At 37.2% G+C, this 50,817-nt stretch overlaps 1 protein-coding gene across 2 annotated transcripts; it reads left to right on the top strand.

Annotated features, from left to right (window-relative positions):
• Positions 1–320: 320 nt before the first annotated feature.
• LOC131969518 (large neutral amino acids transporter small subunit 4-like) lies at positions 321–43,659 on the top strand. Of its 2 annotated transcripts, XM_059330565.1 has the most exons (15): positions 321–442; positions 4,571–4,795; positions 14,669–14,885; positions 14,983–15,038; positions 15,803–15,879; positions 28,881–28,973; positions 29,711–29,844; positions 30,931–31,142; positions 35,466–35,609; positions 37,390–37,407; positions 38,241–38,367; positions 38,460–38,592; positions 40,484–40,557; positions 41,906–42,029; positions 43,477–43,659. In XM_059330565.1, the coding sequence occupies exons 2-15, from the start codon at positions 4,636–4,638 to the stop codon at positions 43,636–43,638; spliced, it is 1,731 nt and encodes a 576-aa protein (XP_059186548.1). In that variant the 5' UTR covers positions 321–442; positions 4,571–4,635; the 3' UTR covers positions 43,639–43,659. The 2 variants fall into 2 exon arrangements, with proteins under 2 accessions (XP_059186548.1, XP_059186549.1); XM_059330566.1 differs by lacking the exon at positions 37,390–37,407.
• Positions 43,660–50,817: the final 7,158 nt, after the last annotated feature.

Genomic DNA, 50,817 nt, shown 5'->3' on the forward strand with positions numbered 1-50,817 from the left:
GATTTTATTGTCTTGTGATTAAACAATGTAGTTCTGTATTGTCATTGGGTTTTTCTTTTTTGTTTTTCAAAATAAAAGCCATCCTGAGTGTCCTACAGATCAGCTGTTCAGGCTGTGTCCAACACACCTCAGATGACTGTTGTTCCAACATTTAGTGACTATTGAGAAACAACACACATGTAATATTGGCGCGCTGTGATTGGCTGCGGCCGGTCTCTAGCTCATCCGCGGGCCAATAGGAAGCCGCTGTTGTTTGTGCACCGCTGCTGCGCTGCTATAAAGCTTCAGAAATGAGAGATGAGGAGAGAAACAGAGATTCAAAGAAACCAAAGACACGTTCAGTCACTCTGCTGCTCTGTGTGCTGCTCGACGAGGGACATTTGGTGCTGGAGGGACACATCTGACTGGTGCGGCTCTATTGTCCCTGAATCCATAGAACCAGGTAAGGTCCGCACCAAGGATGCTCCACACACACACACACACACACACACACACACACACTGGAGGAGAGGCTGACTCATATTTGGCGTGTTTCATACAGAGGATTTTATTCTGACAGTGTGTTTATCACTGCAGAAAAGTGTCTCGTTGACTTTTTCCTGTCTCTGCTGTCTTTTGTCTCACTGCTGCAGAAAAGGAAGCTGCAACAGCCTGTTATTAACTTTAAATATCAAGTGTTTTTCATGAAAAATCATAATTCCCCCTCCTCTGATTGTAGTCTTTTATTATGTTATTGCAATATATGAATAAACATATATAAATTATTTATTTATGAGATTGAAATAAGTTTGCTCCTACACCGATCACTTCTTCCGCTTGGTTTTTTATTTTGCTCGGTGACGACAATCAGCTGCTGCATGAAAGTTAGAATTTGATTTTATCAAAATAAAAGCATGAGCAGCTGTGAGCAGCAGAGCAGCAGCCGGCCTCGTGTTTTGTTGTCAAGTTGTCTGCTAGTTAACTGTCTTTGTTTCAGCAGCAGGATGGTGATTCCCCCGTACTGTTGTTGATACTGAACAGCTGAGCGCCTCTTGTGTAGATCAGCGTCGAGTTACCGACAAACGAGCCCGGTGAGTTCCGGGAAAGCGCGGCTATTGTCTTCAAAATAAAAGCATGAAAACATTCAGAAAATCAGAATCGTGATCCGTTTTAGTGCCCAAGTAGGTTTTTACATACACGGAATTTTCTGTGGTGTATTGGTGTAAAATTACAGACAAAGTCCTAAAATATAGATAAAGATTAAGGCAAGTGCTTTTAGTCAAAAACAGCAGCAGAAATAGAAAAAAATCAACATACAATAAATATTTACAAATATAAAAATATGTACAAATATTGAGTTAAGAGCTGTGCAGAAATGTATATTCTAAATCACAGTATTAAAGAATACACAACATTGACTTTATTAAAGTATTCAGGACATTTTTCATATTTAAAATGCAAAAAACAACAACATCAAAATCACACAAAACAAAAGGGGAAAAAGAAAAACCAAACAATTAAGTGTTAGTTATTATTTTTGTTTTGTGTGGGGGGAAAAAATCAATCAAATACTATTTTATTTCCTCCATAAATACACACATTTGTGTGTATGTTTTTTGCTTGTAAATTTACATTTCTGAAGGTGGAATTGGGGAAATAAATCTTGTCTTTTTCACCCTAATTAGAGCAACCAAATGCAATATATCTGTCGCAAACAAAATCCAATCTGAAAACTAAAATGTCAGCTATAAAGTTATTTGTATCTTTCCACAGCTCATATGAAAATTCAGAATCTTTGTCTTTGCCCTCACTCAGGTTTAAACAAATTCAAATGATGGTCTCAAAGACCTTGATCTTCTTTATGAGCCTCATAATGAAAGGCTATAACATTTATATTCAAATTATTTTAAGATAATTTACAGCCTATTGTAGTTTGAGTTTCACAATGCTTTACACATAGTTTTTTTGTTTGTCTTACATAAGATTGTTTCTTGATTATAATCATAATTTTTGAAAAAAAAAAAAAAAAGTCGAAGTAAGAAGAATTTAAGCTTACGTTTTGACTATCTACATTCACTTTTTTTTAACTCACAAAACATTGCAAAAATGCAACATTCATTCGGCTTTTATTTTGATGCTACAAACCGGAACACGTATGTTTTGTTGTTGCAGACTTTACTGTGAGGGTCGGATTGGAGATGCAGATTGGGGCTGGTGGGGGTGTGTGTGTGTGTATTGTGCGGATGATTTCAGTCCAGTTCAGACCAGTTCCAGTGCTGCTCTTCATTCACTGCGATATACTTTGTCTTATTGTTCTCAGTGTGTGATTCATCTGATAAAACATTAATAATCAGACATAAGTCTGCTCTGTGTGTCAGCTCATGTTTTACATGTCACGGTGCTCAGAGCTCAGATCAATGACATCAAGTTTCTCTTCAGACAAAAACACTTTGCCATCACCTACAACATAAGAGGACAGTATTAATTGTTTTTATTATTAACACTTATTACCTGTTTATAACACACATGAACACGTGATAAACGCCTCTGATTTATTTCTATTACGGATTAAAATCAGGTCTTATTTGCATGTGTCCCCTGCAGAATATGGTTCTAACATTACACAATTAGATCATTTTTAAAAATATCTACGTAAATATTTTTGATAATCGTGAATTATTTATATTTTTGATGTGCATTTTGTTTTTAGTTGCATTTTTTTGCATGTATATTTTCTATTAATTTATGATACATGACATAAACGCAGATTTTCTCAAAAACAATAGTTGAGGTAACCTACTACCAAGAATATCTCATTTATATGTCGGCTGGTTTTAGTCCTACTACATCTTTAAATATTGTATATTGCTCTGTTTATGACATTGATGAAAATCAGGTTGTATTTTTTTTTGCATGCATATTTTGTATTCATGTATGCTCCAGCTGTTTACATCCCATAATATACAGCAGACAGACAGTGAGCTCGAGCGCTGACAGCTAAATGACGTGAATCTCGCGCCGTGCTGGTTCGAACCGGCTGGAGCTCGCGCTGCATTCACGTGCAGTTGGATTTTCTGTAAACATACACTTTGTGTTGTTTTTTTAACCAGAAGTAGCTTTTGGTCCCACTCGACGGACATGCACTCTAACAGTGAAACATTTCCGTTTATGTTTCTGTGCAAATATATAAAAAATAAAACCTCCTGTCGATATATTATGAAAACACCAATTATTATTATGACTATTAATTTATTTGGATTTTTTCTAGAAAGCATGAGTTCATGAAATTAAAACATTGGCTCTGACATCAAATTCAGAATCTCTACGTTTAATTTAAATGCAAAACCTCAAGAGAGACATGATGTTTTTCACAATAAAAGCCCCTGTACAGTCTACCCCCACAGGGGCTGAATGCAACATCAACCTCACGTGTAGCTGCTGCACGAGCTATGTCACTGGCACCCAATAACAGCAGAGAGGATAAACTCTGCAGCCAATCAGATTTGTCAGGGGGCGGGACCTTTTAATATTTATAGGAGGGGTTTAGCGCCTCACAGGTCTCAGCTGTTTTGCGTTTATAAGAGTCTTCATCTAGACCTCCACCACCACCATCATCATCATCATCATCAGGCAGGAACAAAGGAATGTATATGATCCTCCAAAACACTTTAGTATAAAGACTCCTGATCAGGATCATAAGCTTTATTAGCCAATTATATGTGCACATACAGTATAAAGAATCTGACTCTGGTTTTAAGTTGGTCTCTACCAGTGGTGGAATGTAACAAAGTATTAAAGTATTTACATTTTATGTAACTATATACTTCTACTCCACTACATTTTAGAGGGAGATATTGAACTTTTCACTGCACTACATTTAGCCAACAGCTTAAGTTGCTTTTCAGGTCGAGATTTAACATGAAAGACATGATACATGTATAAATGAAATCACAAAACAGTATATAAAGTAGTTGACATTAACCCTAATCCATTAATATATTTAGAATATATAAAACATTCTGCATAACGAGTGCTTTTACTTTTGATACTTTAAGTACATTTTGATGCTCATACTTTTGTATTTCGGTAAGTTTTGGATGCAGGACTTGTACTTGTAGTGGAGTAATTACACAGTGTGGTATTAATACTTTTACTGAAGTAAAGTGAATACTTCTTCCAACGCTGGTATTTAAACACAGTTCAGAAATATAGATATAAGTATACATAAAGCTTTAAACAATAAAGTTGAACAATAACTGTTATTTGCAACATGGTCTCACAGAAATCCGTGAAATAGCCACGGATTTCACTTAACTCAAAATCTGTGGAATAGCCACAGAATCGCTCAACTTGCATTGTAGCGAAATCCGTGTCAGTTTCACGGAAATTTGAGCGATTCCGTGGCTATTCCACGGATTTTGAGTTAAGCGAAATCTGTGGCTATTTCACGGATTTCTGTGAGACCAGGTTGGTTATTTGCAAACAATTAAGTGTATTTATGAATATATATACATTCAGTTATGAACAACAAAAATGCCTTTTTGAATACTGAACCCCTGAATAATCCTTCTCGTCCTGTCTTGTCCTCCAGGCTCCAGCAGCCACCCTCCCTCCCTCCCTTCAGGCCAGTGAAGTGCGACCTCCGACCCCGCTGAGATGGCTCCCACCCTGGCCACGGCGTTCTCCCGCCGCTGGTGGATGGCGGTGACGGCGGTCATCGAGAACCTGCTCTTCTCTGCTGTGCTGCTGGGCTGGGGATCCCTGCTCATCATGCTCAAGTCTGAGGGCTTCTACTCCTACCTGTGCAGTGGACCAGGTGAGTCAGTTTTAAATGATCATATCAGAAAGAGCGGGAGGTTATAGGGGTCAGTTTCAGAAGCTTTAGTGGCAGAAAGGAACTCGGTAGTTTCTTTCAACAGTGAGATACAACACAAGAGGTTAAAGGCACAATGAGTAGGATTTTCCCACTAATATGGCTGTTTCAACTACCAGTAATAGCCGGACGATACCCGGAATGAGGCGGTCTCACTCGCCGAAACGTCCCTAATTTGAATATGAGCAGTCCGGAGCTGGGACTTTTTTCCGTCCCTGTAGAAGAGCAGGGTCTTTTCTCCCCTGAAAACAGCCTGGTTACTGATTGGATAGATCACTAAGCAGGATGTGACGTAGTACTCTACACGACAACAACACGACATTTGTAAAAGCCGGCAAAGCAGTGTTCCCAACTTAGCGACTTTGTTGCTAAATTTAGCGACTTTTCAGACCCCCTTAGCGACTATTTTTCAAGAAAGTGACTGGAGACAAATCAAGCGACTCCTTCTTACTCTTCTTAACGAGCAGCTAACGAGCCGGAGGCCGGCTTGTTAAGATGAGCCGCCGTTAGCGGCAGTTAGTATGTGCAGTGTGTATGTGCTGCTACAGGAGGTGTTCACTTAGCGATCTCTGTTTGTTTACTACAAGCACCAGACACTCTGTGCACAGTTAGCGATGTCGTTAATTCACAATCACTATGTTTATGATCAGCGGAGACTCTGTGCATAATTAGCCATGCTGCTTTCAGCTGCTGACGTTGTGCACAGTTAGCGATGGTGAAAACCATATGTCACCTCCAGAGTCTCTAAATCCCTCTGGGGGCTAACTTGTTGTCGAAACACGCAGAGTAAACAGACTTTTGAGAGGGTGTGGCCTGAGACTTTAGACTCAAGCCTAGTCTAAGTCTAGTATTCCAGACGTCTCCCTCCCCTTGACGTGTTCCCATGCCAGAGAAAATATGCAATCCCTGAGTCTATAGATTAAAATATACAAAAAGCATCCCTTTCAGTCTTCACTTACGACCAAGTCAAAGTGTGTGGTGCACACAAAAAACGCTCAATTGTGATTGGTCAACACACTCTACTGCGTCTCAGAAGGATACATTTTCTATTTTTGTTTATTTGGAAGGGGAAAAAGAACTCCAATCAATTTGTAGATGACTTATTTATTAATTAAACACAATTGTTTCCATATATTTTTGCAGTAACTGTTGGGATAGAAAACGTGTGTTCCTCTGATGACATGGGAACAACCAATCTGTGAAGATCTTTCCAACCTTTACAGAACACAAAAAGTTCACTTCATTCTTGAACTCCTCTCATATTTCTTTTAATCTTCTACATGATCTTCTACCAATCCTCTTCCTCTTTCTTTTCAATTTCAATTCAAAGGTAATCTGAGCGACACATGATTTTGTGTTGAGATTGTTACACATTTTTAATACAACTTATATTGAATACTGCTGCTGCTGCTTCCCTGAACACATGTGTCATGCAAAACAGCCTCATAAAGGGAACCCCAGGCGCTAACAGTCCCAGTTTTTACCAAAACAGCCTCATACTGGCCTTTTTGGGTGAAATCAGAGTCTGAATGTGATGTAAATGTGACGACTTTGCATGGCGACGCCCTGAGTGTCTGTGGGAACCAAAAGCTTTCAACACACTGATTGCCACACTTTGCTGAGTGGGTGTGGTGGAATTATGGAGATTTAAGGACACACAAACAACAGGCTTTTTTTCAGCCGGTGCTCAGGTTTCACCTTAAAAACCGTCTCATTCATATTTACAGTTCTTATTCGTCTCGACCTTTGAGAGAAGCAGCATATCAGCAAACACACAGATCTTTATTGATCCAGCGGCTGGGATTTCCTCATGGAAAACAAGTCAATCTACCAGCAGCAGCAGCAGCTTCTGAACAAGCATCAAAAGCAGATATGAAGTGCTGCTTCAGACGGAGACATTTGATGATTTTATTATTATTTTATCCCGTCCTCAGTTCTCTCTGATCAAAGGTGAAAGCAGGAGCTGCTGCACTCAGACTGTCATTATTAGTTTGTGCTTTTTGACACGAAATTGCTTTTGCTTGGGAAATCAAATCAGATTTTGGGAACCAATGTAGGTCAGATGAAACATAACAACAACATATTATGAAACAGCAGCTCAACATCATATTCATTGTCTCCATTGCCTGGCAGCAGATGGATGTGTGAATGAGACCATTCACTCCTTCATTCTCCACAGTTATTACCACACAGGCTGTTTTCTGTCTCTTTGATCATCTGATTGTGTGTCTATCTGTTTTCCCTCTTTGTGTCCTACAAAGGAGCCCTGATGAAAGACGAGCAGGGTTCTTTTGTGCAAATTAAGCCTTTTAATGGTTTTATCACAGCCCCATGATAGAGAGCCCAGAAGGTTTCCACAAGATGCTATATAACTCTTATTTCTCTGTCTATCAGTGGAAACAGCACGTGTGACTTTAATGAAAGCTGATTATACGTCAGTGTTTTATGATGGCCTGTTTATGTGATTGGATTAGGTTTAGCTCTTTCCACAGCGGCCTGACCTCCAGGTGTCTCACCCTCTCACCTCAGCTCCTAGTGAGCTACAGAAGCCCTGAAAGGCCGGTGAGAAATAAAGATTCTGGAGACCCATTTTCCAAGTCTGATCTAGATTATTTTCTTTCCTGTGTTGCTGATTTAAGAACAAGTGAAAGAAACATTTTGCAAGGATCATTTTCGGTGTTCGTTCTTGTCATACTTACACTTCAAGAAAAAAAAGTAATGTTTTGCAAGGATACTTTTTGGTTTTTATTCTTGTTTTACTCATTTCTGCAACATGACCCCGTGTTAAAAGTGCATGGAGATATTAAATCTCCTTTCATCTATCCATTATCTGCAGCTGGCTTCCATCAATGACATTTTCTGATTTGCGTGAAAAAAACTTAATGGAAACACCAAAATTGGATGAAACTTTTGAAAATGCGCAGAAAAGTTTTTACGCTCACTTGAACGTCTTTGTCTTTTCCCAAAAAATAGTAAATGCACTAAATGGGAGATGGAAACCCTTTTTCTGCTCTCTCGGAAAACCCAAAAGAAGAAGAAGGTGTTTCTAATGTCGACATCTTCTCTTCTCATTTTCTCTTTTTTGTTGTCGTTTCTTCTCTCTACTTCTTCTTCTACTGTTTACTACGGACTTTGAAAAATGATCCTGGCAAAACCTTTTTCATTCCCCTGGAAGAATTTTTGGTTAATCACCTGTTACCCGCCCCCATATGAATCGTTTCAGAGGAAACTATTTAGATCAGACTTCTTTCTCACTTGCCTCTGAGGGCGTCGATACTGACCTGTAGTGGTGTTAGATCAGCAGTTTTTTCAGTGTGAACTTGTACAGCAGAAAATTCTGAAATGAGGTCAAGAAGACACAACACATGCAGTTTATGTAAAAGTCTTTACTCACAGAGTCGTCAATGTGTTGATCTATTCTCAGTGCAGAAACTGTGCAAACATGAAGCACTGGACTAGTTTATTATTAAGTAGTAGATAGTTTTGACATTGTGGAGAACTTGGCAAAAAGTTCCAAAGCACCATGAAATCTTTGTACACTGCAAAAAAGGTGTGTCTAAAAACAAGGTAAAAACACTAAATCTGAGGGAAATTATCTTGCTGCATGGACAGATAATTTCACTTGACAAGATTTCTTAAATTAAGATTATTAAATCTAGAAAGAAGCATGTTGAATGCTTAAAATAGGAAATTAACTCTTAAAACAAGATAAATTAAAGTTGCAAGCAGCAATGAACTGGCCCAAGCAGAGTGACCTGACAATTATTTGTTTCTCACCAAGATAAAAAAAACTTTTTATGTCTTTTTTGTGATTTTACATCTTTTGTTTCTTTTTGGGTCATTTTATGTGTCTTTTTACATCTTCTTTTGGTCACAAAATGACCAAAAAAGACAAAAAATGTACAAAACAGATCAAATTAAAGCTGCAAGCAGCGATGAACTGGCCCGAGCAGAGTGCACTGTGAATTATTTGTTTCTTACCAAGATAAAAAAACAACAACTTTAGATTTAGAAGTGTTACATATATGCTTATCATGTCTATATTTAACAATCTCTTTTTTTTTTGAACCAAGTATTTATTGGTGTTCATATGTATTTACACATGTTTTAAATTACATACGTTGTTTTTTTTTTCTGTTACATACATATAAACATATTTAACAATCTCAATTAAAGAAATCTTGTCAAGTGAAATTATCTGTCCATGCAGCAAGATCATTTCCCTCAGATTTAGTGTTTTTATCTTGTTTTTAGTCACATCTTTTTTGCAGTATAGTTTGAGTTTATGAAGGCCAGTCGATTAAAGCAAAAGTTCACATTTTTAAATGTTATTTTGAAACAATAACCACATGAGAAACCTCCTCTCTGTACTGGCTCAGAAGGATCTCATTCTAAAGCAATGCTCCCACAGTGCTGTTCTGTGTAAAATGCATTCTTAAGTTGAGCTGAAGCTAATACAGTCAGTTTCAAACCTTTTCAAGACAAACTCCCTCTGTTTCCTTGCTGGAGGGATGTAAATCAGAGACAAAGATCCACTTCATTTATCTGACTGAGACATCTGTTGCCTTGTGTTATCAGCAGATTGTAAATGCAGTTTTGCACAAAGACTGTACATGTTGTCCATCGCCTCATACATTTGACTAGAATGAGGAAGAGATTTCCTCTCAGCCAACAAATACAGCAACTGTTCTGATGTACATGTGAGTGGACAGGAGTGTTGTTTTGGGACAGACTTGAAAACATGTGAACCCATCCTATAATCATTAAAGGAGCTGTGCACCACATTCAAGACATTAATATAGTCAGAAACAACAAAGAACAAGAAGTCATGCTGCCTTCATGTCTGTTTTAATCTTCATTAATTGTTGTGGTCGTTGGTCTGGCTGCATGTGCATGTCAAGGTGATAATAGTTTTATATATCAAAATATATTTTGTGTTTTTGCACATAATTAAAACTCCATCTACACTGTAAAAAGTGTCTGTAGAAATTACAGTAAAACACTGTCAAATTGCATCAGAAATAGGTCATAAAATTAAACATTGTATATCACCCTAGTAGATACTTTTAATAACCGTAAATCAAATAATAGCGTAAAACTTCTGTCACACAGTTTTGCTGTAAAAAATTTACGATTTTCATGTGAAATTAATGGAGAAATACCATGATCACACAATTATCCAAAAAGTAATGGGATTATTCAGTATAAATTTCAGTTTTTGCTGATAATTACATTTACATACGCTCACTGTCATTTTTACGGTGAAGTTCTGGTAACCACAGCTGCCGGTATTTTACCATAAATTAAACAAATTTTTTTTAATAGTGCATTAGGCATTGCACTCGAGTCACAAAACGCTGCATACAACTTTTTTCACACATGCTCCACGTCATGTTCCTGGACACAGACTTTACTGTGTCAAATTGGTGGAATTCCTCCTTAACAGCTGTCACGTCAGAGGGTGAATGAGACTCTGAGGCCAGATTACTATTGTTCCACACTTTGTAAAGGCGGTCCAGTGTTTGGCTGAGAAAAAACAACACGGGCCCAGAGTGTGTTGGAGAATTTCACCTAATGCAGCAGCACGAATGAGAGCCACCACACAGCAGATAGGAACCAGACAGAGTTAATAAAGGACACATTATATATATCAAGACACAAAAGCATTTTGCACACCCATGTATGCTGCACATTTGTGGTGCAACTACAAGGTGAACAGCATGCACAAGCTAAAGGTGGCTTATATTTAAAGCTTTGCGATTACTGTTAAATAAGTCAAGATGGCACAGTGCAAGCCAGCTATTTGTTAGCCTGGGTGTGCCCACCTGTGAAGCGCTTTTACGTAATCCGATGTATAAATTTATGAGTCGCCTTGTACTGTCCGAAAATAATGTGATGGTTGCTCTAACTAATCCTCAGGTTAGCTCCAGCCGCCTCTCCTCAGTATATTGGAGACACTGACGTAACAGTTTATTTTGGTCGGTCTGAAGATCATCTTTTTGTATTTTTGGTTTCTGTCATGTTTTTGTCTGCTGTGTAATTTATTTCCAGTATTGTTTCCTGTTTTTAATATCTGTCTCCTATGGACCCTGAGTCTTGAATCAAATTTGATGGAAATACTCATTATTTATCCTGTTTGAAATAGCACTTTTAAAAAATTTGAATGAAAAATTAAACCTCCCGTAAAAGGTCACAGTTTCTGTTCTTGCACTGTGTACATCTGCACTCCCACGGTTCGGCTGTGGTCGCTCTGTGTGTTTTTGTCACACAGTGGAAAAAAAACATTCTGACGTCTCACTCATCGACTGTCACCTCTCTTTGTCTCACTTTGTGTCTCATGGCTGGCTCTGTCATCACTGACATTCTTGGTTGTCTCTGAAAGATAAAAAAGTGTTTTATCAGTCCCATAAAGAAACAGTGGACGATTTGAATAGTTTGTTTCACTTCTCATCTCTCATGAAATGCTCTGCTTGTATCCACTTATGTGTCTCGTGTTTCCACTCGGCTGTTAAATACTTCTTGTGACCATCACTTAACCCCATCACCTCCACATAACAATGCCTGTGTCCCTCTATAAGCAGCCTTTGTCTGCTAATTGTTTGTTGTCACTGCCATTGTTACATGCATGAGGCTTGTGTACGGAAGGATTTGTCAGCATTATTAACCAAACATCCTCCGTAATTACCCTTCTGTTGGTGTGTTGTTTTAGTTATTAGATTATCCTGGTGCTATCTACAGGTGGATAACTTTGAAGCCAAGGAACCAAAGCTTTTAGTGCATCCTAGTAATTATTAAACCAAGTGTTTAACATCAGCTGTATGTATAGGGGAAGCTAAGAATGGAGTGGCCCAATAAAGCAAAGAGAAGCACCCAACACAGTGACCACACGTGATTCTTCATCAGGAAGAACTTTTCACACAAGACCCAGCCAGCCTTTATACTTGAGCGTATATGTGTGTGTGTGTGCACTGCAAAAAAGCCAACTTGTATTTTTTGGCCTAAAACAGTGATTTAATTTGGTAAAACTTGGAAATATAAATTACTGACATTTAGGGTAATAATGTAAGTTAGCACAACAAAGGAAGCCAGTTGTCTGCTCAAAAACAAGTTTGTGAGTTGTTGTTACTTATATCTTTAAGTTGGGGTTCACAACAAGGGACAATAGTTCTGCTAACTCTTATTTCTTTGTTGTGAAATTCGGTCATTAGCGAAAGCTAGCGGCTAACTGATGCTAGCGGCTACTAACTGATGCTAGCAGCGCTGCTTGTTACATCTAGCCATTAGCGTATCAATGCTAACTCAAAATTGTGGTTACAACATTAGCTGACATTTCATAGCGACGTTACAATCATGCCAGAGAAATTCAGAGTTGAGCAAACTCAAAAACAAAACTTAAAATATTTAGTTGAATTGTCCAACTTAAAATTTTATCGAAGTTTGTTGCCTTGAAATTTTGAGTTCACCCAACTTTACTTTTTTTGCAGTGTGTGTGTGTGTGTGTGTGTGTGGTCAGGGCTCTTCCCTTATTGACTCGGCCATTTGATTAGTCAGCAGTGGAGACTGCTGCTGGGGGACAGATGCTGTGATCTCTGTTAGTCCAACAGTCAGCACTTAATGCTCCGATACACCTTCAAACACCAGCCGGAGCGGCTAGAGCACACAATCTCCATATTGACAGAGAAGTTTGATCACAAAGTGCTTTTGGGGTGATTTAAAGCTCATATTTGTGAGGTTTGAGACTTGCCAGAATGTCAAAGTTGTACTTAGTGGGGGAAACAACAGCACAAATGTATGTAATTTGCTAGTGTTTGCTGTTTTAATCCTTACACTGCAAATCATTTTTTTCTTACCAAGATAAAATTGATTTAGAAGTGTCAGATAATGTATCTTGTTTTAAGAGTTAATTTCTTATTTGAAGCGTTCAACATGCTTATTTCTAGATTTAACAATCTTAATTTAAGAAATCTTGTCAAGTGAAATTATCTCTCCATGCAGCAAGATCATTTCCCTCAGATTTAGTGTTTTTATCTTGTTTTTAGACTAAACACCTTTTTTGCAGTGTACCGCTGCAGCTTCCTCCACATCTTCCTCTTCCTCTACATTTTCAAAAGTTGGAAATAGTCTGGAGGTCCCGCCCCTTACAATGCACAGCAAAGACGGCGGCTATTGAGTGTTAGAAGTGTTCAGCGTTCCACACATGAGTGCAACATCCTGGTTAGTGCATTGCATTTTTCCATACTGTAAGTGCGAACACACTTCATGCACTCAAAATAGCGTCAGTGACATTACAGAAGTATGCAAACTGAGACATAGCATCAGTTTAGCTGATAGCAATGTGCAGAAATGCACAGCAGACACCTTACGTCAAAATTAGAACAGATGCTTAATGCACGTGTGGTCGAGCGTCAAGACGGGAAAAAACTCAAAGTTCAATCAGCACTGTGTTAGCGACACGGTAGACCCGCCCAAAGCACTCCCTGCTTTAATCGGCTATTTTACTCCTAATGGGCCCATAATTTACAAAAATGAACATCATATTTTTTAAAGATAACTTGAAACTAGCGATTGAGACCATAAACTCATTAGGAAAATGTTCACTGAGGTAATAAATCAAGTACGAAGTGGGATCATTTTCTAATAGACTTCTATGCAACTACAGCCAGCGGACTCGCCCCCTGCTGGTTTAATGCACTAATGCATCTGGACTTCACTTTGTCCACTTCTTTCATGCAGTCTATGGATCACTATAGCTCCTCATGGTAGATCAAACAAATCCTTAATAGCTGCGTATTTACAGTCACCAAATGTTTTTAAAGCCACCCTTACCCTTCACCAGTTATATTCTCAATGAGCAAGGGCCAATTTTCTGCACCAGGATGCATTTAATATGACATAATAGCTTCCTGTTGTTGCTCTAAATCCTCCTTTTCGCCTTGAGGCCATCAGCATCAGCACCTCCTCCATCCCTCCTTTTACCTTAAGCTAGGTCAACAGGAAACAAATTAAGGATATAGTGGGAAAGCAGATTTTCAGCTGTGTTGTTTATTAGACGCAGCAGAGACTCGCTGCTGTTGACAACTTGTCCCCAGGACTGAAATCAGAAAAACACTGATGACTAAGTCTTTTATAGCTCCCTCCTCCAGACTTGTAACATGTGCTAGCTGCAGGCTATGACTCTATTGTTCTTTCCGACAAAAACAAGTCAAGGTGGGTGAGAAGTTGTTTGCCTGCGTCAGCCGTCCTCTCTGTCCCCTTTCTGTCCGTCCGTCTGTTGATAGCAGCAGAGTTTAGCCGGAGGCAACAGTCTAATAGAGCAGATAGACAAAAATAGACTCCACATGAACTCAGTGGACTGTTTACCAGTGATTCCACAGGAGGCCGACCCAGCCGCTGCCTGTCTGAGAGTTCCCCTCCACCACGCAGGGGTTCAGCTGGGACTATTCCTGGCGCTTGTTGACCCTGCATTGTGTTGTTTTCCCTCCAGTTTGTTTACCTGACCTTTAATGAGTCTTCTGGCTTCTCGATCAGCGGCTCAGCTCCCCCAGAGGGAGGGAGGGAGGGAGGGGTGAACGAAGCTCAGAGCTCAAAGAGCAACTTTTTTTAAATGAGCTCCTTTGAAATACTAACAAGGCATTTATTTTAGATTTCCGTCTTTGTCAACTTTTTTCATACGTAAACCTTTTTGGTTGATATGAAATCTATTAATCTATCTGGTTTTATGACTTAATAACCTTATTGGGGCTGAATAAAATGTGTTTCCTAAGTTCAAATCTAAAGTCTTTACCTCTCCTGTCTCTCCTTTTTCTCACCATCTAGAAAACATCTCCAGCCTCAACCTCTCCACCGTGTCCTCCAACTCATCCTCTGACTCAGAGGAGTACCTGGAGATGAACGGCTGGCCCATCTGCAAGGACCAGGACGAGATGCTGAACCTGGCCTTCACTGTGGGCTCCTTCCTGCTGTCTGCCATCACCCTGCCCATGGGCATCGTCATGGACAAATATGGTCCACGGAAGTTACGACTTCTGGGCAGGTGAGGCTTCAGAAATGCATGATATATAATATTAGATGGTTTTGGTCTGTTTGGTTGATTTATTGACTTATATATACCCATTGTTTCGTGTTTCCAGTGCCTGCTTTGCCTTCTCCTGCCTCCTCATCGCCTATGGTGCAAACGATCCCAACAGTATGTATCTCTCATGTCATCTCACATACATCACTTTAACAGCATCATATGTTCAGCCTGGGGCTGTACTGTCTAGCAGCTAAACTCTCAATCATTTTGCTTTCGTAGGCGATCTTCTACAACACATTTACGCACATACACATGCAGCAAACCTGGTCTCACAGAAATCCGTGGAATAGCCACGGAATTGCTCAAATTTCCGTGAAACTGACACGGATTTCGCTACAATACAAGTTAAAGACAGTCATATCCCGTGGCCATCCCATTGATATTTTTCCTATTGGTTTGTTCCAAGTCACGTGACTGTCAAGGTTCAGGCGGTCAGAACAAAAAACATGGCGGACAGTTCTCTCATTTTTAGTGAAAAAATTAATATTTTGACTTTGTTTCTGCATAAAAATGGATTTTGAACACATTTCTAGCGAGAAATATATACTTTATTTTCTAAATATTCACTCAGTGAATGTACATAATCACTTTGTGGTGAAGATCTCGCCAAAAAAATATGACTGTCTTTAACTTGCATTGTAGCGAAATCCATGTCAGTTTCACAGAAATTTGAGTGATTCCGTGGCTATTCCACGGATTTTGAGTTAAGCGAAATCCGTGGCTATTTCACAGATTTCTGTTAGACCATGTTGCATGCAGCGCATTGATGCATAGGTGACACCTTAATCATTCAGACAGAATGTGTGGGTGTTAGCTTTGTGTCAGCACAGTAACCAAATCTGCATGTGTCAATAATTTGCTCTTTTCTCCCGCAGATCTGTCAATCCTGATCTTCTTTGCCTTGGCGATGAACGGGTTTGGAGGCATGTGCATGACCTTCACTTCTCTGACAGTGAGTATTAAAGTTTTACAACTGTTTGCAACGCTTTGCGGCCACAATATCAGCTAGCAATGTGTACATCTGCTTCAAGATTGCAGGTGTTGTGGTTCAGAGATGCTCTTCTGCAGACCTTGGTTGCAACATGTGGTTATTAGAGTTCCTGTTGAAGCAGTCTGTCAATACATGTCAATGCATGTCAATATATGTCAAGATAAAGGGAGAGAAGAGATGTCTGAAGAAGCATTTTTTTTTTTTTTTAAATATTTTATTTTCAGTTTTATACATGTAATGTGTACAAATATAAACATACAATATACCAACAGTATAGAGACATAACAAAGCCGCCCAATCTAACAAAAAAAAAAAAAAAAAGGGTCGGTGTTCAAGGTAAATACAAACGATTACATTAAGCACTTGGTGTAAGAGATGTACCGATATGGTCTAAATATGGCTGCCAAATTTTCAGAAAGGTGTTCTATCGTTTTCTGAGACAATAGGTGATTTTTTCCAGAGGGATACAACTATTCATCTCAACAGACCACCTATCAATAAGAAGAGGGGAGTCAGATTTCCATGATGCATGATGCACTTTTTAGCCACACATAGAGCAACTTCAATTAATTTGAGCTGTGCATTGTTCAAAGAGCGGCGAATACTTGTAAAGTTCCCCAATAAACAAAGTTCAGGGTCCACTGGAACATTTATTCCTGTGATCTTGGTTAAAGTGGAACAGATATCATGCCAGAAGGGTCTAACTTTCATACACAGCCAGGTACAGTGCAAAAAGGAACCAACTTCAGCATCACATCCGAAGCACATTTCCGACAGGTTAGATTTGAATGAATGTAATTTTTCTGGGGTAAGGTATAATTGATGTAGAATATTATAGTTAATAGGCATTGATAATAGTTGACAAGCTGTTCTGACATAGTTTTTGTGACAATAACTACTAGAAATATCATACACTATTATCCTTGCAGCAGTTATAAATCATTACAATACTTGGTAAATAGACTGCACTTATATATCCGGCCACTTACTTACCTTATAAGTCATTTGAAATGCATTGTTATTATGATTATTGTTATTAAGCATTAAGCAGTGTTTATAACTGTAATTATGAAGTGCTATAAGCAGATTATAATGCATGATGTTGATTATGCATTATTTTATAGACATAGGAGTCATAGAAAGTGTTACCGAAATATTTTTGTGATACATCAGAAAAAACACAATCTGTGAGAAAATACTTACATAGTTGACAGTGAAGTTTTGTTGATTCAGATTTCAGATTCAGATTTGACTTTATTAATCCCACAGTGGGGAAGTTTCTTTGTTACAGCCGCAAAGATAAAAAATAAACAATCTAAGAAAAGTTGACAAGCTGTTCTGACATAGTTTTTGTGACAATAACAGAAGAAGAGTAAGAGGACATAGAGGCAAGAGAGTGGAATATGAGCGCACGGTGAAGAGACACTTCATTAGACAGTGATGAGGAGGGTCAGTGGACAGAGACAGGGAGACAGATGCATCCGGAAAAGTGAAAAGATGCACGAAGGAGGAGACAGATGGCTGAGCAGTTGACAAGAGACTAGAGGGGAAAGGGATGAGCAGCGAGGTGGAGACAAGAGAAGAGAAGAGAAGAGGGAGTGATGGAGGGAATGAGGAAAGAGAGCGGTCAGGATGATCTCATCAGTCAGAGAAAGTGCTGCCTCACAGGAGAGGCCACGTGAGGGCGAGAGACACAGGGAGAGAGTGGTTAAAAGAGAGAGAGTATACATTAGTAATTTATTATTCACTCCTGCTCTGCTGCTCTGGCTGGGAGCCAAAAAAAGACCTCTACTCATTACTATTTCATCCACACGAGGACACATGGATCTATAGTGTGTGTGTGTGTGTGTGTGTGTGTGTGTGTGTGTGTGTGTGTGATGTTTACAGTGTATGTCTACCAAGGTTATTATAGTTAATGAAAACTAACTGATTATTATTAATATACATTTTACTTTCTTTTCATAAAAAAAAACATTTCAGTGGAATGTAAATATAAATAATTCTACATAATTACATAGGCGTTCCATATTTGTCAGAAGTGGTGTGTGTATGTATCAAGGTTATTATAGTTAACGAAACTAGCGAAATAACTTAGTTTTCGTCTTTGTCAACTTTTTTCATGCGTAAACCATTTTGGTTGATATGAAATCTATTAATCTATCTGGTTTTATGACTTAATAACCTTATTGGGGCTGAGATGGATCAGACAAAGGAATTAAAGGAAACATTTATTGTGACCTTATTGAATCTGGCACCCAACAAATACCCCATTACAAAAAAACTAAAACTAATAAAAACTAAACTAAAACTATGCATTTTCCAAAAAATAAAAACTCATTAAAACTAGCAAACTCACTCTAAAAACCTATATCTAATCTATAACCTTGATGTCTACAGATGTGTCATTGTTCTCACAAAAGAGTGTATATTCAATGTTTTTCTGAGACAGTTTCTATGGAAAATAAGTGCATCATAACATAACATAAAGTGGATTGTTGATTGTTTTTTTGTTAATACATGGCAGATTTTTTTTATTTTGTAACATTGCTGCTTGTAGCCTCAACAGTCTGTTACTTTATCACAAAAACACAAGGAGAGCAGAGACACTGCTGTCACAGAGGAGACAAACAGGAAGCAGCAACAGGGGAACTGAGTGTGTGTGTGTGTGTGTGTGTGTGTGTGTGTGTGCGTATGTGTGTGTGTGGGCGGGCGCTGTTCAGGCTGCCTACTGGGACCCTGACTGACACATGCGCACACACACACACACACACACACACACACACACACACACACACACACACACACGTATATCCAGAGAGAAGCTGCTCAGCTGGTTTTCTCCCACTGTTCCCCCCCGCCACCTCTCCACCCAGCCTCCCAGTCTTTAGTCCCAGCCCGCTTGTTTTTGTCGTCTCCAGTTTCAGCTGCTCTCCTTCTGCAAGGCTGGACCTGCACACAACTGTCAAAACAGTCTTGTATGCATGCAGGAGAACTGTATGTTACAGTGTGTCAGCACTATGTGTGTGTGTTGTTTTAGCTGTGGTATGCCTCTAACCTACAGTAGACTGAGTTATAGCTCCCAGCACCACTCCACAAATGTTTCCTTTATACTACTGCTACAGTGTGCATCTGTGTGTGTGTGTGTGTGTGTTCTTGTACTTCCTACAAAGTGAGGACTGGTACACATTTTTAACCAACATGTGTGAGTGAGGACATTTTTGCAAAGTGAGGACATTTCGGCCGGTCCTCACTTCTTTAAAGGCTTATTTGAGATTTCAGACTTTGTTTAAGGGTTCAGGTTACATTAGGTTTATGTAAAGGTAACCATGTATTAGGGTTATGGTTGGGCATTCAGTTGTGATGGTGAAGGTTAGGGTAAGGGGCTAGGGAACGAGGTTATTATCGTTAACGAAATAACAAAAACTAGAATTGAAAAAACATTTTTGTTCACTGAAATAAAAATAAAAATGAGAATTAAAAATTAACTGAAACTGTATCGCGTGGTTACAAAACTAACTAAAACTAACTAAAATTATAGTGGAAAAAAGCGTGCGTGTGTGTGATATGACAGCTTGATATAGAAAATATTCGAGCTTTGGATTTGGATTGTCTGCTTATACGGTTATATTTAGATTTTTCTTTTTACGTTTTTCCACTTCTGGGGATAAAACACAACTTTTAATTAGTTAATATGCTTAAAAACATCAAGAAAAAGGAGGCATTATAGTGTATTCAAGGCGCTTTATACTACAGACGGCGCTCATTCACCTGTTCACACACACATTATATATACTGGTGGCCGAGGAAATGTGCAGAGTGCAGATTTATGCAAAAATGTTCAGGTTGTGTTGGTGTTGTACAGTCTTATGGCAGCTGGAAAGAATGATGTTGTATGGGAATGTTATTTTTCAGAGGCCAGGCCGGAGTGTTTACGCGCGCGTGTGTGTGTGTGTGTGTGTGTGTGTGTGTGTGTTGGAGAGAGAGAGAGAGAGATAAAGCCAGACTAAATAGTAAGTGATGCTGTGTGGATGCTTTCTGCCCTTTCCTGAGTCTCTGGGTCAGGGGTCGTTCCAGAGGAAAACAGCTATTTTAAGAGGGCTGTAACCTTTATTTCTCAGGAGGCAACAAGCTCTGACGCAGCATCTCGGCCATCTGGGTCAATGAAACTCCTCAGGTCAGGATGACCCAGGGTGTGTGTGTGTGTGTGTGTGTGTGTGTGTGTATTAGTCATTTGGGACTTGAACCAGGGATTTATGTCATCCTCTTCTTTGCTTTCTGCTTGTTCCTTGCCACCTCCAACAAGCTCAAAGTGTACTCTTTGGCTCCTTCCTCTGTTATTTCTTCTCTTTATCTGCATCACTTCCTCTCACGCTCAGCACTCAGTGTCCCGACGGTAGAAATCAGGGAGTGCGGCTCCATTCTGTAGCCTGTAAACAGCTTCATGTTACAGAGAATCTCTCCCTTTTTCTTAGTAAATGTTCCCATACATGCTCATACATACATCCACACCCACAGCAGCCACCAAGCTCCTCCTCTTGTTCTTCGTCTCGTCCGTGGCACGTGTTGGAGCCCCCTCTGCTTCCTGGGTTGGGTCTCTCAGTCTGAAGCGCCGCTTGCTGCCGTAATCTACTTTCTATCTGTAATCCGTTTTTTTTTTTGGTGTCACTGGAGCATCTAAAACGCTCTTAAAAGCTCACAGATCGTCTGACGGGTCAACGAAATGGCCATAAGTGTGCTTTTTAGTAGAGAAATCTAAATGTCCTGCACATTTTCTGCCCTAATGACTGAAGAAAAAAGAAAGAGGGATGTCTTGTTAGCTGGAAAATTAATGACACAGCTTTTCATTCTTCTCGGTGAGGGCAGTGAGATCAGTCTGCGGGCTATTTCTTACCCTGAGATGGCAGGGTGGGATAGAAGAAGTACAGTATATGCTCTGTGTGCTGCATGTGGCCACATGAAATGAAAGGAAGAGAGATGTAGGGGGGGAGATGAATGAATGCTAAAGGTCACGTAATTTGAGACCCTATACAGTTGAAACAAACAGGATGACAAAAAAATAAGATACTTTTGAGGGGAAAATACTATTTTTGAGGATAACAAGCTTATTATGAGACACAAAACATCACAATTCTAGTCAATTATAGCTAAAAAAAATGAGTTTTCGCAGCTTTTTTCAAGATCACTCTAATCTTGTAAGGCTTAAATATAATGTCTTATTTTAAGAAATCTTACCAAGAGAATTTTCACTTTTTCACAATTCTAGTCAATTATAGCTAAAAAAATGAGTTTTTGCAGCTAATTTCAAGATCACTCTAATCTTAATATAATGTCTTATTTTAAGAAATCTTACCAAGAGAATTTTCACTTGTTCCATTGGCAGATTTTTTGTGCTTATTACAAGCAAAATTATCTTATATTAAGTTTTCTTTGCTTGTTTTTGGAGTAGCCTTTTTTTTTCCAATGCACCAGTCACTGGATGTGGATTTGTGTGCGTTTCTCTTCGCTGGATTGAGGTTTTAGGGTCTTTGTGCAGCTGGAATGACTGTAAATCTTTTCCAGACACAGAAGGGTCATAACACTCATTCAGAGACCTCCCCCCACCTCTACAAAAACATGTTCCTTGTGCTGAAGTCAACTGGTTTCAAAACATATCAGCCTTACAGGAGGGAGTAGATGATGACGTCAGGCCGATGGAGCTATGCTGTCTGGTGTTCGTCAGCTGCTGTTTGCTAATCTTACAGCCCACTTGGCTGCTCTTTATGATGGATGGAGTCTGATCCCGTGCATCAGGACAGGACCGGTCAGAGCTGGTTCTCCATGCTCCGCCGGCAGGCAGCTGGAGTTTCCACTTGCTGCAGCAAACCCTCTTCCTTCTTTCATTTCTCTGTTCTCTCCTCCTAAACGGCTCCGTCCAGTTTCCTCTTTCACCCCCCTCCCATCTGACTTCATGTCATGCTCAGCATGTTTTCTCACAGTCTGTCACCTCACACTCAGGCCTTTTTTATTTCCATTTTCAACACTCAGCACACACTTTTACCCAGAGTGAGTTGTAAAATAGATGTAAAAGTGCAGGATGGCCAAAAAGTTTGCAGATACAGGGGGAAAGTTTTAACTAAGCAAGTACCTAAACAGGTTAGAAGACAGATCAGTTTTACATTTTTTGTTTTAACAAGATATTTTCATATTGGTTATTCAGATATATAAACTAATCATGTAATAGAAAGATTATTTTCTTGCTCAGACTGTCCTCGTCAACGATTCATATGTTTTTATATCCAATCCAATCCACTTTATTTATATAGCACAATTTTAGCAAACACAAGGTTTCCAAAGTGCTGCACAAACAATAAATACATAACACAATACAAAGAGATGTAGTAAACAATAGATCAGTAAGATGCAATAAGATAAAATAAATTAAAAATGGGATAAAAATAAATAAAATAAAATGTAAAATGGACTGCCCACACAAAATAAAATATGCATGAATACAATAAAAACAAAAAATCAACATAAAATCAACACTCTACGTTTATATGAAGTAATGGACAGGAATTTGTAGATATTCCATATAATTTTGACAGAGACGAGGGTTAAAACGAGACCCACAGGCTGCAGAGGAGATATTGCTTTTTCCTAAAGCTCTGCTGGAACATCACCAACAAGCAAATATACTCATTAAATATAAGTGTGTGAGCTGGTGTACAGTGTACACTTCTCCTGCACTGATAACACTCAGCACTCATCCAAACAAGATCAAATCACAGCTGTGCAGTATTCAACAGCCCTAATGATTTATGTGAAGTAGCTTAAAATATGTTTACAGTATTTATCACACATTGCCAGCATGCTAACATGCTCACAATTGCTCATTAGCAGGTTAATTGAGTTCAGTGGCTTTAACCTCCTTCACTGCATTGCTGTTTTCTGTACAGTCCGTTCAAAAGCTGTTGTTGTTTGAAATCCGAGGACATTTAAAAGCACTTACACCGCTCCAGGACAAGTTGGCAGCGGCCCAGTAGCTGTTTGTGTGAATGTCTGTAGATCAGCCAAAAGGAAACATTTTTGTTAAATTAACCCATTGAGGCCTAGAACGCCTGGAAAAAAGCCTGTAAAAAAGCCTGTAAAACCTAAAAATAAGCCTTTAAAAGGCTTTTTTGATTGATTTTTTGGTGATTTTAAAAATCACCTTAAATTGATCATATGTTTTATGTTGTATCTTGACCTGAAAAGTAACTAAAGCTGTCAGCTAAATGTAGTGGAGAAAAAAAGTACAACATTTGCCTCAAAATGTAGTGAAGTAGAAGTATACATTTACAGAAAATAGAAACACTCAAGTAAAGTACAAGTACCTCAAAATTGTACTTAAGTACAGTACTTGAGTAAATGTACTTAGTTACTTTCCACCACTGTTAACAGCATATACTGAGTCATGACAAACAGCAGTGGTGGTATTAAATACTGAGTCACCTGGAAACTGTTCAAACAAAAACCTGTCACATGCACAGATCCACTTGTTGCATCGCCCTAAAATAAACTGTCCACCCGCACCTGCCTCTCAGCGGACCCTGATCTCTTATCTCCAGGTGACTGCTCTGCAGCTTAAATAGACCCTGAGCGACTGTCCAAACACTGGGCCCATCTGTGTGTGTGTACCCTGCCACTCTCTGCATGGATACACTGTGACCACACAGCCAACAAAAGAGCTATTCAGGGAAGAAGCAATAACAGAATAGATGGTGGTTGTTATCATTTTAAAGAGGTATCGACACACAGGGCGGCTCTCAGTTGTTCCTCTGGAGATAAACATACTGACTCATATATTTATAATAAGGCTGAGAGGAGCACAGCAGTAGACGTAGTTAGGAGCTGTGTTAAATGAGGTAGTAAAGGGTAAGTGAGGGAATGGGAGCAAACACTGAGAATACCTCTGATTAGGAACTACATAATCACATACCATAGTGGCAGCTAAGAAACACAAGCCATACATTCCTTTAAAGATTAGAAAATGATAAGGCTAACCAGCTATCTAGCGGCATGGCTCTGGGAACGATTTTTTAATTAGTCAATCATTTAGCTTTTGAGCAAATACCTGCAAAACCAATGATGTTCTCATCAGCCCCAGTGAACAGAAGAGAAAACATGATAAGCCAAAAACACATGTTGCTACACCTCTGTCCTCACTGACAGGTTCATTCTACATATACACTACTGGTCAAAGGTTTTAGAACACACCAACTTTTCCAGAATTTAATTGAAAATGATGCAGTTTAATGTCTCAGTGTACTCTGAAATTAATGCACATTTGCAACATTTAAAATTCTTTATCGAGCATGATAGTGTTTTGAAAGTTAAAAAAAAGATTCAAAATCACATTTTATATTGGACTAAAGGACTAAAAAAAGACACAAAATGACCAAAAAAAAAAGACACCAAAAGACACAAAATGACTAAAAAAGACACAAAATTACCAAAAAAGACACAAAATGACTTACAAAGACATAGAAAACAGAAAAGAATTCAAAAATGGACAAGACTCCATAGAGTTAAGTTGTTAACCCATTTTCTTGTTCCCTGAAAAAGGCCTACCGGTACTTGTATAATTCTGAAATGTACATTATTTACCTTTGTACCCTTTCAAGCTGTTCATTTACTTGAACTGCTTGAATTTCAATTAAAAAATGGAAAAATTGGGGTGTTCTAAAACTTTTGACCGGTAATGTATATGCACTGCAAAAACAGGTGTGTCTAAAAACAAGATAAAAACACTAAATCTGAAGGAAATGATCTTGCTGCATGGACAGATAATTTCACTTGACAATATTTCTTAAATAAGATTATTAAATCTAGAAATAAGCATGTTGAACACTTCAAATAAGAAATTAACTCTTAAATTAACTTGCATTGTAGCGAAATCCGTGTCAGTTTCACGGAAATTTGAGCGATTCCGTGGCTATTCCACGGATTTTGAGTTAAGCAAATCCGTGGCTATTTCACGGATTTCTGTAAGACCATGTTGAATCTGGCATGTTTATATAGTCCTAAACATCATCTAAAGGTCAAATGTGTGTTGTACATTTTTCAGACATATTTTCATGCCAGTAACATTCATCATGTGATGTTTTCAGTCAGTTGTTGTGTGTCCGTTAGCACCTGAAGCCACAACAGGTTCTTTGTGTAACAGTTTCTCAGTCACCTGTCTGCTTGACGGATGTGTTATTGACTCGAGCTACAAAAACACTGTTATCTGCTCCTCATCAGGCCTGACAGCTGCTCCTCCCATCACACACTCACTCTAACGTTACCATCACTCTGCTCAACACATTAATCCCCACTTCTTCTTTTATGATTAGTAGACCAAACCGGTTTGTGACACACTTTTTGGGAAACAGAGGTCGCAGCTGACTGTGACTCAGACCTGGAGAAGAGAAACTCCAAAGTGTTACGTATTCTCTTCGTCAGGCTCAGCATCACAAGGTCAAGATGTGGTTGTGATTCTAGTTTGGGCTTGTTGCTAGAGATGATCTGAGGTTTTGGCTCTGGCACGGCACCGTTCCTCCACAGGATTTTGGTTTCTCCCACTCACTGCCAGTGGCAAAATGAACCTGCTCCCAGAGCGAATAAACAAGCCGGGGCTTATTAAGTGGGAGAGACACAAAGGAGGCGAGTGACAAAGAGATCAGTCACTGACTCATCCACATTATTATTTTTCCTTTGTAGCTGCACTGAATATCTAAAAATCCATGAGAAACTGTTGATTTAAACTAGTGGCATATGAGCATTACTGAGGTGGTGAGTGGGGCTGATCACCAGATAGACTTAGAAGGCCGTAAATATACCTCTTAAGAAAATACAGTGTAACATGGAGATGCATATCCAATGAAACTAAAATAAATCATATTTTTTCATGTCAGTTCTGAGTCAGAAACAAGAGGTAAGACACAGGTTCATGGAGGTGGTTTATTATACAAAAACCTACGTAACAGAAACATTATATATTCTCTCCTATTATTAAAGTATAATGACATGCAACATTTATAATATAAACCAAGCAGCATTCAAAATAAGAACAGAAATACATTTCAATTAAGTGATAGAATCCAACATTATTAATAGTAGTGATAATAATACTAATATAAAAATAATTGACAATTTTTGTTAAATGATGATAGGCCAAGTACAACTGGAAATAAGGTCAAATATATTTAGTATAAAAATATAGAACCAGTTGTTCTCCTCATTTTACATCTTATAAGTAAAAAAAAACCCATCAGATTTTAAGTTTTTTGTTGTATCTTTGGGTTCAAAATGTTGATCCAGTAAGTCAAAGTAAAAAAATAATAATTATCAGGTCATATAAGTGAGGTTGTGCTGAATAATACGATACCAGCATGGCATGGTAAACAATTTTTAAGTGGCACAATGAAAAGTATTCAAAAACGGGCAAAATAATAATTTTAATCAATCTAATAATCATTTTTATAGCCCCTTATTTCACAGCATACCAAATTCTGGTGTTAACAGAGCTCTTACAAAATTCTGGGCTTCAAAATTGAGCCGTCATCACAGTTGGTGAGGATGAGGAAGTGATAAAGCGCCGGTGGGGAAATCTGAACCTGTTGACTCGGCACAGCGATCGAGGCCGTGATGCGTCATGACCACATGGAGTCTGCTGAGCTCGACACAAGCTGAGCCGCTCATCTGTGTGTCCTCCCTCCCCCTGCTGGGATCAGCCAGCGGCTCATAACTGGGCTCTTCCAGTTGACTTGCTGTTATTGTGGATGTCATGGCAGAGACGCAGCGGTTCTTGAAACTCACCTTTGGTCCAATTATGAGACGGGTGACGACTATGTGGGGTTAGAGGGTTCAAGCAGCTGCCTAACAAGCTGCCCCCCCCCCCCCCCCCCCCCCCGTGGTTATCACAGCAGCCGGATGCAGGGCTGGACGGGCAGAGGAGAACAATGGGAGAGGAACTCTCTCTGCTATTTCTGACCCATAATAATGTTGCACTTAAATGTTTCACTCCCTGCCCCCACGCTTTAACCAGTGACCCCACTTATTTTGCCTCCTTCATGTTAACCTTCTGGAGTCTCCAAAAGCTCCAAATCATGACTTTTTCATCACATCCAGACTAGAAAACAAAGCAGCGTGGAGCCCTACTGTAAATTTACCTCTAAAGTTCTGGCTGTAAACTCCATGAGGCCAGTTTCAGTTTTGATGATGATATACCAAGTAAAACTGGAGACAAGGTAGAATATATCTTGTATAAAAATATAGAACTGGATGGAACCCTCTTATATGTCATAAAAAATGTAAATGTTTTTTTATTGAGCATGATAGTGTTTTGAAAGTAAAAAAGATATTCAAAATCACGTTTTTATGTTGGACTAAAGGACTAAAAAAGACACAATATGACAAAAAAAAAAGACACAAATTGGCCAAAAAAGACACAAAATGACTAAAAAAAGACACAAAATGACCAAAAAAGACACAAAATGACTTAAAAAAGACACAAAATTACTGAAAAAAGACACAAAATGACTAAAATAAGACACAAAATGACCAAAAAAGACACAAAATGACTTAAAAAAATACACAAAATGACCAAAAAAGACACAAAATTACTGAAAAAAGACACACAATGACCAAAAAAGACACAAAATGACTAAAATAAGACACAAAATGACCAAAAAAGACACAAAATGACTTTCAAAGACATGAAAAGGATTAAAAAATTGACAAAATAGGTCAAGACTCCATAGAGTTAAAACTAAACATTCTTCAGATGGCATAAATTAACACTGATAAACACAATAAATATCTGAGCCATGTGTTTCCTCTCATGCTCTTGCTTGCTGTTTATTGGCCTTGGTTTTCATATCTTGTAGAAGCTGTTTACAGTTTGGAGTTGCAGAGTTAAGAACAGTATGTGCTCTTGATTCCAGTTGAGCACCGTTGTGCAAGACTCCCTTCTGTCTCTGCTCCACTTCAAATGCAACGAAAACAGCCTGCTGCAGAGCAGAGCAGGGTGTACTTAGTGGTGACAAGCCTATCAATAGTCAATAATGGAGAACACTAAGTAACACTGAGGGATCTCGTGGGTTTTAGTGGATTGTTGGAAAAGAATGTCAACAAAGACTAATGTGCATAACAGCTAACAGCAGAACAGTTGCATAAATTGAAAATAAGTCTTATTCAGTTATAACAGAACAAGTAAGGCTGATGCAGCAAAACTCCAGAGTGCAGCATGTTGTTGTTTATGAATTAAACTTTTGAATTTGTTGGTGAATTAAAGTGCCATGTTGTTTCATATGTTGTGTTTTTAGCGGCACCAGGTGTAAGCCTGGAGGGGATCATGTTAGTGTGTGTGTGTGTGTGTGTGTGTGTCTATAGCTAATCAGCCTCATATATTTTTTTTCTCTTCTCACTCCTTCTTTCATCCTTTTCTCTGTTTTGAGTACTTCTAATTCTGCAACGTAAAACATGTTTACCATGTCATGTTGGTTCATTTTTTTCAGCACAACCTCTAATATATGACCTGATAATTGTGTGTGTGTGTGTGTGTGTGTGTGTGTGTGTGTGTGTGTGTGTGTCTACAGCTAATCAGCCTAAAAAAAAAATATTTTCAACAGCTCCATTTCATGTGGCTGAATTCACGCAGATTTGCCACTTTAAAACCCTTAAATCTGCGACTTTTTTTCTTGTAGATTTGCCACTTTAATCTAGTAAATTTGCAACTTTTTTCTCGCAGATTCACCACCTAAAATCTCATAAATCTGCACATTTTTTTCTTGTAGATCTGCCGCGTTAATCTCGTAAACTTTTTCCTCAAAATATTACCCACACATTCTGGCAGTATGTAATATCCTCCAATATTCTCTAGGGTTGAAACTTGGAATTTGCAAGTATTTCAATGAGTGTCCTATTAAGGGTTAAGTGTCTGTTGTTTCTGCTCTCTGTAGCTCCCCAACATGTTTGGAGACCTGAGGTCCACCTTCATCGCTCTGATGATCGGATCCTACGCCTCCTCTGCTGTCACCTTCCCCGGCATCAAGGTAGAACATTTAACTCATGTTGATTTATCCTGAAAGTATTCATTCATCTGTCCTCATCCCAGTGGTGGAATGTAACTAAGTACATTTACTCAAGTACTGTACTTAAGTACAATTTTGAGGTACTTGTACTTTACTTGAGTATTTCCATTTTATGTAACTTTTTACTTCTACTCTACTACATTTTTAGGCAAATATTGTACTTTTTACTCTAGGATTTAGCTGCCAGCTTTAGTTACTTTTCAGGTCGAGATTTAACATAATATATATGATCAATGTAAAGTGATTAGACGTTTTTTTAATTAAATCTTTTAACAGTATATTAAGTAATTAAATGAGCCCAATCCTTACAAAATTAAAACACCGCATACATTAAATCACCAATACAAATAATGTAATAATATATTTAGAATATATAAAACAATTATAGTGGGTCCATTCTGCATAACCCGAGTACTTTTACTTTTCATACTTTAAGTATATTTTAATGCTGATACTTTTCTACTTTTACTTCAGTAAGATTTGGATGCAGAACTTTTACTTGTAGTGGAGTAATTTACCAGGGTGGTATTAGTACTTTTACTTAAGTAAGGGATCTGAATACTTTTTCCACCACTGCCTCATCCATCATGTAATGATCCCTGCTTTGCTCTAAGACAAACTCAGAAAGAATGGCACTCCTGCCACAGAATAGGATATTGATTCTCCATTATGATGTGTCCTTTTGGTGCCTCCTGTAGGTGATCTATGATCTGGGTGCCACCTTCATCATGATCCTGCTGGTTTGGGCCGCCTGCGCCTGCCTCGTCTTCCTCAACTGCTTCGTCAACTGGCCTCTGGAGCCGTTCCCCGGCCCAGAGGACATGGACTTCACGTAAGACCAATAGTAACTCAGATAAACATTTCTGTAGCCTCCAGCTATCATTGTTAAGCAGCCGTTGTAATGTTATTAGCTAACCTCAGGTTACCTGCTGTAAAGGGATTCCAGCTGAGCCCAGGCAGCCATCTGGACAAGATGTGCATGCTCACACACTTACACACAGTAAATCCCAGTGTAATGCAGCAGAGGACCAGTGAGCTTTAGACAGGAAAGATCCTAAAACCAGATGAGCAGCTGCTTTCACTCTCACTCACCTGGATCCTTTGTTTCCCTTTGTCTTTGCCCTTTCCCTCTCTTTCTCTTCTCACCTTTTCTCCTTCTTTCTTCCTTTTCATGTTTACCATGTCATGTTAAGAACCTGGTCTCACAGGAATCCGTGGAATAGTCACAGATCATATCCCGTGGCTATTCCAACATACAAAGTGATTATGTACATTCACTGAGTGAATATTTAGAAAATAAAACATATATTTCTCGCTAGAAATGTGATCAAAATCCATTTTTATGCAGAAACTAAGTCAAAATATTGATTTTTTCACTATAAATGAGAGAACTGTCCGCCATGTTTTTTGTTCTGACCACCAGAACCTTAAAAGTCACGTGACTTGGAACAAACCAATAGGAAAAAATATCCATGGAATAGCCACGGGATATGACTGTCATTAACTTGCATTGTAGCGAAATCTGTGTCAGTTTCGCGGAAATTATGTTTTTACTTTGACTTACTGGAGCAACATTTTGAACCCAAAAGAAACAACAAAAAATATTAAATCATATTTTGAAAATGATGTTTTTTGGTAAAATGAGGAGAACATCTCGTTCTGTATTTTTATACTAAATATATTTGACCTTATCTCCGGTTTTACTTATCTCCAGCCTATCATCATCAAACGAAACCTAGCATGGAGTTACAAGACAGAACTTTAAAGGGAAGCTGTCAGCAGGAAACAAGCTGTTTCGTTTTTTTTTATGTTGTGACATCACATAGAAGTCTGCCTTCATGGAATCCAGACAGCTACCAGTTATCTGTGCATCAAAATCACCTTTCCCCTTCTCTTCTTTTTTTGGCTGTTCCTTCAGGGTGAAGATCAAGTTCAGCTGGCTGGGCTTTGACCACAAGATCACAGGGAAGCAGTTTTATCGGCAGGTGACCACAGTGGGGCGCCGTCTCAGTGTCGGCAACTCCATAAAGCAGCAGAATCAGCCTGCCAGAGACCTGGCCACGCAGGAGGCCAACAAGCTGTGCCTGTCCACTGTCGACCTGGAGGTGAAGTGCAAGCCCAAGGCTGAGAGTAAGTCTGAACCAACCCAGTCTGACAGATCTATGACAGACAAAGGCTTTCCTGACAGCAGGCCATTTATATGTTGCATATGATGACATTGATTACGTTATTTTTATAATATACGTATATTTGACTTAGACGTACTATATTGTTATTCAAGATTTACACCACATTTATTGCACATTTGAACAACATTTGGTTGCATTGGCGCACATGGGTGGATTAAACTTAAATAAACTACAATAAAAGAAGTACTTAAAGCTAAAATGCCTAAAAAAATCACGACTAAATAAATAAAAATAATTTAAAAAAATAAGTAAATAAAAAATAATAATAAAAAAAAAAATATATATATATATATATATATATATATATATATATATATATATAGTATTATAAAAAAACATCATCAATAATAATTATAATAATAAAATAAAAAAATAAAATAAAAATATTTGTGATAATCATATATGGCGGACAGTTACATACATTTTAAAATACATTAAAAAACAAAAAAATGCATAAATACATTAAAAATGTAAAATTAAAAATATACAAATATTATTAATTTAAATAAAAATAGTTACATCTTGCTTAAAAAGACAGCAGAAATAAAAAAAAACTAAATATATAAATAATAATAATAAACATAACATACTTCATATCAGCACCATTACCTCAAACCCTGACCTACATCTGTACACACTAATTAGGCACAAGCAGCCTTTAAATCCCTATAAGACCTTAAATGCCCCTTTACCTCCGCCCTATATCCAGTCTGAGCTGACCTCATGTCCCCCTACACCTCCAGGCCTCCTCAGGCCCTCCTGACTCTTCTCCAGCGGGGTCAGGGACTCCCAGTGGGGGGGTCTGGTCGCTCCCCTCTCGGTCTCTTTGTTAACAAACGGACCGTGGAATAGGTTCGGACCTCGTTCTTGGAAAGCCGCTCAGCAGGTGTGTAGCGCGCTGGCAGGGAGCCCTGGAGGAACGTGTTGTGGTCTGAAGGCCTCGCATCGTCACACTGTGTGTGTGTTTGGAGCGCAGGCAGGACGCCCATGGTTGGTTTCACAGCAGCTGGATGTCTGTCAGAAGCTTTAATATTAATTAATATTACAGTCACACACACAAACCTGCTCAAAACTCGCTAATCTGATGGCAGCTGTGAAGGTTTTCTCATTGTTTCTCTTCCTGCACTGTCCTGAAAGCTGAAAGGCCCAAATGGATTCAGAGTACTGTATTTAGGTACAGTTTTGAGTTGTCAATTTATAATAATAATAATAATAATAAACTTTATTTGTATAGCACTTTTCTTAATAAAGTTACAAAGTGCTTTACAGGCAAGAAATAAAAATATAGTGGAAGAAAAAAAAAATTACAATAAAACAACAAAGCAAAGTAAAGTGCAATGCAGACAAGTTGGAATCACAAATGACAAAACATAGAAAGTGGCACGAGCTGGGTGAGAAAACAACAACCAAGAGATTAAGTAGATAAAAAGGCTTTGCGATAAAAGAAAGTTTTCAGTAGGGATTTAAAAGAGGCTAGTGATGTAGCCTGTCTGAACTCAAGGGGTAGAGAGTTCCAGGGACGTAACTTTATACTTCTCCACTACATTTTAGAGTCAAATATTGTCGTTTTTACTCCACTTACATTGAGCTGAAAGCTTCAGTTACTTTACAGGTCAAGATTTCACATAAAAATATAATGAATTTTAAATGATTAGACTTAAATTAAACCGCATAACAGCAGATTTAAGTTACAATGTACCCTATCTTTACATTATTAAAAATCTGCTTACATAAATACAGCAATGCAAATAATCTACCTATATATTTGGAATATATAAAACATTCTGAGTGGTCCATTCTGCATAACGAGTTCTTTTACTTTTGGTCAGTTTTGATTTTGTACTTTTACTGGAGTTTTGAATGCAGGACTTTTTCTTGTAGTGGAGTCATTCTGCAGTGCGGTATGAACTTGTGCATAGCCCCATTTCTGCACAAAGTGCTTTACAGAGGCATAAAAATGCATGAAAAATACAACAGACATTAATTTAATAAATGAGCAGTAAAAGCATTGGAAGTTCCATTAAAAGCAGAATTAAAATAGAATATTAAATCAGGAAAAGTGTATTTCAAAGACGATAAAAAACACAGAAACAAGCAATTTAAAAGATTTTAAAAATATTGCATTGTAGGTTATAAGAACGCTGAAGTTAACAATTATGTCTGTAACCAAACTGTCTCCTTAATAAAGATGGATACCTGCTTTTCTGGGTAATAAACCCCTCTGCTCCATCTGTGCACTGACAATTCATGGGTTTGTCCAGTGCTTCACCATATGTCCAATTTACCATTTATGGTCACAACTTAAATCAATGATCAACTTTTCCAAGAGCCCATCTCCTTTGAATCCTCCAGCTTCTCGTGCAGGATCAGACGTGTTACTGTGGCACCCGAGGACCAGCAGGAATATTTAGATGGGACCTCTTCCCTCCACCTTTATAGACTTATAGACCCTGTGCAGGAAGCATGGCAGTGTAGTTTTCCATCAAGTGAAAAGAGAGAAAATGTGCAGGAACAGGCAGGTCTGGACTCTTTCAAGAGATCTGAGGAATAAAGAATTTTAAATGTTGGTTAAAATATAACATCTAAGAGGTAAAATGAGGAGAACATCTAGTTCTATATTTTATACTAAATATATTTGACCTAATCTCCGGTTTTACTCGGCCTACACTGTAAAAAATGTTTGTAGAAATAACAGTAAAACACTGTCAAATACATCAGAAATGGGGCGTAAAATTAAAAATTGTACATCACCGTATTAGACACCATTAATTACCGTAAATCAAAGAATAGCACAAACCTTTTACTTTTTCTGTCATAAACTGGAAGAAACACACAGTTTTGCTGTAAAAATATAACATTTTCACACAAATTTATGGAGAAACACCATGATGTGTGAATAAATTACACAATTACCCTAAAAATAATAATTATTATTCAGTCTAAATTAGTTTTTGCTGATATTTACATTTAAATTTAGAATAGACAATCCACTCACTGTATTTTTTACGGTGAAATTCTGGCAACCACAGCTGCCGGTATTTTTCCGTAAATTAAACAGATTATGTTTTACAGTGTATCATCATCAAACATAAACTGGCATGGAGTTTCAAGTCAGAACTTTAGAGGGAAGCTGACGGCAGGAAACACGCTGCTGAAGTTTTTACGCTGCAACGTCATGAAGAAACAATGAATCAGCGCTTTGTGTGACTCCAGACGGTTAATGAACATTGTCTTTGTTAATTTTAGCCACTTTAGTCCAGACTGATGCATTCACTCCATCCTGGTTGTTTTTCCCAAACTGGGAAGTTGTTGTTTTGACTTTGGTGTGTTATTGCACACGTTAATTCCCTAAAACTACCAAAACATTGCTTTACCTGCGATGCTAATATATAACTTTTCCCACCGATCTAGGCAACTCTACTAGGACAGCAACTAACGGCTGCAAACTAAAAGAACATCGTTTTCATACATCATGGGGACTCCAGTTTTAGTCATCACTTGTGGGGACCACCCTTTCTAGAGGTTGTAGAGAGCTGAAAAAAAATTAGTAAACTTGCCATAGCTTAGTTAGCCTATACACGCCTTCAAACCTCTGAAATGATGTTTTAATCAGGCTTTATGGGGACATCTGGAAAAACCAGTAAACATGCTTTCAGGGTGCATCATTTACAAGGATTAGCATATTTCTGGGAAGTTGTTGTTTTGACTTTGGTGTGTTAATTCCCTAAAACTACCAAAACATTGCTTTACTTGCGATGCTAATATATAACTTTTCCCACCGATCTAGGCATCTCTACAAGGACAGCAACTAACGGCTGCAAACTAAAAGAACACCACATTTTTTTGCAAACTTTCAGAGTTGTTGTTCCATGAATTTCACCATTCACAGGGTTGCTAAAAAGTTCCTAAATGCCTTATTTGAACCATTTTGTTAGAATCTTGAATACGTAAATACTCTTTTTGCAGTTTAATTCATAGTCTTAATTTAGATGTCTTTGATTTTTTATGAAAGTACTCTGAAATGCTCTTGAATGCTGATCCTGTCTCCTTTTCTGCATTTGAGAGAAATATCAACAGCTGTTAGATGAGTTGTCATAAAACAATATTGAAATACAATTTTAAAAAACAACAACAACATTATCGTGTAAATGTTCATGTGTCTGTGTTCAGGGAAGAATCTGATATAGCTCATATCTCTTAGTTTATAAGAAATGCATCTCACCAGCTGATGTGATCTAACCATCCTCTTTCATTTCCTCTGCAGCTCAGACCTTCATGAAGAGTATCTTCAGTCCCATCTTCATGCTGAGCCTCATCACCATGTGTGTGACTCAGCTGCGTCTCATCTTCTACATGGGAGCCATGAACACCATCCTGGAGTCACTGACGGAGGGAGACCTCAGCACAGGTGTGTGTGGCAGCAAGGTTATTATAGTTAACGAAAACTAACGAAATAACGAAAACTAAAAAACATTTTCGTTAACTGAAATAAAATAAAAACTAGAGTTTTTACAATAACGATAACTAACTGAAACTGTTTTTTGTTGTTACAAAACTAACTAAAATTATAGTGAAAATGTCCTTAGTTTTCGTTTTTGTCAACTTTTTTCATTCATAATTCAGTGTTTCTATTTGAACATGCAACACATGGTAAATATATTTACTGAGACTGGGATGTTTACACTAGAACCAAAATTCAAAACACCCCGAACTGTAAGAGTTAATAACCTTATTGGGGCTGAGATGATAAACCAAAGGAAATAAAGGCAAAATTTATTATGGCCTCTTTGAATCTCGCACCCAACAAATACCCCATTACAAAAAAACTAAAACTAACACTAAAATTAATAAAAACTAAACTAAAACTAAGCAGTTTCAAAAACTAAACTAAAACTAGAAAACTCACTCTAAAAACTAACTAAAACTAACTGAATTTGAAAACAAAAATTCACAACGAAATTAAAACTAAAACTAATGAAAAATCCAAAACTATTATAACCTTGGTGTGTGGTTGCTAATATGAGCAACACTGATGTTGTTCTGTGACCTGTTCAGAGGTGGAAGAAGTATTCAGATTACTTTACTTCAGTAAAAGTCTTAATACCACACTTTGAAATTACTCCACTACAAGTAAAAGTCCTGCATTCAAAACATACTGAAGTAAAAGTACAAAAGTACCAGAAAATGTACTTAAAGTATCAAACATAAAAGTACTCATTATGCAAAATGGCCCCACTCATTGTTATATACATTTCAAATATATTATTAGATTATTTCATATTGATGCATTTGTTAAATCAGCTAATTTTACTACTTAACATACTGTTATGAGGTTTAATTTATAAAAATGCATAATAATTTTATATTGATCATGTTTTTGTTTTTTAACTTTAACTTTTTAACTTTAGCGCTTTGGTTGGCCCCGTGGATGATGGGACATTTAGTTACTAAAAACCAACGGATGGAAGCGTTGATAAGAGCATGGTTGTGTTGCTAGGCAACAAGGAATTCACATATCACCGCAGCACATCCAGCCTCAAGTATCACCTCAATGCTAAACATATAGCAGCTAGCGGCTAGTGTGGTAGCTAGCGTGGATTGTGTTTTACTTAAAAGTATTCTAGTTTACAGAAGGTCTACCTACCTATAGGCTACCTGAATTTATGAAATGTACTATATTTCTAAATATGCTATTGCTACACTTAATGGCAAAAATTGCACTGGTCTGTTGGACTTGAACAAAAATAAACAATATTTTTGTTGATTAAGCTGATGTATTCAGTCATTATTCAATGGTATACTAAAAATCCATGTGAAAAAAATTACTTCCCAACTGTTCTCAGGTCAAATATTTATTTGCGATTAAAATGCGATTAATTTCGATTAATTAATTATAAAGCCTCCAATTAATTAGATTAATTTTTTTAATCGAGTCCCGGCCGTAAAAAGAACACACATACCTCAAAATTGTACTTGAATAAATATACTGGGTTACATTCCACCACTGGGCTTTTTGTCTTTAACATCTAACCACAGAGACTGAGCTGTGCTGTGTCTTTCTGCGCTCTAACAATCAGCTGCTTTCTGCTCAGCTAACACGTCGTGTTGCTTGTTGTTAACCGAGCCCTGTCTTTGCTTTTCCGTTTGTCTTCTTCTTCTTCTTCTTCTTCTTCTTGCTGCTGTTGCAGTGGAAAAGATGCAAGTGGGTAAGAGACCTCAGGCTTCTAACCACCTACACTCTGCAGCCGTCCTCCTCAGCTGCCTCAACTTTGTGTTTGCTTGTTTCTGTGCATGTCACACTCTAAACATCATAAAATTTAAGTTTTTACATATTTGCTGTACAATATTTTTCTATTTTTCTATATTATATATCTGTATATACCTTTATACTATACTGTGTAAAGCCTCTTCACATAGATAAGTAGATTTTAGCATGTTAAATAGGTGGTTGTATGTAGTAGTATGAACAATAATAGATAGATAGATAGATAGATAGATAGATAGATAGATAGATATATCTATCTATCTATCTATCTATTTCACCTGGGAAACTGTCCACAGATAAACAAACACTACACACAGACAAACTTTATTTATCCCAAGCTGGGATATATATATATATATATATATATATATATATATAAAATTATTATTATTATTATTATTTTTTTTTTTTTTTTAATTGTTCGTACTACTACATACAACCACCTATTTAACATGCTACAATCTATTTATCTCTAATGTGCAATATCTGTGAAATACAAAAAACTCTTAGGAAAAAAACAACAACAACAAAACAAAAATCCCTTTGTGCAATATTAATAATAAATGTCAAATAGCAGCCATGTCAGTGCATATTATATATATGTATATGCCTTATTTTTTATTCTTTATTCTGTTTTTATATCTCTGTAAACTCCCCTGTCTGTACCTTGAGCTGCTGTGACGACTGCATGTCCCCACCGCGGGATAAATAAAGTCTTATCTTATCTAAAAACATCACAATAACTCTCTCTCGTCACTGTCGTCTGTCTCTCAGTGAGTGTTTACACGTCCATCTTCGGCGTGCTCCAGCTTCTGTGTCTGATCACCTCTCCTGTGATTGGCTACGTCATGGACTGGAAGCTCAAAGACTGCGAGGACGAGAGTGAAAAGAGTGCCAAGAGGTGAGCATGCACACATATACACACACACGAAGAAAAAAAGAAGAAAAAGCTTGAAAAATACGCTCCAATTTGATTCTATTCTGTGTTATCAGGGAGCCTGGTGAGCCTCGCCGCCCCGACAAACAGATTCAGAAGATTGTCAACGCCACCAGAGCCTTCATCTTCACCAACCTGCTCCTGGTTGGCTTTGGAGTCACCTGCATCGTCCCCAACCTGCCACTTCAGGTACACACACATACTCGTTTTCATACATCATGGGGACTCCAGTTTTAGTCATCACTTGTGGGGACCACCCTTTCTAGAGGTTGTAGAGAGCTAAAAAAAATTGTGTAAACTTGCCATAGCTTAGTTAGCCTATACACGCCTTTAAACCTCTGAAATGATGAAGTGATGTTTTAATCAGGCTTTATGGGGACATCTGGAAAAACCAGTAAACATGCTTTCAGGGTGCATTATTTACAAGGATTAGCATATTTCACACAGATTATTTGGTGACTAATGGGGACTACTTTTACATAAAACAATGAAAATTAGATACTTTTCTAAGAAGCCAATTATATAATTATGGCTTTTGCAAAAAACTAAATAACATTAAGGACAAAAATAAAAAACAAAGCATTTTTGACCATTATACCAAATGCATATTGTTTGAAAATATTGTCGGGCCAACTTGAATGTGAAGAACTGAGTAGTGAGTTATTATTAGAAAGTCTTTCCACAATAAGAGTTGTATTCCCTGCCTGGCCCAACACACACACACACACACACACACACAGGATGGGGAACTATTTTATTTATTTGAAGCTTTTCTTACACATTTCTCTGCATGTGCTGCTGAAGTCACACTGCAGAGAGAGAGAGAGCAGAGTGTTCACATGGCAATGCAGCTCCTGGTGTTACTCAGTGCTGCAGTGCCACCTGCTGGACAACAGAGTCATTGCATGTTTATTTCTCATTGTGAATCTCGTTTATTAATGTTGATTTAATCCCACCGCTTCTTCATCAGCCACTGTTAATTAATTATCTAACTTATTTATAGCCCTCAACAACAATTATTTTCATAAAAGTATCCAAATGTATGGTTTTAATGACCAATTATCTTTTTCTTACAAAATACAAATTTAATAATCATTAAATATACAATGTCATTACTTTCATATTTCATTACTGCAATAATATATATATATATATATTTATATATATATATATATGTATATATTTAACCGTCAACAATATATAGATATATTATATATATATATATATAGATATATTTAACTCTATCAAAATATAATTTGAAGTACCATAAATTATTCTAAAGAAATTTTATACAAAAGGCACAGATTTGCAAAATTTATTAGAAAAAAAATATGGTTAACTAAGAAAGAATAAATATAAAAATATAAAACTACATAACTGTGATTTATGTTACTAATATGTTCATACCAAATATATAATGTCCTTACATACATATTAAATTACTATTAACAACGTGTATGTACATATATATTATGACTTATATATATACACTCATCCATTAAAATGTTTAGCTATCCTAAATATAAATTCAAAATACACATATAATTTTATGTTTATATTCAAAATAAAAAATAGAGTTTGAAGTACCATAAATAATTCGGCATACATTATAAAATATGTGACATACCATATATGACAATACATATTTCTTATAAAATATGTACACCAACATACCAAAAGGCATAAACCTCCAGATTTGCACACAAAAAAGAGGTAAATAAGATATGTCATCACATCGTTATTTATTAATTCTGAATCTCATTTATCAAAGCTGTTTCTCAGTGAGGACAAACAACAATTTAAGCCAATCATTGATACTAATTATGATGAATAAATAAATCACTACAGGGATTGAATATGACTCAAAATGCATGTTTCATGCTCAAAATGAGTTGAAATCACAAGAAACTGCCAAAATGAAAAGAAAAAAGTTAAAGTCACATGAAAAGAGTCAAAATGATATTTGGGTTTTACAGTGTTAAAACATGACCGCTTGTGTCCAAAACAGTGTTATTTCGGCGAGAGAAGAACAATTTAAACCAATTGAATGAAAAATGAATCTTTTTTTCCTCCTCTTCAGATTCTGTCCTTCATCCTGCACACTATTGTCAGAGGCTTCATCCACTCTGCAGTCGGAGGCCTCTACGCTGCTGTGTAAGTGTCACACTGACTCGTTTTTAAAGCAATTCTTACACCTGCACATACAATATGTCTCACATGCTTTGTGTGAATAACAGCCACAGGTTCCTGCCTGCAGGAAATAACACATTTTAAAAAATGGTAATTAATGAGTTGTTTATTTGTAAGTTAGTAGATAATAGAAAAAAGCAAATTGTTGTCTTAAAAATCAACATATGCTTCAGGATTAAAAGTAACATTTCATTAAAATTTCACATTAAAATGTCTATAAAAATATTAAACATTCTATTAAGTTGTGTGCTTACATTATACAAAATGTTTTTAAACAATTTGCAACAGTCAGCTTCATATTCCCTTTGAGCATCAGCATTGTTGTCTGTCTGAAGCAGCCATTAAATGACTTTTGTCCTGTTTTAAGAAACACTTTTTACAAAACATCTTTTAGATTATGGTCTTCATAGCTATATGTTAATATGTTTAACCAGATGATTTTCGGCATCAGACATTTGGGTCTGAAGTTATCAGAGAAATAAGTCGGCAAACGTTAGCGGTAGATCGGGGTAGCAGCCCCTCGAAACACACATTTTCAACGTGAAACTGGTTGATTCAGTGTTTTTACCGGTTCAATCATCCGGTCCGTCTGTATGTATGTATGTATTGGAGAGGAGCATGGTTATTATAGTTAACGAAAACTAACGAAATAACGAAAACTAGAATGGAAAAATAATTTTCGTTAACTGAAATAAAAATAAAAATGGGAGTTTTTTTAAAAAACAATAACTAACTGAAACTGTATTGTGTGGTTACAAAACTAACTAAAACTAACTAAAATTATAGTGAAAATGTCCTTAGTTTTCGTCTTTGACAACTTTTTTCATACATAAACCTTTTTGGTTGATATGAAATCTATTTCATCTATCTGGTTTTATGACTTAGTAAATTTATTGGGGCTGAGATGGATCAGACAAAGGAAATAAAGGAAACATTTATTGTGACCTTATCTGGCACCCAAAAAATACCCCATTACAAAAAACTAAAACTAAACTAAAACTAAGCATTTTCCAAAAAATAAAACTAATCAAAACTAGCAAACTCACTCTAAAAACTAATTAAAACTAACTGAATTTGAAAACAAAAATTGACAACGAAATTAAAACTAAAACTAATGAAAAATCCAAAACTATTATAACCTTGCCAGGAACACAAAAACAGTTCACATAGTTCAGCTCACCTCAAATTGAATTTAATCCTCAGAGTTGACACTTAAAAGCTACACGGGCGACTGTGTGTTCCAGCCTCAGGTCAGTGATGAAACCTGTTTGAGTCATAGACTGTTTCACCATCATGTTTTTGTCCCTTGCAGGTACCCGTCCTCTCAGTTTGGCAGCCTGACAGGCATGCAGTCTCTGATCAGCGCTCTGTTCGCCCTGCTGCAGCAGCCGCTCTTCATGGCCATGGTGGGACCGCTGGACGGAGACCCTCTCTGGGTGAGATGACACAAATATGTGGACATTACTGTTAATGACAAATATTGAATTAGATTAGATTAGATTTTTAACCCTCTATGGTACACATTATGATGCCAGTCAGGAAAAAAAAAAGTTTTGGGGTTTGTTGCCTGTTGCCATGTGTGGAAATTATAAGCAAATAAGACATGCAAAGTTCACTATAATAGTAGATTATGGCCCTCAGAGTATAGTAATAGCCTGAACTTTACTGCAACCAACATCAAATATATCTTTGTTACATTGTAAAGATCAAAACAAAATGATGAATGGAATGCTTTTTTACACAAAACACACACTACCAATATCTCATGCTGCCATGCATGATTCCATAATGGTTCATTTTTCCATCAAGGCAACATAGCAATTTTCCATAATGGTATGTTGTTGCCTCAGGGCAAGACTTGAATTTTAATAAGTTTCCATTATTTCATTAGAAAATATATTGCATGAAACTTTCCAAAATGAAGGTTTACTCACCTATTAGAAATACATTTTTTTCCAGATGGAAAAGGGCCAGGAAATGATGTTTTGAGTGCTTTTTTGTGGGGCAAAAATAGCAAAGCTGTTTACTTTGGAAAAGTCTCAAAAATATGCATTGTAGAAATCTGACAGGCCAAAAATGGGTATGTTGCCTGAATGCAACACCGTACCATAGAGGGTTAATCAAAGGCCCATATTTTTTTATGTAGTTTGATTTATTGATTTAAGTTTATTTTAAACACGTAGAAAGAACGCAAAGTGGTCAAGTTGAAAATAATTATATTGCACAAAAAAGAAAGAATAAAGCAATTAAAGTTTTTTTAATAATATTTTTACTGCAATTTCAAGTTATTTATCAGAATATAAACATCAACATGAACAAACATAAATCCCCCTCATACAGTCACACATAATAATAATAATAATAATAATAATAATCATCATCATCATCAGAGGAAGAAGAAGAGATAGAAGAAGAAGAAGAAAAAGAATGAATTAAATCATGACAATAATAATAACAGATGATAAATTAACTGAAGCAAATAAATAATCAATTAAAAATATATTCAGTAAATAGATAGAATAGAATAAATAAAATAAAAATAAAAATAAAAATAAAAATAAAAATAAAATAAAAATAAAAATAAAAATAAAAATAAAAATAAATTGACTTGACTTGACTTGACTTGACTTGACTTGACTTGACTTGACTTGACTTGACTTGAATAGAATAGAATAGAATAGGAAAGTAAAATAACAAGCCTCGCAGTAATAATGTAAAATAATAAGAAAAAACTTGGTTATATGATTAAACATATTTCTTATAAATTTAAACGTAATTACACCCACATACCTAAAGGGACAACCCTTGAAATGTGAACTTTTATTTGTAAAAATAAATCAACCAATAAAATTAATTAATGTCTGCCCCTGATGTTGTGTTCAGGTGAACGTGGGCCTGTTGGTGCTGAGCATGCTGGGATTCTGCCTCCCGCTCTACCTGCTGTGCCACAGCCGCCACCTGCAGCGCCTCAGAGACGAGCGCGACGACGACCCCAAGATCTACGTCAAGATGAACTCCGACAGCAAGCCTGAGGCTTTCGTGTAGACCGGGGAGGAAGAACGGAGAGAAAGAACTTAAAAAAAACAAAACGGAAAGAGGACGAGCTACACAGAAGAAGAGAGGGGAGGAGACGACTCACAAATGACACATTACATTCCCCATAAACACACTTTCACTCATTTTACTACCAATCTTATTGATAAGATTGTCTCAAGACACCACTGTGACACCCAGTCTCACCCTCTCTGACACACACTGTGAGAAAAACACTCACACTCTCTCCACTGCATCTTTTTACCCGGAGGAGAAAACAGACTAATGGGAGAAAGAAGCAATGTCTGACTTTTTTATGTCTCTCCCCAAAATGACTCCTCGACACATCTTTTCTTCACTTTTTTTCGTCATTTTTATTTCTGTCAGTGAGCAAGCTGGTTCAACCTCTACCAGTCCAACGTAAAAAAAACAAAAAAAATAAACAGAAAAAAGCCGAGAAGAAGAAAAAGATGATGCCAGACAAGGGAAAGCCATAATGAGCAGATTTTGGAGAAAGAAAATGAAAAAAGACAAGTTTTTAATGGTTTGACGTCTCAGTTTTGAGGACTTAAATGTCTTTTTGGAGACACACACACACACACACACACACACACACGTGGCACCCTTGGTTGTGGCATCTCGGCTTCTTCTTGTGCTCGAGGGCATTAACTGAATAATATCACAGACAGCAGTATTGGTAGCAGTTCAGACACATAGTATGATGTTTTTTTGTTTTAATAATGATGCACAGATAGTCAAGAAAACGGAGCAGCATCTCTGCATGTGTGTTACATAACGCAGTCAGATAAACTTCACTGCATGAAGCCAGAGACAGTGTTGGTCCCATATTACTGTTTCACTAGTGCAGGAAGACAACATGCCATGTCGGTCCGAGTTTTGGTTTTCGCTCATGAATTTCTTTTTGTGTTTGGAATATGTAACCATTTTTTCCCCAAATGTATTTACTTGCAATATGATCGCAGATGTTGAATCTTTGCTCCTCGTACGTGATCTGATAATGCAGAGGAGGAGAAAATGTGTTTAGAGTAGGTAGACAGGACGAAGATATTAGACGTGGTTAGGTTGGAGTGGAGTTTTTTTAACTCGCTTCATACTTTAAAGCAGCTACAGGGAACTTTTATTTTGTGGTTTGCCGGCAGACTGCCATTAGAAAACGTCTCGTTTTCACTGCAGCGGAGTTTGACAGTCTGCCCCGTTCAGTCCTGGTTATGGTTCTTCCGTGCCTCTCTTGTGTCAGTCGTCCTTTTCATAATGCATTTCTGCAAAAGTGCCGTAACGAGTCCTGCCATCATTAGGCCTTAGGACAGGGCCAGGCAACCTGCGCCTCTGTGGCTCTTCAGTTGTAAAAGTGTGTAGCTTATATATGGCATTCATTTCTTTTTTCTTTTTTTTTAAGTCAACAAAAATGTGCATCTTGTCCTACAAAATTCGCCTGTCACCTTAACCTCTGAATTTTGCCAACTTCAAGTCTAATTTTGAGGGCTAGCTTTCGACTCCAATTCTCCTGAGATATTTCCTTGGTGTCCAACCTAGTAATAAATGCTCATTATGACCTACTAGTAATGTTGGTAAGCTAATTAAGACTTAGTAGGCTGTTTTATCTTCATTGTGAGGCTCAAAATAAGGTGTTTTATGGCTCCATTACGACATTTTTTCTCTTTTTTTGGCCAACAATGTCTCTTTTTTAATATCGGAGTCCCCAGTCTGTGATTTTATATTGCAATCCGGCATTGTGGAAAGAAGTGCATTCGAAATAATGATGCTGGAAACACTGCCTGTCGTGCTGTTTCTCTATGTAGAGATTCTACAAACTCAAACAAAGTTGTTCTGCATTTTGCTGAGCATGATTCGTTTACTGCCAGATTTAAGTGATCTCTTATTACCAAGTGATGGTTGCACAAATAATGTATGTCACGTAATTTCCATCACATTGATCCTGCACGTTCAGATCGCAGGTGAAACGTCACAGGCGTAAATATCGCGGCTTGAAACAGGAGTTTGAAAGGGGCTAAAGTTGGCTCCCAGGAGGCACGGCACGCTGACCGGCATCCGGAATAACTACAAAGAAATAGTCCATTTCTGTGCTGATGGCCTTGTTTTTTATGCCGGTAATATAATGGCATAATATTAAATTAAGACAGTTTCATAACCAGTTAAAGGTTCCTTGTAGTTGCTTTAATTGAGTGTCCTGATTCGTTGTAGCAATAAGTGCTTCTGTGAGGTGCTGGGCAACATGTTGACACACAATCACACACACACACACAAACACACACACACACACACACACACACACACACAGGTAAACGTGTACATTTTATGAACTGTATTTCTAAGTCAAACCGGTGCTAGATAAATCATAGTAATATGTGGAGTTTTTACTGTTTTATTTCTTTGCTTTAAGGGGCAGTTGAGGTTTTACCACAAAGGCAACAAATTGCCGTGAAATTACTCACAAGAGCTGTTTCTTTATTCAATGACACAGTGGATTCCAAAGAATCAATCAGGTGACCGTTTCAGATGACTACTTTGCTCTTGGTTTCTTATCAGTTTTGTGGTAATTCTGCACCGTAACACAAAGTGCAACCACAGCAGCAGAAACAGCAGCAGCTCTGGGAAACTTGAATTCACTTTTTACAGACATAAAGGGAGATTAGTTCCGAGGAAGCAGGCTGAAAGAAAGACACGCTACTTCAGTTTCTGAGAGATGTGAAAGTGATGAGAATGAGAAGATGTATGGAGATAATAATGCCAAACAGAGAGGCTCCTCAGATATTTCAGATAACTCACAGAGGCACTTCCAAAGACAGCCATGACCCTCAGAGTGCCTCTCTATGTGTACAGAAGATGGGAGGAGTGGATCCAGGCAGGATGTGGCACACCCAAACCCTCTCTCCCTCCATCTATCCATCCATCTATCACTTTCAATCCACCCATCCGTCTGCAAACATGCCTTGAAATGCATATTAATGACATGTGACAAAGCTGAGAGACGAGCCTCTGCTGCCATCAGATGCTCCCAATGAATGATTAAGCGAGAAACAAATGGCACATGATGCACTTTAGACCTCTAGAAATGGACCTCAGTCATGTTTTTGTGACCGTACACGCAGTGCATGGCTGCTAACTCGTGGTGCATGATGCAAAGAATGTATACTCAGATGTAGATTTTTAATTCAGAACATGGGGAACGGAAAGATGCTGTTATTTTTTTATATTCACAGATAGAAAGTTATTGCTTCACATGTTCATTATATCGCCTTTATGTGCTTGGACAGTGTGGCAGTGTGTCTCGTCTCTCAGCTCTGGAACTTTCATAAGCATGGATGAACCTGAATCTTATATTAGACATATTAATCCGTAGTCAACTGCATGATTTTAAGCAAAGACAATTGTATGGAGTAAAATTGGCAGTGTTTTTTTTTTAAATGTATGGAAGCCCTGGGAGGCAAGTGAGAAAAAAAAGTCTGGTGGTCAATTCTGTAAATCCTAATTCTTCCTGACTGTATTCATGATTTCAGAACCCAATGTTGCTTGTTTGTTATTATAACTCATTTTTCCTTTTCAATACAACAAAGATTTGTGCAAAAAGTCATTTTAACTTAAAATATTGAGTCAAATAACAAGATTCATTTGAGTTAACTCCATTCTCTTTGTTGTCTTGACGTAAAATTCTTTCGCAGCATCGACACTAAAATATTTTAGTTGAAACAACAAGTTGGTAGTAGATTTGCTGGGATTATTTCCTTGTTTGTTTTGGCAGGATTTTGTCTGATGGTCCACTTCAGCCTCTAGTGGCTGAAGTGAGTATTACAACAAACAAGAAAAATCTGGGTCAAAAACACCAAATAAGGTGGAAGAAATCCTCCAAGACCTTTTCAAATTGTAGCTGGCAAATTGTTTTCTCCTCCTGTTTCACTAATGATTTATTTCCTTTTCATGACCACAGGAGAGAAAACTATTTAGATCAGAAAATCTCTTTTGGGACAGGTCAAATGCCTCGGTTATTAAAATCAAGTCAATTAAGATAAAACCGCAAAAAAGTAAAGAAAGTCACGGCGGTTGCCTGCTCTTAATGATCCACTACTTTGTACAGAAACCCAGGTGTGCCTGAACTTAAAAAAAATAAATTAAAATGGATCACCAGAATTTCTTCACTTGCAATTTTTTCTCAGGGCGTCCATTTAATAATTCTAATTTAATAGACGGCGAATGTGAAAAAACGTTTGTGAAGTGAAAAAAAAAACCCATCATATTTGTTTTTTTATTATATTATATTATTTTTATTGTTATAGTTCTCATTTCAGCCATAAGAGGCTTAAATTCACCACTGCCACCTGTCCTAAATAGGACTCAAAGCAAAAGTTTCTTCCAGGTGAAGAAAATTACGGTCATGCCTTTTTTTTTGGCCAGAATTTTAACAATAACATGGAGTAGTGGTGCACATCAGCCTCTTGTGGCCAAAGTGAGTATAACGACAACAAACACAAACTTTTTCACCAACTAAAACTTTTATTTTTATTTTATTTTTTTAAGTTTTAACACAGGATTTAAAAAAATTAAGATCAGACTTCACATTTTTTGTCACTTGCCTCTCAGGGCTTCCATACTTTTTTCATGTACAAATGTACATTTATTTGCACAAATCTTCAGTTACAAGTGTACTTTTTTTGTTTGTTTTTACCAACCCCTTTGCCAATCTTTTAAAAAACATGAATAATTGAACTCCACAGAGTGTATCAGCGCTATGAATGTGGGTGATGATGGACATGTCTCGATGGACATGGACAGTTTTTTTTGGCCTGGTAACTCATCCTGAACTGCAGGTTAACAGCTCATTTACAGACCATACTGTACCGTATGAGTGTATGAGAGATGAGCTACCAGGTAAAATCTTCATTCCCTCAAAACTGATCAGCACTTTTCTTCACTGCCGTACCTTAATTCTACCCCTCCTGGTCTAACCCCAGCCTGCTAGGATAGGAATGATGCTGATTGATGTATTGATTGATTGTGTATTATCTTATGAAACTTATGTTTACCGCCCCGGGCATGTGTATTTTTCATGCTTCAGTTACATTTTTTTTTTGTCTTTTATTAAGCTTTTTCTCTCTCTGATTTTTACGAGAAGGTATGTTTTCATGGGCTTATATTGTATATTTGGTTTCCTTTTGTCTCGTACCACAGTATAGCCATTGTCATTGACATTTCAAGTCATGTTGTTGCAACTGAAAAAAAAAGACAGATCAATATATGAAGCAAAATAAACACAATCATTTGTAAAGGTGTGTCTTTTATTTATTTCAAATGGCAGAAAAAAATCACAACACAAAAGAAATATATTCCAAAGATATTAGACATGGATTCAACATATTTCACAAATTCTAAGAGGTATATATATATTTGTTAGATTACTTTATACTTGTACTTCACTACATTTTGAAGGAAATCTTGTAATTTTTACTCCCGTACATTTAGCTGAGAGCTTGAGTAACTTTTTGTATCGAGATTTAACATAAAAACATTATTGATATGAATAATTAAACCTATTTTTAAATAAATCAAAGCACATAACAATATATAAAGTAGTTAGAATTGCCTCGACCATCACAATAGTAAAAAGCTGCTTACATAAATGCATCAATAATAATACTCTAATAATAATAACGGCCATTCTGCATAATGAGTACTTTTGATACTGGTACTTTTGTACTTTTTCTTAAGTAAGTTTTGAATGCAGGACTTTTACTTGTAGTGTAGTAATTTCACGGTGTGGTATTTGTACTCCACACCAAGGTTATAATAGTTTGGGATTTTTCATTAGTTTTAGTTTTAATTTCGTTGTGATTTTTTGTTTTCAAATTCAGTTAGTTTTAATTAGTTTTTAGAGTGAGTTTGCTGGTTTTAATTAGTTTTTTTTTTTTTTTTGGAAAATGCTTAGTTTTAGTTTAGTTTTCATTAGTTTTAGTGTTAGTTTTAGTTTTTTTAGTAATGGGGTATTTGTTGGCTGCAAGATTAAAAAAAGTCACAATAAATGTTTCCTTTATTTCCTTTGTCTAATCCATCTCAGCCCCAATAAGTTTATTAAGTCATAAAACCAGATAGATGAAATAGATTTCATATCAACCAAAAAAGGTTTACGTATGAAAACAGTTGACAAAGACGAAAACGATGACATTTTCACTATAATTTTAGATAGTTTTAGTTCGTTTTGTAACCACAAAATACAGTTTCATTTAGTTATTGTTTTTTTTTTAATTCTCGTTTTTATTTTTATTTCAGTTAACAAAAATGTTTTTTCAATTCTAGATTTCGTTAGTTTTTTGTTAACTATAATAACTATGAAAACCTTGCTCCACACACACACACACACACACACACACACACACACACACAATGTAGTTGATTAAACAAAAATAAGAAAACAATTTGCAAAAAACTAAATAAGTAAAATAAAATAAAAATCATGATCATTCAAATGCATCATCATCACCCTGGCAGAGTGCCATGTACTATTTGTTTTAAAAATGAATGTTGTAGAGCAGGGGTGTCAAACTCAAATACACAATGGGCCAAAATTTAAAACTTGAATAAAATCGCGGGCCAACATTGAACAAATAAACCTTTTAATATATACCAAACATCTTTTGCTTTAACATTAAATATGGAACCAGCAACACTTATAAACATACAATATATAACTAAATAGTGCAGACATGCAAAATCAAATTTCAAATAAAAAACACATCAATGTCATTAATTTACAATAATAATATAATAATTTGGTATTGCCTCGCGGGCCAAATAAAATTACACTGCGGGCCAAATTTGGTCCGCGGGCCAGAGTTTGACACCCCAAGCAGCAAGGGTCAGACTCTGGCTGTCAAACTGATCCTTATGGTTTTATGGGGTTAAACTGAAAGTAAAAGTAGCTGCTTGATACTTGATAAGTAATACACGAGACAACTTGTCAGGCACACCCTGCCTGTCGTTAGAGATTATGTACAAGGGGACAATTTCTTCCTTTGACTCCTCCTGATGGAAAACCAACCAGTCCTGCAAGTAACTAGACCACAGCCGTTTACTTTTACTCTCAAATACAACACAAAATGAGTCTAATGTCCCCACCACCGGCAGGAGATCAACACATCTTCATACCTTAATGTAGCCGTC

The sequence above is a fragment of the Centropristis striata genome, chromosome 4 (genome assembly GCF_030273125.1).
Source record: "Centropristis striata isolate RG_2023a ecotype Rhode Island chromosome 4, C.striata_1.0, whole genome shotgun sequence".
NCBI classification, from domain to species: domain Eukaryota; kingdom Metazoa; phylum Chordata; class Actinopteri; order Perciformes; family Serranidae; genus Centropristis; species Centropristis striata.

Excerpts from the sequence above, each read along its gene's own strand:
- LOC131969518 (XM_059330565.1), top strand. The coding sequence starts at position 4,636 with ATGGCTCCCACCCTGGCCACGGCGTTCTCCCGCCGCTGGTGGATGGCG. Across the intron at positions 15,880-28,880 it reads TGACCTTCACTTCTCTGACA|CTCCCCAACATGTTTGGAGA; the intron begins GTGAGTATTAAA and ends TGCTCTCTGTAG. Across the intron at positions 31,143-35,465 it reads GTGCAAGCCCAAGGCTGAGA|CTCAGACCTTCATGAAGAGT; the intron begins GTAAGTCTGAAC and ends TTTCCTCTGCAG.